This window comes from Anarhichas minor, unplaced genomic scaffold, assembly GCF_050575085.1.
Source record: "Anarhichas minor isolate MPS153535 unplaced genomic scaffold, ASM5057508v1 ptg000043l, whole genome shotgun sequence".
In the NCBI taxonomy this organism is placed as follows: Eukaryota; Metazoa; Chordata; class Actinopteri; order Perciformes; family Anarhichadidae; genus Anarhichas; species Anarhichas minor.
Window position 1 is genome coordinate 1,879,231 of NW_027466489.1, and position 72,089 is coordinate 1,951,319.

At 41.6% G+C, this 72,089-nt stretch overlaps 1 protein-coding gene across 1 annotated transcript; it reads right to left on the reverse strand.

The window, feature by feature from the left end:
* Positions 1 to 4,830: 4,830 nt before the first annotated feature.
* Positions 4,831 to 53,795, reverse strand: col7a1 (collagen, type VII, alpha 1). The gene is made up of 118 exons (XM_076110677.1): positions 53,732 to 53,795; positions 53,453 to 53,633; positions 53,187 to 53,343; positions 52,986 to 53,079; positions 52,726 to 52,884; positions 52,411 to 52,568; positions 51,995 to 52,124; positions 51,732 to 51,851; positions 50,609 to 50,764; positions 49,946 to 50,065; positions 49,695 to 49,838; positions 46,674 to 46,790; positions 46,201 to 46,347; positions 45,903 to 46,028; positions 45,640 to 45,786; positions 45,082 to 45,204; positions 44,578 to 44,844; positions 44,249 to 44,392; positions 43,986 to 44,117; positions 43,017 to 43,163; positions 42,427 to 42,555; positions 42,197 to 42,346; positions 41,966 to 42,102; positions 41,720 to 41,846; positions 41,485 to 41,628; positions 40,822 to 40,991; positions 40,584 to 40,625; positions 40,395 to 40,421; positions 40,255 to 40,299; positions 40,034 to 40,153; positions 39,879 to 39,950; positions 39,748 to 39,783; positions 39,610 to 39,663; positions 39,401 to 39,475; positions 39,083 to 39,196; positions 37,800 to 37,826; positions 37,653 to 37,706; positions 37,472 to 37,543; positions 37,329 to 37,388; positions 36,934 to 36,969; positions 36,807 to 36,851; positions 36,020 to 36,055; positions 35,865 to 35,909; positions 35,709 to 35,744; positions 35,531 to 35,566; positions 35,382 to 35,414; positions 35,210 to 35,281; positions 35,048 to 35,104; positions 34,792 to 34,827; positions 34,620 to 34,700; positions 33,891 to 33,926; positions 33,735 to 33,779; positions 33,558 to 33,629; positions 33,376 to 33,420; positions 33,254 to 33,289; positions 33,077 to 33,118; positions 32,833 to 32,913; positions 32,631 to 32,666; positions 32,471 to 32,506; positions 32,143 to 32,223; positions 31,998 to 32,033; positions 31,258 to 31,329; positions 31,064 to 31,108; positions 30,614 to 30,649; positions 30,163 to 30,198; positions 29,530 to 29,634; positions 29,372 to 29,437; positions 28,944 to 28,979; positions 28,817 to 28,852; positions 28,679 to 28,726; positions 28,549 to 28,584; positions 27,316 to 27,441; positions 26,978 to 27,187; positions 26,857 to 26,892; positions 26,691 to 26,735; positions 26,442 to 26,558; positions 26,282 to 26,353; positions 26,131 to 26,175; positions 25,262 to 25,297; positions 24,034 to 24,069; positions 23,898 to 23,942; positions 23,759 to 23,791; positions 23,568 to 23,630; positions 23,415 to 23,450; positions 22,812 to 22,892; positions 22,589 to 22,657; positions 19,237 to 19,272; positions 19,004 to 19,063; positions 18,841 to 18,885; positions 18,724 to 18,759; positions 17,454 to 17,489; positions 17,309 to 17,368; positions 17,059 to 17,184; positions 16,899 to 16,970; positions 16,690 to 16,725; positions 16,542 to 16,601; positions 16,390 to 16,434; positions 15,619 to 15,654; positions 15,439 to 15,474; positions 15,052 to 15,108; positions 14,864 to 14,935; positions 14,239 to 14,310; positions 14,072 to 14,107; positions 13,887 to 13,967; positions 12,137 to 12,190; positions 11,251 to 11,304; positions 11,091 to 11,153; positions 10,947 to 11,009; positions 10,675 to 10,791; positions 9,867 to 9,944; positions 9,406 to 9,459; positions 9,209 to 9,257; positions 8,975 to 8,983; positions 8,004 to 8,087; positions 7,516 to 7,641; positions 6,231 to 6,404; positions 5,643 to 5,825; positions 4,831 to 5,565 (listed from the first exon to the last, which is right to left on the reverse strand). Exons 1-118 carry the CDS (start codon positions 53,793 to 53,795, stop codon positions 5,537 to 5,539), a joined length of 9,252 nt encoding a protein of 3,083 aa, XP_075966792.1. The 3' UTR covers positions 4,831 to 5,536.
* Positions 53,796 to 72,089: the final 18,294 nt, after the last annotated feature.

A 72,089-nucleotide genomic window follows, 5' to 3' on the forward strand; every position in this document is an offset into this window, starting at 1 on the left:
CTCATTGTACCTTATTTGAATGCCTCTGTCTCATTTAAAATAGTATAGAGAGAAAAACTACATAGTATCCATTTTTTCTGTATTAAAAAATTCACATACAAGCAGACGTGCTTCCTGTTTTGTGTGCAAAAGCTAATCATCTCAATAATGTTCCATTCTGAGTTCAAGTTTAATGGCAGCAGCACCACTGTTATGGTGGGAATTACAATAACACATATAGCTCAGCACATAAATGCAGTGAGGCGGGCACTTAGTTCATATTAAATTACAATTCAGTTGTAGCCAACGTTCACACACCACATTAGCATAAGTCTGCGAAGGACAACCTTGAGTCATGAAATCAGACTGTGTGTGTTTAGAGAGAGAGAGAGAGAGAGAGAGAGAGAGAGAGAGCCCAAGAGCCCCGGCAGAGTGAATATCAAATTAGTTAAGGTTTTTAAAGCTCCCCTTGTTTCATAGAAACTTAAGTTTGCAGTTCCCCCTCAACACGCGCACACAGCTACTGTCCTCACATGTCCTTTGAAAGACTTGCGGGACTGCTCTAAAGGCTTTTGGTGTCTAGTGTAAAGCCGACTAGTTACGGCTGCTGAAATCAGTGACGGCTGCTATTTTTAGAATATGTGAAATTTATCTCTAACACACAAATCATGATGAAATACCATATGAAATACGTGCGTGTGCCAGTGAGCGTGCACACGCACGAACACACGCATAAACACACACACGCACGGCACGCACACACTCATAACAGACGAGAGGAATCAAACCGACAGAAGGAGAGGCATGGGAGCAGACAAGTGTGAGAAAAATTTACTTTTTGGACCGTTTTCGGGTGCAATTTTGAGGTACTTGTACTTTTGTGAGTATTTCCATTTTTTTCTTTCTATACGTTTGCTCCACTACATTTCAGTGGGATTTATTATACCATTTAACTCCACTATTGATATTGTAATATGTCAACTTTTAAAATATGATCCATTGCCATATATAGAAAAAAAAATACCATAACCATAACATCTAAATATTGCTTACACTTTAATATATCAGTAATACTATTTAAGTATAATATATATGAAAATATAACACTGTAATACGAGTCATTCTGCATAATGCGTGCAAATAATGTGTAGTATTTTTGATACTTCACTACTGGTATTTAAGTAAGACTTTTAATTGTAAAGGAGTGTTATCAAATTGCATCATTAGAACTTTTAAGTAAAATATATTCAATATTTCTCCCACCACTGGCTATTTGGGGCAATCGTGTGCTCCTAGCTTTGTGTAAGCCGCTTGGGGAAAGCTCTTTCTTCTTACAGCTGTTTATGCATCTGTGCATAAAGAGAAATCCTTAAAAATGTGGTTTTCAGAGTTTGGTGAAGAAAATAATTAACGCCATATTGCCCAGCATCAGTGTCACACCTCACTAATGCTCCTGTGGCTGAATGGGATCAAATCCCTGCTGTAAGGGTCCAGAATCTTGTGGCAAGCTTTCCCAGTAAGGTGGTGGCTGTCATAGCAGCATACTAATGCTCACAGCAGCGGCCTGTCTTTGGCCATCGCCTGAACCATTTGAAGTCTTTTCCACCTGTTTATCTCTACATCCGCAGTCACTGTCAGCATGTTGTGATCTTGTCCTTGCTACCGTGTGCATAATTTGTTGAAGCTGTCACACAGCCTCTGCAAACACATGCAAGCCCACACACCATGATAAGGTGCTGACTGGGATTACTTTTGAAATTAAGTCAGGTAAAGGAAGATGACAAGGTGATGGCGAAGCTGCGTGAGGCCTGTTGGAGTGTGATGAGGTGGATATAGAGTCGGCGTGTCTTCCACCAGGGGAAATCAACCGAGGGCAGAGAGCATGGAAAAACCTAGGGGGGAGGAGTCGTGGCCAACAAGCAGAAAATCCTCTCATTAATGAAATCTGCTGATGAAATTAGAACGTCTTGATCTGTCGCACACATACACACTTAACGATTTCTCTCCTAATCTTCTCATTAACATTGACAAATGATGTCGTGAATTTCCATTATTGGAAATATTAAATTGTGTGTGAACACGGACACAGATCATTGAGGCCATATCACTTTATTTTCTGTTAATGTGAAGGTCACAGGTTTAAAAGCCACATGTTTTAGTGTTGTGTATGCTAACATATAATGTTTACATTACAAACAATTAATAGCTAAAATCAGAGAATACACTAGACTTGTCTTTATTCAAACATTTGGTTTATTGGAAATGCCTTTTGAAATGTTCCATAACACTACAGAAACATTGTAGTTTGCACCACACTCTGCACACTCTGTTCCATCTTCAATACACAGTATAAAAATACCTTTAAAAATAGCACCTTTTCTATGGCAGGTAAATATGCAGTCGTGATCAGAAACATGACTTCCCCCAAACGGTAAAATACAATATGTACAAAATATTTATATAAATATATTTCAAAGTCCTGTTAATTCTCTGCAGATGGTATTCGGTGACTTGCAGTTAGAGCACTTTCAAGGCTTTCATGGAAATCTCCTGGTTAAACTCATTCATTTCAACCATGTTGGGGGAAAAAAACGATTTGATTCAAAGTCAAGATCAAGTACACAAAAACTTTAGGAGAGAAGTCAATTTCAACTCCTAAGGAGTACGGTAAAAACAACAACCAATCACTAAGCGTTGTTAAGGGCTGAAGTTAGTAGTAAGTTATTCGAGAATTCGTTTTCATTTTCTGCTTTTGGTCTGGATTGACATTCTGTCTGTACTGTTTATCATGCAATGTTATTGTTCTTTTAGTTAGCTTGAACTGATTCTTTCTTTGATTCCAATTTTGAATTCGGGGTCAATTTTGGAAGAATTCAACATTCATGGCGCAGTGGCCTTCTTCTTCTCCATAGCAAAGTCTACTTAATACTACAGTATACATTTACAGCATTTGCTAACCAAACTAACCCCAATGACAGGATGTCTCTGAACCGAAGCTGAAATACTAACACAAAAGTTACTTTAGCCAGGCAACTTCTGTGCCTCCATGTTGAGGAACGTTACAGTAGGATTATTAGAAGAAAACCGTCGAATGCTCATTTACAAATTGGAAAATATTTTCACAACCCACACCTCTGCCCACTTTGCTACTTTACTAAGTCGGGACATTTAAACAGTCTACACATATAAGGAGTGAGCAAAATAATAAAAACACCTTCCTTGCAGTAAATACCAGTTCAGTGAAGTCCACAAAGAGTGCAATTTGTAGTTTGTGCTGCCAAATCCTCCTGTTATGTGTATTTTATTGAGTGTTGCTGAGGATCTACTTGTGGTCTTCTTTGCTGATGCAGCTTTCATGTTTTTGGTTGTCATGATTTTTATACTTCCCTCTTTGACACTTCACAATTGAGGCAACAACAACCGCAAATCATTGTTACAACCACACAAGTGAGGAAGTTGAACACAGGCCAAAAACAGGCCTAGATTGTTGCAGCTTGCATCCATGGTGCATAGACTGGTTTATTTTCTAATGATTTCAAACATAAGAAACCTTCATTACTGAAAGGGAATACTGGTCACACCTAGACCAATCCCTTTCGTAATGTACGGAATCCGATCAACAGCTAAGTTTAGTGACTGAAAAAGAAAGTGAAGCTGCGTGAAGTGTTTGGTTTCCTGCTGTTGATCTGTAATAAGGCAGTATTCTTTTTAAGAAAATACTTAGAACTAGAATTACAGCCTTGCGGTTGTGTGCTTCCACCAAGCAGTCATGTTGCAATTTACATCCACATCTTTCCAAAATGTCATAATTGAATCAATTTGTCCCATTAGACCTTTGTGTGAAATTGTCATAATTAGCATATTCATTCTTGAGTTATGGGCGAAAACATGTTTTGTGAGGCCACAATGATCTTCTCTGCTGGCCTAGACAGAATCACAAAGTTAGAGCTATTTTATAATTTAATAATTTTTCATAAATACACTACATGTATTATAATTTTTTTCCCCATTATCTTATTTTCTCATTGCACAGCTACTGTCTTCCTCAGTTGCTCTGCTTCCAGTGCTTTAGTTGTTTTAAGTAGAGCTTTTATCCAATCAGATTTCACCTCTGTGTCTCTAGGTAAGAAGAGAGGCCCGAGGCCTGCAGACTCTCAAGTGCATCCATGTGCAGTTTAAGTGAATGGGGACGATATTGTTGATTGTCATAGTGTTCAACCAATCAGATCTTTCGTTTGACATGTTGGGCGTATTCTTTGACGTGCCAGAGCCTGCTAGCTGGCCTACAAGTACGTGATTGGTCAGTGGGCTAGCGTGACATGTTGGGCGGTGACAATACCAATATCTGCTGCCTCTGTCGAGCGGACAATTTCAGCCCTCAAACGCATTAAAACGTATTCAAGAAATACAACTGGGGAGGCTCGACTGTCTTCACTGGCCATGAATCAAGAAAGACTTCTTACTGGAACTGAAACGCACGGATGTTCTGTACAACCGTGGCATTGAACTCTTTATTAACAAAGAAAGGAGGATGGACTTTGTCTTTAAGTGAACAAGCTCTGGTAAGTTAAATGCGTTTGTTTTTACATCTGCAGTAGCTTTAATATGCTTGTTTATATATTATTATTTGTACAACTTGTTTTTATGAAGATGGATTTTTGTTTGGTTTTATATGTGATAGGAACTATTGTTACGTTCAATATTGCGCTGGGGACACATTTAGTCGGTGCCAGCGTTGCCAACTTTCTCGCTAAATCTGGCGACTTTCCGAACCCTCTTGGTGACTTTTTCTGGTGTTGTTGGAGACTTTTCTGGTGTTTTGAATCTGGCGTGAAAGCACGTACCGTTCTGCGCTGCCGTGAGCCGCCCCAAAGCACTCACAGGCGGCTACTCGCGCAGCAGTCCCAGCTGCAGTCAGAGAAGAGAGGAGACACACTCTCGGCGTATTCATGTATCTGCACTCTGCAGTTAGTGTATTTATAGGTGTTGAGCTTCATTTTTACACAAAACAAATAATAACCGTAGCTGCGTTTTAGCTGCAGGACAGCAGTGAAGGCCCAGGTATAAAATGCACGGCCCGCTACTGGCAAACACACATAATAACTGAACTATACTACAAACTACAGCCTCGAAAATGACCACTGAGTAAAAAAACAAACATCATGAGCTTCACCATATTGGTATTTACTTAAGGCTATCGCATTACACTGTAGTGTGAGTCAGATACTTTTTTCACTTCCTTTCTGTATACAGACGGAAGTCTTATCATTTGTGTGCAACACGAAACGAATAAAGGTACTGAAGGTACGGATGAGAGCAAAGACACTCTTCTTAAGTGTGCAAATGTACTACTGCACAAAAAGAAAAGTGTTTTTTACGTACTGTACTAACATAACCAAAATAAAACTATTTTGTCTTTCTTTTGCATGGTTAGGAAAACATAAAGCAAGGAGACACTGGTAAATTTTGATTGGGTTTACAGAAACAATAAATAAACAAAAACAAATCTTGAACATTGACAGTTGACAAAATAACGATAAGGAAGATTTGTCCTCAATCATCGTGCTGTCTTCAAGGGACGAGGACCTACACAACAGATCACTCGTTAGTTTGCATACATCCAACACTGACATAAACTACCGTGTGTGTGTGTGTTTGCGTACCTTCAGTCTCCCCAAGGCAGAGCTCCTCACACTCCTCCAGGTGGAGGAAGCGGTTGTCGTTTCCTTCACAGCCGCTGTAGATGAAGGGCCTGCAGGCCTCAACCTGACTATTAAAGTACCAGCGCAGAGTGTATCGTCCACAGTTCCCCTCCTCCATGGGCAGCAGGCACAAGTCAGCTGGAGCTGCAGAACACGCAGAACACACACACACACACACACACACACACACACACATGAAGAATGCTGCACGCGGAGACACAAAGGCGCACACGCAATAAGAAAATGGCAGGCCAGGCAGAGAGGAGCAGAGGCAGAGGACCCAAAACAAGCATTCCTGACCACTGAGATCAACAACTCAATCAAACCAACCTGTTTATTTAGATAGTTTGACATTCTCTTTTAGATGTAAAGCAAATCATTAGCACTGATATATTATTCTTTGTTTTTGCATTTATCCTTTTAAGACAACAGCGAAACAGCCAACGCAGCCTGGGACATGCAGAGAGGACCAGACACCAGGCAGGCAGGATGGCAGAATTAATCCTCGATAGATCCCAATACAGGACAACCGCACATGAGCTAGTTTACCTTCCCCTTTGACTCTCCTCTTGATTCTGACTGATCTGGATTTGACTGCTTTCAGAGATGTAACTTTGGCTTCTTTCTGACCATCAGCTCTTGCTGTTTTCTTAACATCAGCTGTGGCTGATTTGTTTGGTTGAACTTTGACTGTTTTGTCAGTTTCATCCTTGACAACCTCACCTGCACACACACACAGACACACAGCATAGACACATTCAGTTTGAATAGAAAAAAAGAGAAAAAAAAATACATTAATGTGATTTAAAGGTGCTCTAGGTTAATGTTCACAGACTCAGGATGGTGGGCGCTTGCAGCAGGCGTGAGTGAAAAAATTCACAAGGTCAACACGGTATCTCAATGTCATGACATAAGCACAAAGTGAAACACACACACTTAATATAAGACACGCTCCTCCAGCACAAATTGGATTATGTGCTGGTTGAATAAACCACATTATGGCACATGGGTAGAAATTTGACATGGCATCTTCTATTTATCGCATGAACCAGATACGCTTGTCGCATGTGAATAAATATTGTTAATGTTGGGGCCATTATAATTAAAAAGGGGAATCCAGGTATTTGACAACTTTGTTCTTATCCTCATACTTTTGTCTATTGTGATTGTGAACATATTAATCACCACCTCAATTGTAGAGATTTGGAAAACCTGGAATTTGGCACAATTGTCATTATAGAATAATATAATGTAAAAATATTGGAGTAACATTCGGGTTGACACATTTCTTTGAGGTTAATCGTTTTGTCTTTGTTAAGACCTATTGCCTGAAAAACAAACTCACAAGCTTGATGGTATAAGTAGTACAGCAAAGGTTGCTGGAGGTCTGATGTTTGTACCCATCTGCCTCTGAAAACCCATACTTCCACTGTGTTGTTTTAATGTTTGATTCAAATGTACCCTGTGGAGATTTTGACCACTTGTAGTTTGTGTTACTGTATGGTTTTACAGGTGGCTCCCCATTCTGTATGTGTATCCTGAACGTTCACAAGGACACACATGCATGTCAGCACGCACACGGGCAACCAGCAAGCAGACATGGTTGTAAACGATGTTGATTTCAAATTCTTCCAAAAATAGGCTTTGCAAATGTTTTATTGAGAAGAAAAATATTAATCTCATTTGTCAAGCTGCCAGTGCTTTTTTTTAAATGCTTGTCCGAGTGTCGTAAAGCTTCAGCTTCTAAAAAAAAAAAAAACCCACAAGGTACCTTATGTCTTTAATGCACTATTTCCCTGCATGGTAGCATCGGACACAGTATGAAACACAGTACCATCGTTCTGGTTGGCAGTGGGAGTGAAGTAGAGCAGCTCCTCCAAGGGGTTGTCGTAGGTCTCGACGGAGTAGATGTGCTCGTAGTCTGGGTCGTTGGTGTTCACCACCACATGCAGCTCACGGCCTGAGAGAAATGTGACATCACACACGTCAGAGATCCTTCACCTGCGTCTGACGACCTCCAAGCCTCAGATAGATGGAAGGCCCTGGACCATATTGGCACAACTCAGGAAGCCTCTAAATACAGGTGAGAATAGTCAGTGAGCCTATACACTAACATTTGTATTTGTCTGGATACGCCTGTAAAATACATTATGTGGGACTTAACATAAATGGAGTCCTCTGTTTTCCTAATGAGAAAACCACCCAGTGATCAGAGGTCTCCAGGCCCAGCACCACCAAGTTAGACCTGTTTGTTAGGGACGAACACGCAGACAGACACACAGATCGAGGTCGACAAGCAGAGCAATGGACGGACACACTCACCCTCCTCACCCTTCACGACCAGTTGTTGCTCTGGTGCAGGCCGAGACCTGACCGGGGGCTGGGAACGATTTACTGGGCCTGAACCTGAGAGAACCAGATAGGATGGGGAGGAGCGAAAAGGGACACCGAGGGAGCGGAGACAGGATTTAGAGAGCGAAAGGGACCGGGTAAGTGTTAGAAAAGGGGGACCGGAAAGGTAACATGATGGAAAAAAAAAAGAAGGACAGAACATTCTGGTAGTAAAACCTTCAGATACATGAGCCAACAACAAAAACAACAACCCCAAAGCACCACAAAAATCATTCCACCGTTCCAACATACACACCAGCTGAAAGGAGTTTTAGCAAGACTGGTCACCATGAGGCAATCTTCCAAAGACTGGTTGTGATCCTTTAAGGACTCAAGTCGCTGCTGTATGGACTGTTGTCTTACTCGAGTCACATTTTTAAAACATTATGAAATGCATAACTACTTCTTAGGTAATAATGAAAATAAATTAAACATGCGTTATCAGTAACACTGCATATTTAGTAACTGCTGCTTCACAACTCTGATGAAGACTTACAATGATTAACATTTCACAAGTTAAAACATTGGGGAAAGTTGATCATTTTGAGTTTTTTTCTAATTGTCTTTTAATTAATTCATTTTGAAACATTTAATGCTATCCATTCTCAGTGATTGGAGAAAGTACGTTGTTTAGTCCAACATGTTCATATAGTATATAATAATGGTAGGTAATGTAACTATCTTATTTTTGTGTGCATGAGGTTAAATGATCATTTAAACCACACACAAATGCCTAATAAGGGAAAATGCCCGAAAGCATTCTCGAAATATATACATGCGACTGACTGCTCTCACTACTCTGCAGCAGTATTTGTGGTATAGTGTACCGCTGTGACTCATGCTAAATCACAGCCCTTCTGTCCACCCTTCTCTCTTCTGCTGCAGTCGAATGGCTCACTCACCTCCACACGCTGAGGATCAGACAGATGGACAGGAAGGAAGCAGAAACAGAGGGAATTAAAAAAGATCAGTTTAAAGAGCCATGCCATTGTTGTAGTTCTCTGCAGCTTCTTATGTATCATACTTTCAAAAAGTTTAGCTGAAGCTGTGACTCATATGCTGTGATTACCATCTGAAGTTCAACTTGGGGACAACTCCGTTATAAATTAGCAATGCAAGCTGCATGAAAGACTCACCACAGTGCTGACTCATCTCTGTGCGAACGTACGCCCTGACCTCATACTCCTGAATTCAAAGCAAAGAGGGGGAACAGAGCAAAAATAAGAAAAATACACTCACAAACACAACTAATATCAGCTCTGTGTAAGTGTGTGTGTGCTGTTTGATGTCCACATCTTCAAATTGAACCCCTCGGTAAGGCTCAAGCACTGACCGTCATGCCTGGCTCTCCTCTGTCTCCCTTGGCTCCATCTGGTCCCAATTCTCCCTGCAACATGGACACACATTAGGACACACGACCCACAGAGGGGCCTGCAGCACAATAACTCATTAAGCTGAGACCAGGTGCAGCACATGAACTAAATGCAAAGTCAAAGCGAAAGATCGGCCATTGTGACTTTTACAGATACATAAATATATGGGACCCCTTTTGAGGAACCAAAAATTCATATAAAGCTGGGAAGCGTTAATAAAATATGGTTGTCATTTTTAAGTAACCAGTTTTGGCGATGAGGAAATTGGCACACTGTGGAAAGAGTAATACTGGAATTCAACAAGTAATTCAGTGCGGTAATATTTTCAAATGTTTTTGATAAGGGTACCAAGAATTCTTTCTGACCTCTACAAATTGTTTCCTATCAAAGATGACAACCAGGAGACAAGTGTGACACTAACCGCTTCTCCTCGCTCCCCCGAGATCCCTGGGATACCGCGTGGACCAACCACGGCGGGACCGATTGGACCTCTCTCTCCCTGACAGAGGTAGAACAACATTACAACATACAGCATGTCTGCAGTAGACAGGTGTAGTAAACCTTACAATGCAAGTAACAATCTCTACATACATAATATCGGGACAGGTGGTCTTTGCCTGCATAGCTTCAGTGAAAACAAAGACACAACTGTTTCTAGTCCAGTGCTATCTATTCTCCAAATAAGCTGCTACTGTACTCATACTGTACTGTACTTCATTCCACACACAATATGCAATATGCAGCAGACAAGCCAGTCGTATGCCGGGCCCATCAAACTGTCAATCATTATCAGGAAGCAATTCACAGAAATCAAACAAAATGAGCAGTCAGGTAAAAAAAGAAACAGGAGAACAAACTAGGGACGAAAACAAAAGACAGTATTCTTTTTATAGAAGTCGTGCATCATATTCTTGTCATATACTGTCAAAAACAAAAAGTTTTATCTTTGTTGCCACTCACACATCTCTGACTTCTGCTCTCTTGTGCACTCGCACAGTAGAGCAATTGACACGTTAGTCTATTTTTGCTTCCATTACACATTATTTTTCTTTGCTAGATTGCCAAGAAATGTGTGCACAGTCATACTTGATGGTGCACCCATTAGCTGGTGTAACAAAGGCTTGTTGAATTGTCATTATGTCCTATCTCGTCTCTTTAATAGACATCTGCCTCCTTAAAGTGGAGAAGCGCGGAACTAGCCACTATCAAGCCACATTAAGGATAGTCACCTTCTGTCCCTGGAGCCCCTCTGGGCCTTTAGCACCAGCTGGGCCCTGAGTGCCACTCAGGCCCGAGACCCCATCCACTCCTCTGGGGCCAGGAGCACCAGGTACGCCAGACGGACCCTGCATGAGGCACAGAGACAGTTAATTATGAATCTAAAGATTTCCTGTATGTAGCTCTGAGGATGAGCCATGTTGTGTTTCTGACTGTACATACATATTATGGAGATTAGGTACAGCATGTAAGCTCACACTGTACTGCTGAGTTAGAAACTCACCCTTTCACCTTTCTCTCCCTGAGTTCCTTTGGGTCCTGCAAGGCCGTCAAATCCACGGTCACCCTACAAAGTCAGAGAAAAGTGGTAACACTCTATATTGGACACATTTATAGTTGATTTCAAGAAAAGTTAGACAACACATACCTTGGGACCGACTAGTCCCTCTTTTCCAGGGGTCCCTGGGGCCCCAGAAGGTCCAAGTTCCCCCTGGAAAACACAGAGAGCATGCCTGTAAACGAATCTTAAGAGCACACACACGAGGCATATAATAGAGCACAGCGTGTCTGTTTGATGTTACTCATACCTGTTCCCCTTTTCTTCCAGGTAGGCCTGATCGTCCATGAATACCACCATCCCCCTGAACACAAACACTCAGATTCATTCAATTTTCAAAGTACTTACCACACAGTACTCGACTCATACATGTCTGACTCATAACTTATTAAAAGGTACTACGAGGAGCTTTCATTTTGTGTTGATTTGACAGTCCCTGTGGACAAAAGCGCCAGAGACTGCAGGTCGCAGGCGTTTGCAAAGCTGGGTCTGGGTCTGTCCACGATGGGCTCAACGGCCCGCTGGCGTCTGAGCTAAAGGAGTTTCTGGTGAACCTGCGTGCTGTAAATCGTTTCGTCTGATTTTAAGACCCGATGACAGGCATTAAGAATAACGTATAATGACACCTACGGATGCACCAATCCAAATTATTCAGTCCAGATATTGATAAAGATACCTGGGCTTTGGGTACTGGCCGATATAGAGTACCCATCAGATACCAGTATTTAATTAATAAGCTGTATGCCCAGTGACTGGGCCCATTCTTTTATGTGTGAGGCAATTATTATTATTCATTGATACATTGACTGAATTGTTATTAATTACAATAACGGTATCCAATATCAGATTGGCCCATTTTTCACCTAAACCTGATCCAGCTATCTGAGTCAGTAGACTGATCTCCGTTATTGGTTTCGGTATCGCTGCATCTCTAATCACCACAAAAAGAAACAACATCTAGCTTCACAGACCACAAGCTATTACTGAGATGTTAACTTCTTGGTTCATTATTGGGACAGAATAAATACCCAGTGTCAAAATACCATTGGGTGGGAAATTATCACGATACAATTTCTTCATTCATGCTTATTTCCTCTCCCCTTTCTCCCCCTAAATCAGATATGTCTTGATCCCACCTTGTCTCCTTTTAGTCCATCACTTCCACAAGCCCCCTTGGGTCCTCGGTCACCCTGGAAACACATACGTTCATCATTGACAGAGGCACATGAAGAAGCTTGTGAGTGACAAACGGACAAGATGCTCTAAACCAGTGAGACAGAGTCCATCCATTGATCTATTGTCCTTTTACCTGCCGCTCGGGCTGAATCATTGTGCAGGAGCACTTACACGTACAGCGAACATGAGCATACAGCTTGTCCAGCAACTTCCAAACAGCACAAATATGACGCAGAATCTGATAATGGATGTTGTTACAAGTGGCAAAACAGCAGCAGAGGACTGGCCGATGTTGTCTGGTACAGCCGTGCTACATCCACATGTTCATTTGATAGCACACGGTATTATCTTCACAGACAGACCTACAGGACGTTTTCAACCCAGTTTTTTCTTTGGAGACTTAAAAAGTCTAATAATTGCACAAACGAATAATTTAGCAAATGGCACAGTAATTAAAGATACAAAATGTGTAAACCATCATATCTGTATCTAACTATTTAGATGCATATATCCTGCACTCCCACATTGTTCATTCTACCTTACTATTCATTGTACTATGTGAAAAAGTAGGCTGGTCCTCAACGTACACACTATCATTCTTGTTCATAAATGTATCCTACTAAAGCTGCGTCACTATCGCACACCTCTTCTCAGTAAAAACAACTGTTCACAAAAACAAACAGCCAGGACGGGTTAGTACCAGTGATTTCCACCTTGAAAATAGTATGAATCTTTTGAGTAACATTTTGACATTTTGGGAAAGCCAGTGAACTGAGAAGATCAATATTACTCTCATCTGAAGCTACTGCCAGCAGTCGTTTAGCTTAGTAACAGCTAGCCCAGCTCAGCCTAAAGGTAACAGCCCCTGTAAAGCTCACAAATTGTAATATCAAACACATTATATATAAAAACGTCAATTCATCGCTTTACGGAGCGTTATGTGCATGACTGTTTCTTGGCCAGGAGCAGTTGCCAGGCACCCGGTGGAGTCTTCAGGAAGTAAACGGTCCAGCACAAGAAATAGCCTGGCACATAAAAAACGGTTAATTGTGGTTATTATACTTGTCATTATACTTTTGTACGAATAATTGTACGTTGGATTTTGTTAACTGTGGGCAGAGCCAAGCTAGCTTTATTTCCCCAAATGTCAAAATATTCCTTCAAAGCTTCAACGTCTCATCCCACTGAGCAATTTTAAACTTTGTGCCTTTTTAGAGAGGTCTATGATTGCTTCTGATGCAGTTTGTAGGTATATACTTGTGTGTGACTGGCTGCATTTGTTGTATGTCTTCTCTCTGTACTTTCTCCAGCTGTACTCTTTTTTTTTATCTCAATGAGATAACCTGATAAAGGTTATTATAATAAAAAAATAAAAAAATAGCTTGCCTCCACACATCTGAATCGTCGCCCACATCTTTGATTGGTTCAGTGATTAAAATATAATTCAAATGAATAGATTAAGTGAAAGAAAAATGTGCATTAGTTCTATCAGGCTGAGCAAAATCCCTATTTCCGGCTGTTAATAATCATGGTGACAGGGTGAAAGCAAATATTCTGCATGGATATCTTTAATTTAATCCTGTGCAATCACATTCATTTTATGCTAGTATTGAGTTGTTAGTCATCACCGACTCCTGAAAGGTGCTTGAAGGTTGAAACCACACAGAATGAACAAACACCATCTCAAGCACACAGACTCAAAGAAGATACCTTGATTCCTCTCATTCCTACAACACCAAGCTCTCCCTTCTCCCCCGTCTGCCCTGGCATCCCGTCTTTTCCTCGGAAACCCTTAAAGAGAGAACAGAAAACATCCCTCGGTCTGTCCACCAAAGAGATAAAACCACACACAGAAAATGCTAAATCTACATTTGGACGGAATTAAAATCACAGACCGATTCACCAGGTACTCCAGGTTGGCCGGCTTCTCCCTGCAGGGAGACAACAGACTTATAGTGATTAGAGCAGTCAAATTACTATGTGTACCGACGACTGACTGGCTTTGCTATTGATTCCGACACTGGTTTAATCACAACAATCATCCATGCTCAGCATTACTCACCTTTTGTCCACCAGGGCCACGGGCACCCGGGAATCCAACGGATCCTCTTTCTCCCGGCTCTCCCCGCAGACCCTGATGTCAAATACACACATACACAGAAATATGCATATCGATCATTTATAATATCAATATGGTGGCCTCTTTGTTGCTGCAACATAAGAATATTGTTTAGGGTGAATCATATTTCTGAGTTAAATAATCAATTGATGTGCCTGCTAGGCCATCAGATCCACATTACTGATGATAATATATCATCAACCACTAGTTCAGATCAAATTCTGTTAAGAGGCAAACTATAAATCAGAGACAACTACTCAAATAGGCCATTAAGATAATTCATTGACAACTATTTTGATTTTGAGCAAAAATGCTGATTTCAGGCGTCTAAATGCAACAAATCCTTCAGCTTTTCTCTGCTTCATCTCTGAAGCTGGTTGGATGAAACCAGAAATCTGAAGATGTCACATTGGATCTTTGCAAATTAGGGAGGACATTTTTCTTCACCAAATAATTAGTCAATTCATCAAAAAAACAAAACAATTAACGTATAACTCAAAAATGAAAATGATCATTAGTAGCAGCCATAAGACCATCACATATACGTTCGGACAAGAAACACATTTACCTGCTCCCCCAGAGGGCCCTCTTGACCCTTCACCCCCTTTTCTCCCAGCACACCTTTGGGTCCCCTGCCACCCTAAAATGAAACAATAGTGACATCCACAACAAGCAAAAACCAAACCATACACTATAAGAACAAACAAGGATATCTTATTATATTCAACATTTGGACACATCCAGGTGTTGACTGACTGTTTCTCCTTTGTTGCCATTTTCTCCAGCAGGTCCTCCCACCAGCACAGTGTCCCCCTGTGAGTGACAGTACAGCTGTAAACATCTGGCTTCTCCCCAAAAGCCAAAACATCAACAAACCATGTTTCATCCTGTAACCTTTTCTTAAGCGGTGTCACTTTTAGTATCGTAGCTTATTAACATTGTGTGTATTCATATATTCCTCCCACTCTCTCATGAAAGAGCTTTTTCAAAACAGCCACTGCCGACACAATCTGTCTTATATTCCTCTTTATCCATTTTTGTGTCAGAAAGAGAGCGAGAGCAAGAGAGAAAGAGAGAGAGAGAGAGAGAGAGAGAGAGAGAGAGCGCAGTGGTGGAGCTTATTAGATAATAAAATGTACACACCTTCTCTCCTTTGTCACCTTGCAGCCCGATGTCCCCCTGAAGAAAATAAAACAGATTGAGAGCAAAACATTTCATTCAGGCGTGTCAAATGAATTACCCATTTTACACGAGCAAAGGACTCGAGGGAGGACACAGCTCGCATTATGACATGAAAATGGGAAAAGGCCTGGTAGTATTCACCTTCTCTCCCCAAGTACCACGATTCCCTGGTGAACCCTGATAAACACACAAACACACATACTGGTTTATTATATTCTGGTCCACACATAAAAGCCACCATGCATGTTTTTAACTCAGGGCCATGTTTACCTGGGTCAGACAACAAAACTTAAATCCCAATAATATCATGAGCCCTCAGGCTGTACAGTTAGATTAAAGGGTGAGCACAGGTTGATCTTGTTTTAAAATGATGGGTGCTGCAACACTGTGAGGGAGGACAAGGCCTGTTGAATAATTAGTTTACGATCCAATACATTGTGTCCTTGTGAAGAACAGCTCTTCTATCATGACAATGAAGATTTATGCCTGCGTTTTCCCCTTTGTGTCTGCATACATACAGCCTTCTGGTGAATTAAGCATTTTGTAAAGCACAACACTAAAAGACAAGTTCAAAGCTTGAGGAGTGTCCATATAGAGTTTTTTTAATTTCAGAAAGCACTAGCAGGGCACCGGCGTGACGACACCATCGTCTGTCAGAGATGTTCAACAGGAAGCATTAGGAACTGCCGCACACAAAAGTTGAAGTGCTCTTAAAAAATACGATGCTGGGTGCAACGCTTCTTGGCTCGGCAGCCACACGCAGCCGCTTATGTTCTCTCCTCATTTGGAACAATTGAAAATAGACGCTGGCACTCAGAAAAAAAACATTATATTGTTGCTTGTTGGCACAACTTTGTTAGTGTATGTTGAGTTACTGAGGGATGGATATCAAAGTTGTCACATGGTATTTACCGTTGGCCCTCTCTCTCCATCCAAGCCAGCCCGGCCCTCCTCTCCCTAAGACATGACAGACAGAAAAAGGCACACAAACAAACCAGTTGTTATTATCCAGATTCATAATAGATCAAATCTTCAATGAAACACTGATGTCACGGATGTCTTACTCTCAGCCCTGATTCTCCTCTCTCCCCTCTGGGACCAGGGATTCCGACACCAACCTCCCCCTGGCAACATAAATAATATGTACACCCTTCAAAAAAGCCATTAACGTTCAAGCAGGGAGACAGGAATATGTGTCGCTTGGATAGTCACCTTGTCCCCTTTGAACCCGTTGGTACCAGGAGAGCCCTATAAAGTATGAATCGTAAAGATTTATGAATCTTTTACGATAAAAAGCACACAATGCACACATAATTCATCACTCATCTGTGTGTTTGTCGATTTCCCTTTCTCTCTCAGACCTTTAACTTTTTTTTAAAAATAGATTTTTACGTAGTAATAAAAACAGGCTCTAAACTCACTGCCTGTCCAGGAGGACCAGCGGGACCAGGGGGTCCGACATTTCCTGCACGGCCTGCAAAGCCCTGGAGACCCTGGAAATGAGACCTCAGTAATTGAAAACCAACCACATATATTAAGAGAAAGAAAATACAGTTTTGTGTAATAAGCAGCTCCACCAACCCTCTCCCCTTGTGGTCCAGCAGGTCCTAGTTGTCCAGTTTCTCCTCTCAGGCCAGGCTGCCCAGCATCACCTGACTTCCCCTGTAGCCCTGGAGGACCAGCTGAACCAGGAAGGCCTGGATCTCCCTGAAATGAAGTCAGAGTTAGATTTTGACCTATCTCACATCTGATAGATCACTTTTACTGATTAGAGAGGTAGGTAAAAACATACAGTAGATCATCCTATGTTGCACCACATGCTGTTACTCACCTTTAAGCCTTGAGGCCCAACCCGACCAGGAGGACCTAAATGTCCGATGCCCTTCTCTCCCTGCAACACACATTTCGTCATAACTGTCACTTGGATTGGTTTTGATTTCAGGCAAATTAATAACAACCCATGACAGAAAGCTTACCTTATCTCCTTTTGGCCCTGAAGATCCCTGTGACCCCTGCATGAAAGACAAATGTCAGGTGTGAAAATAAGAGCGACTGACTGTGGATTCTTTTAAGACCCATATCAATAATACCTGACTGGAAAGAAAACAGACAAATGTAAACCATTGCTTTTTTCATATTAACAATAATAAGAATAATAATAATAATGAAGCACAGTTGCAGTTTGTTTTAACAGTGTAACACATTTCTGCATGCCCCCCAAAATATCTGTTCGGCATTCATTATTATGCTGGTGAAGACACGTTCCATCAGCTTTAGTGTGTACTGTCAGTGGCTTGGTTGTCATTACACTTAACATGCCTCGTTAACCTCAAATAATCAAAACATTGAGCATCAGAGGAGATTTGTCACAATTACAACTGGATAGGAGGTCTAGAGACTTTAATAACACTGCTGTAGGTAGAAAAAATGGTTGATCAAGGTTAGATTAAATAATTGGACTGACCTTGAAGAGAAACCATTTGGCATAAAGAATCCTTGCTTTACATGTGTGGCAAAATCTGCATCCATTTACCAGCATCACTACATATTTCCTGCACCCTTGTTTGATTTCTGGATAACAGAAATGCCTAAAACATGGGTTTAAGTAGGATGTGATTACATAACGAGGATGATCAACATGTCCAATTTGGAGCTGATTATTGCAGCTGATTATGCTAACAGCCCTGGATTAACACAGTGTGGTGCCCTAGGGTGACCACACTCTAAGTGTGTAAATTAAGTCTTTAATGTAAAATGTTGATTTTGACCACTTGCCATCCAAGTATATTTTTCATCGTGGCTATGTGCCGTGATTGTTTTTCTTTTTTTCTAGCAACATCTGCTTAGCTGATGCCTGTTCATTTTGAATTTGTTAACAAATACTTTAAAAGTCTAGTCTTTGTCTTAATCATTTGGTGCCCGCAGGCACTCGGCTGGTTCCATATTATCCGTCCCATCGTGCTAAATAGCAATATGCTGCATTTGATCATATTAGTATAAAAGTCTAAGCTGGATGCAGTTGAGTAGTTACTCACATCGTTATGGTAAAAACGTTTTACCTTAAATTACACACTACTAATGGTAGTGTAATGGTGGCATTTAACCTTCACTAATAGATGAAAGCATTAGACCTTTGGGAACAATTTGAAGCTATGCGCAAATAACAAAAAACACATTCAGTAATATAACACGTGAGAGAAAAGAAAAGAAATCCAGAAAACAAACGGTGGCTGTGGAAGAACTTACATCTTCTCCAGGCTCTCCTGGCTCACCATCCACTCCCTATGAAGACAGATAACATGATGTGAAAATGTGATGTTAACTTTATGAATATTTGTTTCCCTGCAGCGTGATGTCACTCACTCTCTCTCCTTTGTTGGCAGCAGCTCCTTTGTCTCCCCTGTTACCCTGAAAGACAGCAGTTATTAGTGATCGGCGTCAATGAAAAAGCGCTCGATATTTTCACACTGTCTTGCGGCACCGACTAAGAGTGAGCCTTCAGTCGAAATGCTTTAGGCAGACTCACCTTTTCTCCAGCTAGACCTCTCTCTCCAGTTGTGCCTGGGAGTGCTTGACCACTAAGACCCTGCATCAATCATAACCAGGAAAGTGATGTCATTCAGTTGCTCTGTTCTGCTTCTTCATTTACAAACTTTTAGTATTCTCATTTCCGGACTAAGCTGCATTAGTTGAGTATGTCACAATCAAAGAAAGGTTCAAGTAGCTACTTCCTCATTAATGCCATTAACAGTGACTCACCCTCTCTCCTTTGGGTCCAGGGGTTCCAGCCACAGCCTTTAACAGTGCAGAAAAATGGAGAAAATAATAGCAATTACTTGTGCAGCATGGTATGGCTTCTTGTATAAAAATAGGTATATGTGTACTTCAAAGCCTTGGTATTACATTAGCCATTAGCCTTTCCAGCTCTCAAACATTAAGAGCCTTAATGGCAAGCACAGGTAGTAAATGCACAACTCCTACGGCTTAAACATTGCACTATACCACAGTGAAAGTGTTTGGCAGCCTATACTTTTCTTCTCTGTGGGAGGCAATGGTCTTACAACAAACAACAACAACTTGTTTAAGATATGCACGTATTGTGCTAATAATATGCCTATTCAATTGTAATTGACATTCAAGGAACAATCTGAGGAGAGCTACTTTGTGATCAAATGCTGTGTCTTTTTTTCTGTGTCCTTAAATCTTTTCGGCTCTGTCTTGACAGAATGACAACTTCCAGATAAGTTGTCTGAATCAAGAATGAAGCAAAAAAGGAAGCTCTGGTTCTTGCACTCAGAAGGTCTGAAACCAATTTAGAAAGCTTTACATGTGACTGTTATCAAAGTTCATTGCAACTGTGGAGCTGGAAAATGCGATGTCACTTGTGTGTGTGTGTGTGTGTGTGTGTGTGTGTGTGTGTGTGTGTTTGAACAAATGGTGGAGCTGCTGAGCAGATGGGCAAGCGTTGCCTTGTTATTCATCAAACTAGTGAACTCACTGGCAGTGTCACCATGGCTCTGTCCAGGGTGCTGAACCTCAGCAGTGAGGGAGCTGCTCGAGAAACTCATCACGATTCATGCCCACATTACAAACAGCAGGAATGGCTGCGACTACAGAGTGCGTGACAATCAAGCTCCATCTTTCTTTTTTTTACCAGCAGAGAGAAAGCCACACGAAAAGCTACTCTAGTGTATGAGCTACCTGCTTCCATACATTTGATAAAACACCCCATTGTGTTCTTCCTGAACATTGTCAGGAAGAAAAGGGGTTGGAGGAAAACACACTAGTGGAAACAATACAGGAGTGAGAGAAATAACTCATTTCAGTAGAATACTAATTTAAGTTCACATCACAGAAAATAGGTGCACGTTGTTGTTTTTGTTGTTGTTGTTGTTGTTGTGGATGACCAACCCCTCTCTGTGGTTGAATAAACATGGGCTTTGGATGCTTAACTGAACAGCTAAAGCCTCTCTAAATACTGCCAAGTGGACATTACATCTCTAACACAATTGTTCCACATCTGTACAAGCGAGACACCGTTTTCTATTGAAATGCTTAGAAAAAAATTGCAGTTTGGAGTTAATAGCAAGTAAATGTGTGTGCTAATACATATCATTGTGATATCTGGCAGCAATCCTAACAGACTCAAGTTATGCATTATAATAAGCTGCGCTCGAGGCTAAAACGTTTGATTGTTCCGTACTCGGACAAGGGGGAATCTGCACCACAGTGTAATAATATTGATATTGTAAGCAAACAAGTTGTATTGAGCCATGTTGGATAGAAGGTGAAGAACAGAGATGATTTTGACTCTATGTGATAATGTGGTCAGCCCTGCAGAGAGAAAGTTATGAACGCATGTGACCTTCTCTGTCATTTTCAGTCTCACTGAGCTGAAATGTGGCTTAATTGAGATCCTCATCATCAGAATTGGCCCAGACCTTGTCACGACAAGCCAATCCCTATTAACAGATGTCTGCAGTCATTCAAATACAGAGAACTGGCATGCAATAATATTTCAGTGTGAGTGGTAAGGTAGTTTCCATGTGAAGGCCAAGTGGAGCTGACAAATTACGGTTGAGCAAAAGTGTCTTTCTAGAGAGAAATATTAAATTCAAGCAATAATGGGAGCAGCTACATTAGAACATCTGGTTTACTCTAATTTGCCAATTCCTATAAGAGGCTTATTGTGCACGATAGTGAATGATAAGATGATGAGCTCTTAGAACTATAAGGGCACAATATATCTGTCAAGGCTCTTTTTCTTGTTATATCTAAAGATATATTCTGTATATTCTAATCCAGATCAGCTTTTGCCACTTGCTGGTAATAGAACACTCATCCAACAGCCAATTATGCAAACGTGTATGCAAGGATTTAGCTGAAATTCACGTTCATGGTTGGTTCTTCTATTATTTTTTAGAGTGGGAGGCACTTCAGGCCTCCACAGGGGTTTTCCTCATTTAGCTACATTTCTGCAAGAAACTCCAGGGCTGTATTGCAGCAGATAATGTAGACTATGTGAGGGTAGTGTAAACGTAAGAAAGAGTGACTAAATATGTTCCTGACATATGGAAACTCATTATACAGGTGAGCAGGTGCCAGAGAATTTTCTCTTTGAATGTTAATCAATAACAGTCGTATAACAGAAAGATCCCACTGAGAGAACTTGCAAGGGAAGATGGAGCTCTTGTTTTTCTGCCTTAGCCAAGCTCAAAATACCCAGGATTACGCTGGCTATTTGATATTACAGAGGGTAGTTCACTCAAAAAAAAAAAAAAATACTCAGATCTTTTCTCACTTTGCCCAGATAGGTAGAGGTAGCAGTTTTATCACCACAGAGCGCTTTGGACACATTTGAACCCACAACTAATCATCTCCTAAGTTATAGGTATGTAGCCGACCCCCTTCTTTGCATATCTAAACGCAAAATGAGAAACAGTGATGACAGCAGGTTATCTGGTGAACCTCCATCAAACTACGAGGTTCTTATGCTTCATATTGCTAAGTAGAGCGCAGTTTCTGGATTTAACGACCCTTAAACACCCTCAATTTCTGCCTTGCCCATTGTATTGACTTTAACTACAGGCTACTGACAGATCCCCTCATCAATAGAGAATGTCTATATATTCTGATGTCTTCTGTTTGAGAGCCGTTTGGAGCGCTCGTCTCCTTCCTCTCCCTACAGCCCCATGGCTCACACTGCTGCAGCCTACTCAGACATATCACAGTTACAATATCAGTTTATAGAGACAGCTAGCAGCAGCATATAACCAGCTAACAGTGGGACTCCCGGACAACATTAAGTTGTGTACAAATTGTAGGGGAATGTCTCTGGAGCACGATTTGGGTAACAGTCAGCCCCAGCCCCAGGTGGACAAACAACAGCATCCCAACCACGACCCTTGAAGGAAGACTCAGAATAGGCATCAGATGAAAACTCGCACAGTTGCAAGCTAATAATAGCCCTACAGAAATGATTTTTTTTTATCACTTCAGGCAGCAAATCATTCTGTAGCTGGGATCACATCTAATAAAAGCTACCACAAAACCAATTTCATTGACTGTCCTTTTGGCCAGCGGCTGCTCGGTAGATAAAGCATGTTCTCACGTTCCCTGGAGGACCGCTGTCTCCCTGCTCCCCCTTTAAGCCGGCCTGGCCTGGAGGTCCAGCATTGGCCTGAGGAACAAATTACACAATGATGACACAGAGGAAGACCTGATAAAAACAGCCCAGTGCACACTAGACATTGCATAAACAGTCGCCTGCAAGAACACAGACATAGATAGTAAAACACACACACACACACACACACACACACACACACACACACCTGCTTTCCTGGTAATCCAGGTATTCCTTCTTTGCCAGGCACCCCATCTCGTCCAGGGACTCCTGGTTTACCCGATTCACCCTTAGGAGCAGCACATACTTCAGTGGGTTTGATGCATGTGTAATCACAAGCATGTGCAGTCACATTTGCATTCGAGTGCACTACAAAAGGTAGCAAATCATCTAAACAGATCTGTGCAGCTGTCTTCAATCAACACATCATCATTTAATATGGATCAGTAATGGGGTCTCCACTTATTTTACATATTTATTTTATAATCGTGAGGCATTATTACACAAACAGCCAACAGTTTACAAAAAAAAGGAAACCAAGAAAAAGGTTATATAAAAGTCTGTACAGCGTACATGACATGTCGAGAGGATTGCTCGTTTTTCAGCTGAAGGTACAACAAATCACGTGTTATGTTCAAACTATGAACACAAAACACAGCTGAAGCCGCCATTTGTCAGCAAAAGCTTGGTACACATGTTTTGGCATTTTTATTTAATTACCTTCCCATTTTCAGTTATAATTGAAATGCCTCAGGCAAAGAACATTTCTTCAATTTTACACTTCCTCACTGTGCTCACATCACATACTCACCACCTGCCCCGACAGTCCCGGAGGGCCCTGTGGACCCTGCAGAGGAAAATAAATGCAGTGGTAAGAAAGAACACAATCTGGTACACGCCATGAGATTTTTTTTATGAATTTCATGAGAAAAACAGGGAAGCAGTTTCTCCCTGGGACACTTACTACAGCTCCAGGGGGACCTGTTGGTCCTGGCAGACCTGTGCTCCCCTGGGCACCGGGAGGACCCTGCAGATAAGATAAATAAACTCACGCACGGTTCAAAACCCTCACTGTCTAGATTGAAATGTGATTAGGTACTCGGTGAATTGAACCTCTGGACTAAAATATGTAAAATACTACTGGAATTGTTTTACCTTGACGCCAACACCTGGCTCTCCTTGATTACCCTGTGAGAGACACAGACGTTTTATGACTTTGGCCAGCAAGCAACAAACAAAAGAATCCCGGTATACATGCCGTGGCACGTAGCGCACTGAGATGTAGTTAACTCACCTTCACACCAAGTGGACCTGGAAGCCCGTTGGGACCCATGGGGCCCTAATTGAAACACACACCACCAACATGTAAACAGCTGCTGTTGATAGTGTGTGAATGTGCATGTATGCTTCATCATGCGTGTGATACTTACAGTTGGCCCCCTAATTCCAGGCTCTCCTAGGTTTCCCTAGAAGCAAAATACAAGTCATGTACAGTATACTCACGTCATAAGAAAACTCACTAACAGCACACAGGCCACATTTTAAAAGTGTATATTTTGACATCTTGGAAAAGCTTAATCGCTTTAGTTAGACGAGAAGATTGATACCACTCATTAAAAATGACTTATTGGGAGTCTCCCCTGATTGCTACGCAACCTTAGATGATGACAAAACTCCAGGAAGCCTCTGTGCCCAGTTAACAAATAAGGACTATTTGTTAGCATGACCCCCTATTAAACGAGCAAGAGATAACTGTATTTGCCAAAATGTCAAACTATTCCTTTAAGCAACATATATATGCATACGTATGTTTATAAAACTTGAGCAATTAAAACCGTAAATACATTTTTATATACTCAAAATTAGACAACATGGAGTTCACAAAAACAATACACAGATGTGTCACTGATTGACACAAGAGTCTCTCTAGGAGACACAAATATACAAACACATAAAGCATCTGACTGACTCGTGACAACAGGTAGGACAATACAAACACAGAGGATCAACAATGTCAACAAAGAGACACACGCATGGTAAGCGCTGAAAAACCAGTGCTGTGAGAGGGATAAGCACACAACAGACAGCATCAGGAGCAGCTGCATGCACGATAAGCAGACTCAAGCGAATTCACATCACAGTACTTGTTGGAGAACCAAAAACCCAATTTTATATTCCCCCTCTACTATTGTACACTAGATACTGGCAAGAACTTCAGCAAAAGATGTCAGCTGACTTCCTTTCATTTCCTCCAACAAATATTTGGTGTCTTACATGTTTAAAAATTCAACTTTTGAGTTTGACACGGATGCTTTGGGGACAGTTGGTCTTGATTCATATTGTATGAGGAAAGGATCAACGTCTGACTCTTATCCCAGCTCCCAGAAGGATGTTTCCAATACAAATGCATTGAGATTAAAGGGATTGGAATTTGTCTGGGAGGTACATGACGATGTGCATGCTGATGATAGGTTGTTCTCGTCTCCTGTTGTTAAATGCGGATACATCTTTCAAGCTATTTCCTGTCTAAGCTAAACCCCACTGGCATCTCTAAAGCTTTGGTGCTTTCCCCATTTGCATCAGATACCACAGGGACAGGTTCTCCCAGCCCTCCCTCCTCCAGAGCTCAAGCATGCCAGCCAGCAGCAGAGAACCTACCGGTCTGCCTAGAACTCCTGGGAACCCAGGCAGGCCCTGGAGAGGATGAAAGACAGAAGAGGAGGGGTGACAGGAGGGATGGGGGGGAAGAAAGGTGGGTGGAGAACAGTGTTTGAAGAGGGGAAACAAACAACACAGAAAAGGAAATGGGCAGAGATAAGACACACATGAGGAGAGAGAGGAAGTCAGAGAGTAAGGTGTTAGCCGCACAGCTGTAAGGTCTAAGGATCTATGAAGCCTCGGCCCAAGAGGGGGAAAAGAGAGCTCCACCAGCCAACCCAGTGGTTTGCTCTGAGGATTAAGCCAAAGAGGAAGCCCCTTTGCTGGGTTACCGGTTACTCACTGGTTGGCCAAGAAGACCAGCGGGCCCTGTTGGGCCCTGCTCCAACATGGAGGGAAGGAAAACACAAAGTGTGAAGAAGTGCTTAATACCTCTCCTCTCCTCTCATTTATTTCTGCACCCGACCACACAGTCATGACATACAGCACATCATTTGTGTTTGGGCTTTAAGTGATCACTGCAAATACTATGGTAAGGATAAAGATCAAACCTTAATGTGACCTCTGATGTTAACTGGAATTATGCTGGTTTTAAAATAAAAAAACTGAGCGGTTAAATCTTTCATAACAATAAATAATCCTATATTTACGATCAGAATACTGTAAATTAATCAATTATTAAGTATTAACTACATATTGTTATTCTCATGAGAAAAAAGAAACACACTTACCAAGTCTGTTGAAAGAAAAGAAACATTCACTAAATAGTTACACACGTGTGTCTAAACCAAGAAAGTCATTACTATATCACGCTCTAATATATAAAAAATAACTTGATGCGTATAACTTTACAGAGTATGTCACATTACCGGTTTCCCGTCCTGACCCGGTTTTCCTGGTTCTCCCAGTGATCCCTAAAATGACAAAACAAAAATTGCTTCTTACATTGTTTTCAACAATAAGATCAAAACTAGATTCTCTTACTTTCAGAGTCTGGGATTATTACAACACTCAGCTCACCTGCGAGCCATCACGTCCTGCTTCTCCAGACTGGCCTCTGTCTCCTTTGTCACCACGAGACCCTACAAAACCCTGTAAGACACATTAAACGTAGCTCATTTGCATATAGAAACATGTGACAGTGCATGACAAATGTCATTGTATTATGTGTAAATCGTACCCGTTCTCCTTGAAGTCCTGGTGATCCTGCAGCACCAGGTTCTCCCTTCTGTCCTACAACTCCTGGAGGGCCTCTGGTTCCAGGCGCACCAATTAATACTGAGTCAGCAGAAGATCCCTACAGTATATACACACAAATATTTATGAACTCCATTCTATGTACTGTGTATCTAATATTTACATTATTGAAATGTTGAATCTCCTTAGTTTCACTGCATCAATAACAAAAGATGAGAAGGAGTTTGTTTACCTTTTGACCTGGTGGGCCGGCTACTCCCACAAGCCCATTTTTACCCTGAAAAACAGAAGAAATTCTCAGTTCAGTGTGGAAGTCATTACACAAAACATGAATTTCTTCTCACTACCTTGATGTGGTGGACCTAAATAAGAAATGTCAATGTAACATAAACACTTACAGCTTCTCCTCTGTCACCTTTCTCTGCTCTCTCCCCCTGAAATGCAGATATATACGCTATATTATCAGAATCATGTTCAATGAAACATCTACATTTGTTTGCCCAAGTCACCTCAACTCACCTTATCTCCCGTTCTTCCAGCCTCCCCCAGTTCCCCAGGTCGCCCAGGAACTCCCGGTATTCCTGGTTTGCCAGACACTCCAGCAGGCCCCGGGGGTCCCTCTGGCCCTCGCTCTCCAATAGCTCTACCTGTAGGCCCAGTTGCTCCCATGGGTCCTCGATCCCCTTGATCCCCTTTTGTTCCTCTTTCTCCTTGGAAACCACGGGAACCCTGGTGCACAACAGGAAATGGAGAGAGATAAAGAAATCTAAATTTAAAACAAAAACGTAAAATAAATTACGTTCTTTTTTTTTGTTGTATTTACTGCAAGCCTCCAAGATGCCCTTAGTCATACTTACATCTGCACCAGACGATCCTCTCGGTCCAGATTCACCACTGTCACCTTTATCACCTTTCACTGCCTTCTGCACTGGCGGAGGCACTGATATGTCCTTCTTGTCCACAACCACCTTCAGATCCGATATCTGTGTGGAGGCAAGAAAAGGGAAATAGTTGGCAAGAGCTAAATAACTTTCAGCCACAGCTGCCCGTCTGTAAAACACGTTAGACATCAGTTCAAGACCAGCCATTGAGATTTCATCTCAGCAGCTGGAGAATTTCTTGTAATCCGTGTTTATTTTCACGTATTCCACAAGCCCAAAAATGGTCATTGTAAAATGTATTTGCACAAAACCTCTAAAATATATGGTTTTACTGAGAGGGATGGAGAAAGTTTTTCATCTGCAAGAATACTGAACGAGGTTAGCAAACTCCTCCACACTATCAGGGTGCCGTTTATTTTAAGTAGTGTGCCAATTCAGTCATAAATCTATGTGAGTCAGTGGTCTACGTCTATGACATCAAGCCTCACATGCTGCGGAGGAGTTTTAACTACTTGCAGTCCTATTTTTATGATGCCCATAAACCAAGAGCCAATCCCATATTGGACCATGGTAACTCTGTAATCCTCTTTTACTGGATTGAAGACATTATTTATTTATTATTTTATTATATAATTTATTTATTTTCAAACTGATTGAGAAGTTATAAATACATCTGGTATGATGACACTTGCAAGAACAAATGGACAAATAAAAACACAGTTCCAGGGCATTTCCAATTAGCATAACCATTATGCTAAACTATTCATCTATATATCCATAACAGATGACTTAGTATTTAGATTAAGGCTGCTAGGAATTAATACAAGTACAAATTCAAATTGTCTTGCTATTTTTATGGGAATCTATAATTTGCCAAATTTATATTTCAAGCTTCTGGAAATAAGCATTGATGAAATGACTAACAATTTAAAAGTGTCCATCCAAAATAAATGTGTGCTTTGGCGTCAGTGTGGAGGCATTACTCTTCATCAACACTGACAGACATTTCTATTTTAGAAGGGATCATCATGCCATAACTTAATCATATTCCAGAGTAAAGATGTATCCACTGCATTTAAATATATCTCCTTATATTACATACAATACTGAAGACTAGAAACCTTTCTGCACCTTTAAAAGGCTCAACAAACTGTAAAATGTTACAGAATCATTAAACTGCTAATCCTAATTGTGTGCCAGTCCACATACCTGAATGCCATGGCTGAACAGAGCCTTTTGTACATCCTGGTAAGAGAAATATGCAAACATCAGTCAACAGAGATGAACAATATTGAAAACAAATGATTCCGCAAGTCACAGTGATGTGCTGACATCTTACCACTGCTGTCCCAGGTCTGCCCGGCGCCCCGTCCTCTCCTGGGTCTCCCTGCCAATAAAAAGAGATCAAAGTGTCAAAACACATAAAACCTCACTCACGACACATTTTCAATACAATAGGGATGGATTTTTAACTTACAGCGTCACCTTTCTGGCCAGACGAGCCCCTATCCCCCTGGAACAAAGAAAGTTAGAAGGTCAAGAGAACCACCAAGTGTTTACGAATCTATAGCAAACTGGGATCAACACAGACAACCACGACTTACTCTGGCTCCCAGAGCTCCAGGGATCCCAGGAACGCCCTGAAGGACAGAGCAAGGACAATGATGAAAACATCAACAGATAAGACTGTGGGAGGGCTGCAGCAGCACACAGGGACAGATGTAGATAAGGACACACATCTCTGCCGCTACATGTGGGAGAGCAATGCTGCTGGGGACAACATGACCACACGAGGGCCAGATATCAGCTAGAGGGTTCTAATTTGATGCAAAAAAGAAACCCTAAATGAAAACATAATTACATACAGAGGAAGTGTCCTGTGCATATAATGATTTTATCTTCCATTAGTACACATTAGCCCTGGAGGTCTTTTCTAGTACACAGCCTTTCACTAAAAGCAGTGACTGTAATATGCATTAAAAGACTGTGATTAACAACAATGTCAGAAAGCTGCAAAGTCATGCATACTCACAGGGGTTCCTGAAGGCCCCTGCGGGCCGGGGATTGGTGCCGCTGCAACTCCTTTAACATACACCACCTGAGAGACAGGGACCGTGTATAGATTAGTGAAGACGACAAACTATGATTCCCATTCATTATATTTTTCAAAGGTGTCTACAACAGTCACACCTGTCCAGGTGGACCAATGCTGCCAGGTACTCCAGGAGGCCCGGAAGAGCCAGAGGGTCCGGCAGGCCCAGCAAGACCCCGGTCTCCTTTCTGTCCGTCTCGGCCCTGGAAAACATGTGCAATTACACAACTGAGACTCTCTCTACACAGGGTTACTTCCTCCTGTGCTATAGTTGAGGCTGAACTATAAAATCAAAGCAGGTGGCCGCTGCCACCCCTCCACTGATGTTGCAGAGATAATTAATGTAAATTTGCACATGAAAACAGCACAGCACTGACATTTGGTGCCTTTCTGGATTCCTCTCAGAAGTGGTCCCCCCTTAAAGGCTAGGCTTGATCATTAGAGGCTTGTGAATTAATATAGCTGCTTCTGAGGAGCCAATTGATTCCGCAGTGAGTGAGGGCGTGATGGTAATGTCAATGTCAGAGCAAACTACAGTTGATAAATACACACTTGAGTGGGAAAGTGATGAGGAGAAAAGAAAGGAGGGAAGCTGATTTGTAATACAATAAAGTCAAGGATCAATACAGGAAGCGGGGGTGAGAAGGGGCGGGTCGACCGGACAGGATACAGCGTAGAAACAAACCGAACACAAAGAGATAACGATGTAAAAGAGATAAGGAAAAACTGACATCTCTTCCAGCAGCTCCTGATTCTCCTTTGTCACCCTGCACATTAAAGACAGCACAGTCAGATTCACAAGGAAATACAGACATAAGTCAACTTTTCATAAACAAAGTCATTGAAAGACAATAGTCCTAGCTATCTAAAGTATTGTTTATTCTATTTTAAGTCATTTTGTTTGCCGTCTTTACATGGAGGCGTGTCCTACATTATTAAAAGCATTGCAAAGATAATATTTACAAATAGCACTATATCAAAGATGCGCCACTTTAACAGACAATTTTACATGATAACATTCATAAGAGGATATCTTTGGGAAAATGTTTGAAGATTGGTGACATGAATTTGCGAAACAGCAAAATGCTGTTGTTGGTCAGCTTAAGTTAGAAGAAACAGTATCCGACTAAACCTCATTCTGTCAGTGTCGGATGATTGTATAAACTGATAACAGCCACAAACCTTTCTCCCATCTTCACCTGGCACACCATCCTCGCCCTGTAAGTCAAAACAAAACGCATTGCAGACTTGAACAAACAAACTGAATAGTGGCCGGTCTGCTGCAGGAGCACTCAGATAATTCATTGCCATTGCTTTAGAGACTCACTTAAGATCACCATTATGCAGCAGGCCCTGAAATAAATGTCCTCACTGCTTTATTGTCAAGGGAGGCCATTACCAAATTAGGGAGTTATAGAAAGACATGCTGAAAGAAACATCCAGCACTACTGAACAAGATTGATATTCTGACTGTTTGGATTAAAATAAATATTACATAAAACAGTCAAAATATCAAAGTATGTCAGTCGAGTCACTAATAAAATGTGCAAGATGTCATGTTAGGAAGAGTTTATATCACATTGAAGATGCTGAAGTATATCAGCTGAGAAAAGTGTTATAACAAGGAGTTACCATTTTCCCAGGAGAACCAGCTTTGCCATCGTCACCTGCTTTACCCTGAAATACAACAACACGGACGATGACACTAGGTAAATGTGGTGGAGATGTAACGAAACAAAAACAATGGATGATACTGATAGAGAGACACGTTGATACAAAAATGAAAGGTTGTGTGTCGGGTCGTCGGGGTGTGTGTGTGTACTCACAGGTGTCCCTGCAGTGCCGGGAGGCCCAACAGGCCCCGAGGGGCCCTGCCCCCCTCTAAGTCCTGGTAGACCCTGTTAATCAAACCAACAATGATCGGTTTAATCTCACTTTTAATCTGACTAAATGCCTGCTTAGCTAAGACTAATTAAGATCTGCTCACATGTAGCACCGTATTGTGGGGATGTAAGGGCAGAAGAGAATATGTTTAATTTAGTAGTTTAACAACAGCAATTTGTTTTGCATGGACAGCAGCAGTCATAGAGCCGTCATGTGTCTGCCCCATCAAATAGGATTTAGACTTTTTAACTAAATTGTAAATTTAGCAGGACTTTCAGAATCATTATTGTGGTCGATATTACGTAATAGTCTCATGTGACGCTGCACTGGCCTCGCGATGTCTTTCCCTACAGTCGGCTTTTGCAACCCGCCACAGTAGTGAAGACGGATTTTCACCACCTCCACAGTGCCCTCTGCTGCACAAACACGTGAAGTGCATATGTGATTGCAATTCAGGGGCAGATATGCATTTACTGAAAATGTGTTTGATACAGAATTTGGATAATATTATTAAAATCAGAAAACAGTTTTAAACTGCTCACTAAATAAATACAAATCTCACAACTAAAGTGAACGCAAGACAAAAATATCAGCATCTATTTTCATATAATTACTGATAACTAATACAAAATCAGGACCAATTGTATATTCCAACCAACCAAACAGGAGAAATTAAACTCACGTCTCTTCCAGGATCCCCCTGTTTCCCAGGATCACCCTGTAACACAAAGAAAAAACAAAAGCTCAACAGCTACACACATTCGTAACCCAGTGAGGCTGCACATACAATGCGTTTTAAAGTTTGGGGAAGAGATGGCATAAAGTACCCTCTGCCCAGGTGGTCCAGCGGCACCTGGTTTACCATCCAGACCAGAGCGTCCATCTAACCCAGATGTTCCCCTTTCTCCCTGATCACACAGATGTTGAGGGTTAGAAAATCACATTGAATTTAGAGCCTACAGTTAGAAAACAGTTGGTGTGGCTGAATTCAACTTTTGGCTATGAAGCTTTCTGCAAGCCCCTCTGCACTTCATCACACTGAGGAAATACTGCATGGTAAACAGAAGGACAGCGAGAACTGCCAGTTTATTAAATGACTTGGGTGAGTTCAGTAGGTAAGATTGTGAGGACCAGCCACTCTGGTTGATTTCAAACCTTCTCTCCAGGCACTCCTCTTTCTCCTGTGTCGCCCTGTGAACAATAGAAGAGAAAATGATGTGTGTGGAAGAAAATTAGCAAATTATTCAGGTATTAACAGATATCTAGTGATACAAATAAATTGAAGTAGAGAAGCAGTGACATAAAGCAAACTCACTCTTGTGCCTGCAGGTCCCCGTAGTCCCTCAGGACCCTGTATAAGTAGCGGAGAAAGAACAAGAAGTCACAAATGATCATCAGTCATGCATACCAAATCAACAGGGAAAGGGGTCAGTGTGCATACAGATGCATGTACTGTACGGCGGCTTATCAGATGCTCACAGAAGCATTTACAAATTGCAAGAATGAGGCGAACTCACTCGTAGGCCTGGGGCTCCGGGAGTCGCGGTTTCGCCTTTCTGACCTCTGCCGCCGTGCTCTCCTGGGTCGCCAGCGTCACCCTGGAAATAACATTAACATGAGGTAAAACTTTTGGCTAATCATGACATTTTTTCGGAGTTTTTTTTCACAATGTGGCCGCAATAACTACAGTGTCTGCAATAAGACTGGATTCGGGGGAATACTTATTTGAACTTGAACGCTCTTCACAGGTACGGTACATACCTTGTCTCCTCTCTCTCCTTTCAACTGGCCCTGGATGTCAGCCTTTTGAAGAACACAAATATGTAGTATCAGGGTTGAATTGAGTTGAGCTATATATGAAGTTCTCTCAATGGTAAAAAGATGCTGCAGAATGTAGTTCCTAACTCTAGTTTACTGTGATCAAAATGACACACTCACCACTTTTCCTGCTGGTCCTGGAGGCCCTTGGGGTCCCTTTAAGAAGAAAGTGAAATATTTAGATAAATACAATAGATATAAAGTTCTATAAGTACTTTGTGAAAATAACGCAGACAACAAACCAGTCCTCCTTTCTCTCCTCTCGGTCCTGCGGATCCAGGGCTGCCCTATGATCGAACACAGGTCAATAAATATACGGAGCAGCTGACCTTCCTCACCGTTTCTCCTCTCAAGGCTTCGGTGGGAAATCACAAGCGCATATTGAAAAGCTGTCTGTATGATGATACATAAATGTGTGCCTCACATTTCGTCCGTGCTCTCCTGGGTCTCCGAAGTCTCCTTTCTCTCCAGGTCGACCCGGCTGACCAGCCAGTCCCTAAACGCCGGTCAATCAAAAAATATCTGTTTACTGAACTTTCCATAGATGGACGTTTTAGAAATAAAACTTGACTCTCAAATGTGTCAAATACACTTGTCCTACCCTCAGTCCTCTTTCTCCTGCCTTCCCAGGAAGTCCAGACTCCCCCTGATGAAAAGCAAGTTTAAATAGACATTTGCAGTGACGTGTACAGGTTCATCTTTATAAATAAACACACTTTTTATGAAGAGAGTGGTCATTGAGATGTATTATACTTACAGGTGTGCCTTCATCACCCTTCTCTCCTCTCTCTCCCTTTAAGACAAATATTCATAATAATGAGTATTTTACATATTAACTAGAAGGACACCTTAATTCCAACAACATCAACTGAGTAGAGGGTCAGAGAACATATACAAAACGAATTGTTAGAAAATATCATGTCAGGCACACCAAGTGTCACTTTTACCTCTAAGATGGCATCATTAGATAGAGATGCATGTTGGAAGGAAAAGAAGAAAGCTCAACAGGCAGTCTGATGTCTGATTATAGCACTGTGACCAACATGCAACAATAACAACAACTGTTTGACTATGATTTTAAGAGAGTAATGTCTTACTTCACTGTGTAAGGAAATCCACTCCAGGAAAGACATTATAACGTGATAAGATCACTAGAGCTGCAACTAACAATAACTTTTCATTTACCTGTTGATTTTCTTTAATAATGGTTTTGTCCATAAAACGTAACAAATTTGTGAAGAAATTGACAATTTCTCAGGGCCTAAGTTGACATATTTATTCCACAGATATTTAGTTCTCAATGATATAAAACAGAGAGAACCAGTATATCCTCACATTAAAAATGACTTAAATGCTTAGTCAACGATCAAAATATTAATTGAGATTAATTATCGCACAGCCCTACTTCCAGCTCTACGTGGAGAATGCTAACAACAAGAGTGAATCATGTTACTTTCCACAGTTAAGGTTTGAACACCAATCTCACCTCTTTCCCAGCAAGACCAGGCTTTCCTGGGATTCCTGGCCGCCCATTCTCCCCCCTCTCTGCTGGGTCACCTGCATCTCCCTAAAGAACAGTTAAAAGACCAGATTGACAATCAAATAAACAGAAAGGCTACAAACACACACACACAAAAAAAATACAGCAGGCTTCTCACCTTGGCACCCGGCCTTCCACCGATACCAGCAAGTCCCTGAGGGAAGAGCAACATGTTTTATGTATTTTGGGACGGAGCGGTTTTGGGGCATGACTTACACTGACAGCTGGCACGAGGGAATGTTTCATGAATAATGGATGCAATTGTCAGGAATATATCATAGCAGCTGTAAAAGTTATCATTTTGCTAAAGTTGTTCAAAAATACCATGTAGATGTAGATAAAGAGGCGTGACTATGACTCCGGTGTGAACTCACTCTCTCTCCCGGTTCTCCTTTAGATCCAACAGCTGACCCTCCTGACCCTGAAGACCCCTTGCAGAATGACAGAGAAGGAAACGTGATTTAGACAGAGGTCAGAGTGTATGTGTACTGCAGACACAGATGTCCATGAACATCGTCATCCCCCTGGCTTCTCACTTTCTCTCCTCTCTGAGCGGGCTCTCCTTTTTCTCCCCTCGCCCCATCGGTACCAGGCAGGCCTCGGTCCCCCTGAAGCAGAGCAGCAAAGGAGAGGAAACACGTCAGAGTGAAGGAACGGTGAGCTCTGGCAAAAGGAAAAGTCTTACGAGAACAGAATTTGATAGCTTACCTGGTCCCCTTTCTTCCCGGGAATAACTGGAGCCTGCGTGATTTGAATAATACAGTAAGGACTCGTCATCACAGACAAAGACTCGGACTGTCACGGACATTAACTGCATATCCAAAATGAAAGGACGGATCAATTATGTGATAACTCACACTTCTGCCGGGCTCCCCGCGTGCACCTTCGTTTCCCTGGGAACAGACAGGTGCAACTGCTCTTTCATCTTCGCTATGAAAATTCATTACATGAGATTATGAAATGTTCCGTGAAAGAGTCACGTTCCTGTTGGCCTGCTGCTTCTCGTATGATTACACTTAATTTAATCAGGCTCACCTTTTCTCCTGCCGCTCCACTGGGCCCTGGTAAGCCCTGGAGACAAAGGGAAAGACTTCCTTCAAGAGACTCTCTATGCATTTATAACAGTCAGACCATGCAGCAAGTATGAAACTAACGCCGATGTTATTAGCAACATGGCAGTCTGTCACTCACTCTCAACCCTGGTGTTCCTGCTAGGCTCGGCTTTCCTGGGTCCCCCTGCGGCAAAACATTATTCAGATAAAAGCACACAATCCAACCAAAAGGAAAAGGATGTCAACAGTTGAATTAATCTAAATTAAAAACTTAACCAACTCTGCTCTACTCACTCTCTGCCCAGTTTCACCAGCCAGTCCTCTCTCCCCCTGCAAAGAAACACATTATACAGGTTCACTGACGTTTTTCAAGTCAAATTGCATGTTCTGCGACTCTTCTTTGATTATCTGACTCACCGTCAACAAACCCTGCATCTTGCAAAGAAAGGTCCATTACGTAACGTTTAGAATGATCACACTCTAACTAGTTACTTAGGAAGGTTTGTTGCTACGTAGAAATGAATGGAGCGTCTTAACTTGCAACGGCTCATCTACAAGTAAGTATCATTTCAGGAAAATTCAGGGATTTCCTTTATTTAACAGCCTATAACACATCTCCACAAATTCTGCACAGCTATAAACATAAACTTGCACAGACAAACGTCCATCTCATCTAAAGAAGAATTCGAAAAAGAAAATGAGGACGGCAAGACGTTGAATCGACATTAAAGCTATCTCTCAGTTCAGGTACGAACACGTTCTCTGCAGCATATTATTTATTGGACTGAAGAAGAAAGAGGCAGCTGCTGTGTCTCCACCTTTATTTCATAACTTGAACATTTTTAAGACCTACGTGAGCTTAATGAGACGCACATCAAGCTAAGCAAGATTGTACATAAAAAATAATAATAATTTTGTTGAAATTGCGTGTGCTCTTCACTGTGGTAAAATGTGCCACTGCACCTGGTGCCATACCTGTGAATATGGACCATAGTCATTAACCCTAACCCACACACACACAGACGCTCACACGCAGACAGACATGCACATACTTGACTGATTCACTCATCACAGTACTCACCCTGTCTCCCTGTGATCCAGCCTCACCTGGCAGTCCTCGGTCACCCTATCGGAATCGAGCGAGTGACAAAGGTTATTCCTCTATTAACAGTTTACAAAATAAGTCATTTGTCTTACCTTTATCTTACCTTGCCACCAATTTCACCTGAAGGCCCACGGGGACCCTGAAATACATGAGCAAAATGCTGGATTATAAATAATTCCACTAAGGAGGTCAAGTTTTAATCCTGTTTATTTCTGTAATTTTTATTAGTTAGCAGGGAATCTCAAAAATGACAGGAGAGGGCCATGGTACACAAAAGAACTGAATAGTTTCAACCATGTGGACATTTATAAAGCACCTTATATCTTTGCTCACATCTCTTAAATTGTGAGAAACAGAAGCGTCTTAAACAGACACATCAAAAGTTTGTAAATTGTGATGGGATTGTGTGGGCGTAGCAGAGGTCAGTGCTCTATTGTGCAAAAAACGGATTCCTCATCTTGACATCAGCCATCTAAAATGACTGTGTGCTCAACCCACCCTGTCCCCAGGGTCTCCTTGTCTCCCTGTAGCTCCAGGCACCCCATCGTCACCATCGCCCTGAAAAACAACCACAAGCCATCACTCTGGGATAAACACCTCCCATGCTCAAACATTCATAGACTTAACCAATCTGCAGCTACCTTGTCTCCCTTGCTGCCTTGAGGTCCTGCTGGCCCTCTAGGACTCTGAACTCCTGGAGGTCCTGGGCTACCCTGATAATAAAAATGCAATTAGTAAATGCAAAATACAACCCCACATGCACACCGAGTTCATCTGCAAACTAAACATGTCAGCACATCGGCAGTGATTGACAGCGCTTACTGGGAAGCCTTTCTCGCCCTTCACTGCCACCCCGCTGCCGACTCCCGGAGGTCCCTGTCAGCAAAGAGAGATAAGAGCTGAGGATCATTATGCTTACGTGCTCCTCAGAATATTTCTGCAGTGAGAGGACAAGCTGGTGTGACTTACCCTATCTCCTGAGCTGCCCTTGTCTCCCTGCACAACGAGAGAGAGAGAGAGAGTGTGAGAAAGAGAGAGAGAGAGAGGATGCTGAACGTTGTTAGGAAACGTTTCTAAATAATAACAGACATTGACGTACACACACTTACTCACAGGTTGATACACAGACAACCCACGTCTCTGCTACTCCACATAGCGCGACATTAAGGCAAAAGCTTAAAAGGACAACCGATGACGACACAGAACCAGGAAGTAAACTACATTTTTTATATTACAGAAATAAGTTATTGGTCATTCTTTTTAATCCGCAGAAAACCATTGCTTCTATTCCGGAAGAATTAAAAACTATTGTAATGGTAGTTTGCCGTTAATCGGGATCATTTCTAGAATAAAAAAATAAATGATTAAGACCATTATAAAAACCCTGACCTTTGAAATGAAATTATACACTAAAAATTATATTGTGTAACAAAAACTACCCACAAAATCTCAGCTTTCCTGGCACATACAGTAAATGCTTCAGCCAGCACTGAAGAAATATGTGAGTGGCTCACTGCTACCACCATGTGCCTGAGTCTGACAATAACAGTTGCATCTTGAAGCAGTGGTTGGAGCCAAAAGACTCCATTGAGAATTTATTAAGGTCTCTAAAATGCCTCAATCTAACAAAAAAATATATATTTTAGTACGTGGAAATCAAATGAGAGCATGCATGCACTTTTATCAAATATTTCATAACATAATTAACATAGTAAGGTTAAAAATAACAACATCTATATTTTTTATTGGCTGAGTTTAAAGAAAGAAAGAATATGAAACTGTAAAATGCTTTCTTGTAAATCTAATGTCTGCAAAAACAATTTCAACAACTACTGAATAGCTCCTGAAAAAGCCTGAATATTGTTTTAATGAGTGATTTTAAATTATTTTTTTCAAAATCATAAAAATCCTTACATTAGTAAACTGAACACAGCACACTCATGTTAACCAACACAGCTATATGTCACTCCAAAATGCCAAAGGGATGACAGATGCAAACTATCTGATGTTGGTAAATCCAGCTTAATCAGGACAGAGAGGTGCTCAAAGGCAGCTTGTGTTTTGACTGCGAGTTTGGATTTAGGCTAATAGAGTAAATACTTTTAGCTCCGTTAAGGAGTGATGGAATGCTCACTTTTAGGACATTATATCAGACAGGTGTATTTTCAAGATGAACTCTTTAAAAGCTGATGGCATACTATAGTTACTTTCTAAATTGAGGGAAAGGGAGAGAAGCAGGGCAGGACGCTCACCTTGATGGAGTGTCCTGGCGTTCCTGATAAACCTGGGCGACCATCCTGACCAGGTGTCCCCGAAGCTCCAAATGCTCCTTTGCTCCCGTCGCTGCCTGACCGACCAGGAGTACCCTGAGTACACAACATAAATACTGGTCAGTATACAGAAATGAGTACATCCAAAACATCTAGACAGCTACACACAACCGTTTAAACTGGACATCACTTTACAGATGAGAGTGTGTGTGAGTGTCGTCCACCGTGAGATTTAGGATACATGTTACAAATACATACAAAGCTAATTTAGGACTGTAGTCACTCCGGTTTCTTTCTTACCGGTATTCCTGGGATCCCTGGCTCTCCTTTCCTCCCAGGAAGACCCCCTCCTGGTATAGCCAAGCCTGATTCACCCTGAAGCATCAGCACAGCACCGTAAACACACACACACACACACATTTTGTTCTCCGTCTCTTTCAAACTGCCACAAAGGAACTACAAACACTTGTGAGGTGGTTTTTGGCAAAAGAAATGATCGCTCTGCTCACCCTTTCACCTTTACCCCCCTTTGGCCCCAGCGGCCCTGTCCCACCTGTTCCACCCTAGAACAGAAAACACGTAGCAAGCGTTGTACTTCATATATTTAAATGTCCACCTAACAAGTATGCAGGTTAAGAGTTACTCACTGGATCTCCTCTGATCCCAGGTAGGCCCTGCGAACCCTGACCCAAGAACAACATTGTTTTGTTACTTCTATGTTAACACAGCAACATGAACACATCCAATGTGTCGGTGGGTTTTGCTCCCTCAAACTTACCGGGACTCCTGCATTTCCAGAAGAACCTGGTCGTCCTGGCAGCCCTGAACTTCCATCAATGCCAGGAAAACCCTAAAGCGAAAACAAACCGCTTGTTACTTCAGTCCTCATTAGGGAAGTGTGTACAGTTTTGGTATAGCCTTAGCTGTACTTACTCTCTCCCCCTTTTCTCCTTTCCCCCCCACTGAGGGGTCAATAGGGATAGTTTGGCCGGGTGGACCTGGGCGTCCTTCAGCTCCTCTGGGGCCTTCCCTCCCAGGCACACCATCACGACCCTACACCACACATTCGGACACCACATTAGTATGTACAATCAATAGTATTTTGAAAAAGCAGTACATTGCTGTTAATAGGTCAGTGTTAATGAATGACTCACAGAATCTCCCTTGCGCCCATCTACACCGTCTCTGCCTGTCTCACCCTGCGGAGTAAAACAAAACAAAACGGCACCTTAAAAGATGAAAATGCAAATTACAAGGAGAGTGGTCAAATATTTTGCAACTTTCTGCACCGTACCGTCTCTCCACGATATCCCCTCTCACCCTAAAATAAATAGGAAAGATTATATTTAGAAATCATACAGGAGAGAGGAGGAGCCAAGAGAACTTTAAGGATGTTTCTGGCAGTATATAAATCTATAGTACTACATTATTATCACAGGTACAACGTTTTGATGCTGTATGAAAGTACAGCTGGAGAACTCACCTGAGGGCACTGAACGGTACACTGCGCTGGACCTGGACCTACCTAAACAAGGACAGAAACATTACGCTGAGATTAAAGAGGGTTTTTTTCTACTACATCCTCCTTTATTACAGTTAATCCATGCTATTTCCCAAAAAAAGCTACAAAGTATCATAAGCAATATTTGTCTACAGATCACACAAAGCTTTAAAAACAAGGCTATAAACAAAACATAGGATTTGTCCAGGTTTCTTCTTACATCTGGTATTCTGGCAATGCCACAGAGCAAGTCTGCCAGATCACTATGTACGGTGTCCAACTGTGCTGCATCACGGGCATACAGGATGTTCTGGGTGCTGCCGTCCGTCACTGCCCGCCGCAGCTCCTCGGTATTCGCCTGGTCGATACCAACTGCTAACACTGTCACACCTAGCAGACACACGCACAACAAGACATTTGTCTCACAGAACACAGGTGGATTTTGGATTTGTGTGTAAAGTAGGTCTACATGTAGTTGAAGTTCTTGTGAATTCAGAAAAATATTTTCTAAGTTTTTCAACTTGTTTAAGTTCCAGATGGGGCATCTGTCACAGGCCCAGTGACTTAAAAATACTTCCTCTGCAAAATGATAATTTGTATATCAACTACTCACTCAGTGTTACCTTGAAGAAAATTTGTTTTTCCCCACACGCCTCCACGGTGAACGGAGAATCAACGAACGGTAATTGATATACAAATGTTCATTTTATGGGTTAATATTTACATACATATACTGTGACTGAAATCTTGAAAGTAAATTGTCCAGATGAAGCCAACTTGTGTGATCTGGTGGCTGCAGGTAGTTACATCCAACCAGGCTAAAGCATAAGTTTCATTCACAGATGAGTGCAGTGTGACTGCTTGTTGTTCTGCTCCAGCACACCTGTAGCCCTGAGACTGTTGGCTGCGAGAGTCAGGTTGTCAACTGATATTTTGTCTGCAATGATGACGACGGCACCAGGGACCCTCGGCCTCCGTCCAGCTGAGGGGGTCAGAAGGTACTGCCTGGTGTATGTCACCGCCTCACCTGCAGAGGGAGACAGACAATATCACAACTCATATACTCACATACACATACATTGAGCAGTAAGTACAGAAAAGGCGAGGAAAACACTGACCAACGTTATTCCCGGGACTTTCATCAAATGGTGTGGACTGGATCTCTTGAAGAAGTGTGTCATACCTGCCATGGCGATTAAGCAGGAACCATAATTTGGGTCTGTAACCGTATACTACAACTCCAAACTGAAACAGGCAGAATATAATCAAAATGTTAGACAGCTATAAGTGACCGTGCCATCAGATTCTGTGAGCAAACAGCCTCCCCAGGTCCTGTTGAGAGATGTATTCTTCAAGAGCAGTACCTGAGAGTCGTTGGCTCCGATAGTGTCGAGCGACCCAGCTGCACTTGTTAGCAGTTCGCGCAGAGGTCTTGCGAGGCTAATCCGATCAGTGGATGCCGGGACCAGAAACACCACATCCAGACGCCCGCCCACACAAACTGTTGACAGCGAAGTTTGTAGGGTTAAGTACGCTATCAAGAGGTGTTTATAAGTATGGTAAGTATATGAAAGAGGAGGGTGTTGATGCGTTACCAGTGCGTGCAACAACAGAACTCTCAGTTCCCAATCTATTTTCAAAGGTGGGCTGCACCGTAACGCGATAACGACGGCCCAAACGCAGCCTAGTCACCTGGTAAGAGCTGGATGCAGCAGGGAGCGTAACAGACAAGCCTCGACCAACCTCTGAGAGATGTGAACAGTTAAAATGATGCAGGCAGAGTCTTTAAAAAGTAAATTATAACACATATAATAACATGTTTCACCTGTCTCCTCTCTCCAGCGTAGAATATATCCTGTGGCACCTGGTAGTCGAGTCCACCCAATCCGCATAGAATTCTGGGTAATCTCTGCCACTCGTACAGTTATAGTTACTGGAGGGGTGGGGCTACCAGCTGTAAACACGGATAAAGAGAGGCAGCAATGACATTTACATTTGACATTTCATCCAATATATTTCTTGAAACATAAGATTTTGTATATCGTGCAATATTGAACTATTGCACTCAGGAAAGAAATCATTCCCATGCATACCTACACATCAAGTTCAAAGGCTTCTCAGTGACTTATGCGGTTTTACTTAGTGACTAAATACTGTATTGTTTTAGGGTAAGACTTATTTTATATTACTTGCTTATATTACTGAGGCCTACAGTGCAATGTGTAGTATGTTGTACTTTTACCATATTCAGCATTTGTGAACTACTTTTATTGAAAAATGTAAAGTACTGTTTAATCCATCCATTCATTTCAGAAAACTCCTTACATCCATTGTTAATTTCCTCCAGTCAAAACGTTTTCGGGGGTTTAACAAATCTGCCAGAACCTTGAACTAATATAGGAAGAGAGGACTCACGTGTGGTGACTCTGACAGACACAGGGGTTCCCTCTCTGTTTTGAACTAAAGCCATGACCTGCACCTCGTACTGGGCTCCGGGGTCCAACTGGTCTAAATCCACTGCTGTCACATCACCCCCCAGCAGCTGACTCCTCTCATCACCACCTACAGCAGCACATAGTTGCAAGAGTGAGTGGGGTGACACAGCTCTCCTTAAACCTTTTACAAAGGATAGTTCTGATGTTTTGTAGTGGGGTTGTATGAGGTTCTTATCCATAGTAAGTGTTGTACCTACAGTAGATGATGGTGGGCACTCCCCTAGTTTGGAGAAACAGACAGTAGTACTGAGGCAAGAGCAAAGCAATGTAGTGATGTGGCCGGGGGCAGCAGCAAAACGTATTTTAGCCACCTAAAAGAAAGTGATTTTTTTTTTTTTTTTAAGTAAGCCTATGAGCTTAAGTGAACTTAACCCTTTAAAACGCTTTGGTGTTATATAGAGTTATTTTGGAGCCAAAGTCACACAATAACACAAACTAACTAACCGATCAAGGCAGCGGTAGACCAGCAACTTCCGTGTTCTGCAAGGCACAATTACGTTTTTTGTCATTGGTGTCTTGTGGCTTTGCAGAGACATAGACGGATATATTGGCTTCAGTTCCCCCTCGGCTCACTGACGGCAAGGTAAAGCGCTGAAAATATATTTTATATAGCACACACTTAAACGGATATTGATATTGATTTCTTTACGTTTTGCTGCAGTACATTGCTTTGCTTCCGTGCGGTAACTGTGGTTTCTGTTTCCCCAAACTGGGAGTGTACCGAACGCCATCTACTGTAGGTAATACACTGACTTTGGATAAGTACCTCATATAAACCCACTTCAAAACATCCAAACTATCCCTTTAAGGGCTAATTAATGCTTGCGAGATGTTAGATTTATATTTAGGACTTGATAACAAAAGTGAAATGGACCAGCAATAGATCTACCATCCGTTTTCCTCCAAGACACACGATAAGCCGTCGCTCCCTGCACACCAACCCAAGTGACTCGGACAACCTCTCCACGGCCCTCCTGGATTTGCAGTGACGTCACAGTCCCGACCACAGATCTATCAGATTCTGAAGGTCGGGATGGAAAACAATCAGTCAGATATTCTATGTAGTATTACCCTACTGAAAGTCAAGTTCTTCTCCCAAACGACACTCTGGACAACAGCAATAATGTGTATTAGACAGATTCGGTGTGGTACCTGTTCTGATACTCAGGGTGGAAGGACTTCCCTCTCGAGAGCCAGTGAGTGAAGAAACGAATACGTTGTAGGCTGAATCTGACTGTAGCCCATCAATGGTGAAGGAAGAGATGTCGGCGGCCACGTTACGAGTTGATTCAACTCCTGCATCAGCAAAACATAGCAGAGAAATGGAAATTGTTCCTCCAATTACAGATACGTGAGGATAGAAGAGGCTGACAGCCAGATCACTACCTAAATCTACACACTAAGCTTTTATAATGTTATCATGTATTTGGATGTATCTTGTGTCTTTAAAACACTGAGTATTAATGCCAATCATTGCGTACCATCACCAGTGCGCCAAGTGATCTTATAGCCAGTCGAACGCGTAGAACGTGACCATGCAATGCGTATCCTCTGAGATGTGACGTCAACGATGTGAAGGCCAGCCACTGATCCACCGTTGGGTTTAGTCCGACTAGACAGTGTGACCACCTCTCCAACCCGTTGATCAACCACAGATGCAACACCAATTACCAGCGCCTCATCTGGTTGCAGGCCGTCTATGGTGAAGGCCGTGGCCCCCGCCTCTAGAACACGGGACTGCTCTGCATCTACAAGGCAGAACGTGAGGTAGAATAAAATTCTGCACACAAAAAAAAACGGACTTTTAAGTAAATATGTTAAACAAATTCAGCTTCAAAGTCTGCTGCTTTTGTTATTTTAAAGGATCATGAAATAAGATCTAAAAACAGCTTTTGCGCAATCTTCAATTAGATGTAAAGACTAATATAATAATACTTGACTTAAAACGATAAACTCACAAACGCGTTGTGACATGAAACACTTACTGTTGCCTTGTCTCCAAGTAACCCTGTAACCTGTTGCCCCTGGAGCACCTGTCCAGGCAATTAGAATTCTGCGACTGTTTGTGTTGGACACTCTGAGGTTAGTCACTCTGCCAGCACCTTGCTCTGAAATGAAGGGCAGACAGGGCCTCATGTGACAAAATTCAATGTATATATCAATTTAAGAAAGCAAGCGCAAGTATTTTACTTCGAGGGAAACAACAGGTAGAAAGAGAAAAGCTTGTACACCAAAAATCCCAATCAAGACTATCGTCTTTAAAAGATATTCATCTAGATGTCCACAGGTATATATAATATAAGTATATGTGGACAGCATTGTTCAGACCAGTGGGGTTGATTTTGCAAAATTAACGAGAGACTTTAATCACAACAGCTATTGTGTTTGTACATCAAAGTTACTGAAAAATGTCAAGATACCGTAAAGAAGAAAGAAGAAATTAACCGTGACAGAATGAATTACATTATGAATAAGATAGCACTTTTAGTTATCTGATATTCAGGATGATTCCCACAGCAGCACAGCGACACTGCTCAACCCACCTGGTTTGATGTAAACAGTAACTGGGTCCCCTTCATTTTCTCCCACCAGCGCTGTGACACTGACACCAAAAGACACTCCCACTGTCAGGTCTCTGAGGTCAAGGGTCGTCTGGTTTCCAGGGATACGCCGTATTTCCTCTGATCCTGCTGACATGTCGTGACACAAACAGAGACACTATTTCACAAGAATGTTTTCATTCATAATTGAGCATTCAATCATCAAAATGGAAAATAAAACAATGAATAAAAATGCTTCAGTGCACCTTCTGTGTTCAGTATAATGATGCGGTACTGTGTGGCCCCGGCTACACCCGTCCAGCCGAGTCTGACCGTGCTGCCCAGAGACTCCACAACCCTCAGGTTGGACACCCTCCCCACTGGCTGTCCCTCTGCAACACCAGAGAATCAGGACACTCATGAAACATGGATACAAGCGCAAAAGCTTTTAAGCATATCTACAGGAACACATATTCCCTTGGAATTCAACCCCAGCATATTTATGACCCATAAATCCGCCTAAAATGAACTCAGAGTTGTGTGCCTCCAGGCTGAGGTACTGACCTTTGGATGTGGTGGTGACAGGTGTGGCCTCCTCACGGCCTTCGAACAGGGTGTACAGGGTGATGATATATTCTGTGTTAGGCTGAAGGCCTGTTAGCGCATAGCTGGTAGTGGTTCTAGGAAAGGTTAGGCTCTGTACACGGCCTCCTGGAGAGAGAGCAACAATCCAAGATCAGTGGTTTTATGTTCAATATACCTGCAGTACAGTATACTCGTCCTATTACCTGCAACTTAGAAGTGGAGCTGGCATTTACTACAGTATTTGACTATATTTAAGTCAAAAATTATATAAAAATATATATTTGGGATACAGTACACATAGTTTTACTGTTGTGTATATTGACATCAAAATGATTTATTGTGACCATCATAATATCCATCCTTAAATCTACAGAATGTTACGTGTAATGTACAAAAACACTACAAAAGGAACAATTGAATGTTTGAGCCTGCGTATGTCATGCACATCTCACCTTCCCCAGCCATGTAGTCCAGGCGGTACCCTCGAGATGACTGAATGATTCTCCAGGTGAGGCGAATAGAGGAGGGGCCGGTGGTGGCTGCTCTGAGCACCTGCTGCTCCTGTCGCTCTGAGGTAAAGACATAATATATCACATGTATGTCATTATGTAACACATCACAAGTAAAGCTCTATTCCCATCAATCAATCAGTAAAATAAGTTAATGGTAGATTCATATTATTAAAAACAATACTGGCCAAAGAGAGATCCCTCCCTAAAGTGATTTCAATGCGATGGGGACAAAACACACAGTGCCTGTTCTCTGTACAAATGCAGTTTAAGTTCAGCTGACGCTAATACAAGGCTTCAGCAGGCTAAACTAGTCAAATCAAGCGGGTATTTCAAGGATTGGCTGAATGGCCGAAGAGCAAGCAGGCTGGTTTTGTTGAGTTTATACTACACTACATTTCACTACACTACATACAAAAAACGTTTCTAAATAACATAAGGAAATCCATAAGTCAATTGAAAAAAAGGCGAGGCTTGCAGCAAGCTCCCGGCAGGTCTGCACCTGAACTGAACTAACTTCAACAATGAACTCCCCCTGAGGAGCTTCTACTCCTTGCTTTAAAAGAGGATGTTCCTCCTCCTCCTCCGACAGACAGACAAACCAAAGTTAGTTCATAATCAATTAAGCCATCTAATAATTCTTAAAAGAAGAACAAATATTTCTAAAGCCTTGTTCCAATTGTCCTAACATAAAAAATAACAGATCATTGAGGGTACTTAAAAAAAAAGAGCTAAACAGAGAACAACTAAACCAACTAAAGTGGTCATGAAATAACATGCCTCTTTGAAACCATACCAAATCCACAATTCATTTGTACTGCAGCCAGATGTAGTTTAAGATATTCACATACACAACCTGCATATTTTCATGCCAGAACGTTCAGGAATCTGTTGCGAAACAATACAAAAACGACTGTTTTGAGGAGGTAAGAAAACATGCTGTCTTCACTTAGAGACAGTTTTTTTTACAGAGAAGAACAGAGGACTGATAGAGAGTTTCATCCTATGGTGCGAAGACAATCACTGAAGCTCAATGTCAGCAAAACCAATGAGCTTAAAGTGGTGGACTACCAAAGGAACAGGATCACCCTGTGCTATAATAAAATCCATTTGACTTGACTTTGTTAAGCTTTGTTGTTATGCTGTGTGTCTATTAGTGTGCACATTTTGTGAGGGAAACAAAGCCGAGTCACATTCCTTGTTCACATGCTCGGCCAATAAAGCTGATTCTAATAGAACACAAAATTGTAGCCATGACAGTGGACAATGCTTTAAATATGGATGTTGCTGCAAAGACGCAACAAATTATAAAACGTGAATGCTTCAAACACACACACACACACACACACACACATCTTCAACCCGGCAGCATAGAAGATCTTTACAATCACCAGTTTCAAGGTGGGCACCCAAGATTAGTGTCACCCATTCAGTATCCGACAAAATGTGAAATATGGTCACAATCTTCCCTTCTGTTCCCGAGTTATTATGGTGCTGTATAGTGGCCAGATATGAACAATATGATGTCAGAGTGAAGTTGACCTTTGGGGTATAAAATGTCATCACTTATCCTTTAATCCCATAAGACATTTCTGTCGAATTCTGTCATAATCAGCATATGAATTCTTGTTTTATGGCCAAAAATGTGGTTTGTGAGGTCACAGTGGCCTTTGACCACCAAAATCGAATCAGTTCATTTTTGAGTCAAAGTGGAGGTTTTAAGCAAAAAAATGTAAAGAAATTCCCTCAAGGCGCTCCTGAGACATCACATTGATGAGAGTAGGACGGGTAGACGGATGGAAAACGTAATGCCTTCCGGCCTTCTATCGCCGCTACAGAGGCAGTAAATTATCACACAGGTTAGACCCACGAAACACTTTCTCTCTGATTCTGTATGTGGCCACAGGTCTTTTCTTGTTCGTGAGACGAACAACAAATCAACAAGAAAGTGCCAGGTGTCAGAAAAAAGCCTACAGACCAGTGGCTGATGTCTCTTTTAGGCCTCAGATTCAGACCATACACGAACAAATTCAAACATTTTACTCAATGTCACATTTTGCTGGATTGAATGCCACACAAAGCTTTTGAAGTGGTTGGGAAGATAAACATAACCCGAAACATAAACATTTAACTTAAACTTTAAATGTCATGCAGTCTTTGATATATTGTTTAGAATGTAATGTTAGACATCCTACATGTAAGAAGACTTCATGGTACTGCTGAATATACACATTTGCAAATAGACATGAAGGCGTCATTCAATGTGTTCTTCACTAAAACAGAAAAAAGGTCAACATGTTTTCCTAATAAGAAGGAACAAACAACTCATCACAAACGACAGACACCACAAATAGTTGCTTCTCCACAAGTTTACACCGGAATAAACAAGAGAGGAACAAGCTCAGCTGCAGTCTAAGTTAATGTGGTGTGCAGTGTGTAGAGCACTGTGTATATCTCCCTTCTTTGATTGCAGAACTAGACCACACAAAAGGGTTTTAGTACTCCATTTCTGCCGGCTCTCTGCTCAGTACAGTGCTCACGCAGTGACTCAGTCTTCATTCAAAAAGCACTGGTCCCACCGACCATATGGGCCTTACTCACGAGAGACAGATGATGTGTGCGTGTAATAAGTGTGTAGGTGTGCTCGAAATGTTCCTTAAACAAAGCTAAACGGTAACATGTGAAGGTTTTCAGAAGAGAGACGAACAGCAGAGGAGACTGTTGGCACATCCTGTCTGTCTCTCTTCCTGTCCCTGCACTTAGCAGGACACAACAGAAAGCAAGCACCTATTAAACAAGCATTATTTTACTACGATCACCAATTTAAAAAGCACAAACATAAAAAAAGGTTGTCATTTAGTGCCATGTGGCAATTAGCAGTTTACAAAAATTGCAATGAACACAGAAAACTTCACAGAGAGCAGAGACAGATGTTTGGTGTTGAACTACTGAACCCACACCTACCTATCTTGAACCTGGCGGTTGCTACCGGGCCCTCAGTGTTGCCCTCATACAGCGGGATGATGGTGACGATGTACTCGGTGTCGGACTGCAGACTGGACAAAGTGTGAAACTCACCAGCAACCTCCACCGTCTCGACATTTCGACCTTTGTGAACAGAAAAACAAAAATATATGCAGATTTTATGCAAATTTGTAAAAATAAAATACTGACAGAAATGACAAGATGCTGTCTCATGTCGGCTTTGTCCTGACCTGTAAATGGTCCCCAGACCAGACGGTAGGCCCGCGCACCAATGACACCTCTCCACCGCACACGGACGCTGCCCTCTGACTCCGTCTCCACTGATAACTGCTGCACTGCCTCAAGGCGCACTGACACATGCAAAAACATGAACAGACACTTTGAATAATATTTACTAATAATACTGAAACCCATTCCGAAGAAACAGTATCACTAAAAATGTGTACCGTATTCTGTGCATATACTGTATAACGTACGTACTTGGGGGCTGGGCGATTATTCAATCGGATAATTGATCATCTTTCAATTAAATCATATCGTGATTAAATCATATGTTAAGATATCGTAATATACAATTACGTCGTCTAGATTGATAATAACAAGCACATACTAACTCAATAGGCTTCACCATGTGGTTATTTCATATAGACTATTTATTTATTGAATAACCAGAAAACATGCTATATCGTGATGTGAAATTACCTATATCATGATTCTTTTTTGCATATCGCCCAGCCCTACAAATGCTGTACCTAACACTTGTTTTAATATTGCTCCATCATGTAATTTTATCCCAAAATCTACAACTGTATTATACTTTGTCGACTGATTATGATTACATTACAAGCACTTGCATCATCGTATAACAGTACCAAAGGACAGGGTGGACTCACATGTGCGGGCGTTGAGGATGGACGGAGATGCAGAGTTCCGGGGGAACAGGGGATAGAGGCTGACGACGTACTCTGTGTCGGGCTGAAGTGACTCCAAGGTGACAGATGTGGAGTCTGCAGACAGAGACTGCTCCAACAGCTGAGCTGCTGGTTGACCTGCTCATCCAAACACACAATAGACAGGGCAAGTAGGCATGGAGGGCATGCAGAGGATCAATGAATGCACTGATAGCAATCACAGATTATACTGTACAGTATGTCATAAAATATAAGAGGTGTCCTCACACGCAACAAAGCCTAAGTATGGCAGCCAGCCAACTGTAGAGAAGTATGGTTCAGAGGACGTGCACGTGTGTGTGTGTGTGTGTGTGTGTGTGTGTGTGTGTGTGTGTGTGTGTGCAACTAATGTATGTGCGTGGGTGCCTGTCAGTATCTGTCTTGTTTGTTTGAATTATCAGTGAGAGTAACAGCAGACACAGGAACATTAAACCCTTCTCATTGAAGGATACACGCTGGCCTCAATTAAATACCCTCACATACAGTATGTGCCAACCCAACTAGTCAGAGGAGGATCTCCATGTGAGACTGGAGAAACTGTTTATATCAGCCCTCAGGGGCCACTTTTCTCTCCTGAATCACGGCAAAAGCACCTAGACATCTTAACACTGTTATAATCTATGCCACACCCTGTCTCTAGAAATGTGAGGACAAAATGACTGACGGTCCGTGACATAACTGAAGGTTTTCACTCTCCATCTTAATTTAAAGTCTGCTGATGATAAAAATGTATCCAATATTTAAGTAATGATTGGGCAATAAAAATCCTAACTGACAGCCAGTGCCTGAGGGCGGTAAGGTGATAGAGAAGCTCATGTTCCTCATGTTCCCTCAGTCCTGTAGCTTTTCCTCCATTTTTACTGTAATTATTCATTCTGCGAAGATTAGTTTTGTGCCAAGATAATTCTGCCACAACAAAGTACAAAGTCCGTTTTTTTTTTTAAGTTCAAAAGAGAAGATGCTGCTAATGTAACGTAAGTGTTATTGAAACACACTTTTGCACAAGTCAGATGAGCGGCAGACAGAAAGAGAAAGACAGGTCGACAGGTATGTGTGTGTGCCTGACCTCGTGGTCCATAGGTGAGTCTGTAGCCCTGCACAGGAGACGAAGGCTGATCCCAGCCCACAGAAAGAGAGAAGAAGCCTGCCTGGACCAGGCGGAGACTGGTGACCCCTGGCAAAGACCCTATAGGAGGATTAGAAATAAGACACTGCAGGTATATGACTGTAATAAATTCAACAGTAAGGGTTCTGTCTTGTGAGAGAGAGGTTGCTCCAGCATTTTGGCAGGTTTCCCTGCTGACATTTCATCCTTCACTTTTTACTCACTGGTCCGTTGCTTGGCAGAAACAGACTCCCCCACACTGTTGGGGTATTGGGCGATGATAGTCACCAGGTAGTCTGTTCCCGACCTCAGCTCTTTTGCGGTAAAGGTCCGCGGACTGGCAGAGACAGTCTCCTGTAGAGAGAGCGGCCATTTTTGTAAGCAGTCAATACTAAAACAACTTTTTGCAAAGTGAATGACTGAAATAGATTGGTAAGCCATGACATTCCATGTCTGCAGGAGAAGGGAATTTCACTCTTTGCTCTGCCAAATTTTAAACTCTACAGCATCTACACAAAGAAGACCCACCCATTAGACATGTTTATACTCAGCCTAAAGACACGTGATTCTCTCGCAATTTGCTACTTCAATCTAGATCATCACCATGTGTCGGGCATATTCATCCAACACCTGGACTCACCTGACGCAGCTCTGCAGTGATAGGTTGACCCAGACCAGAGAGCGGCACATACTGGACCACATAGCCACTCAAAGGCCCCCCTGCTGCACTCCAGCGAAACCTGAGAGTATCAGACGTTTGGCCTGTGAACTGAATGTTGGATGGACCAGAAAAGGCCTCTGAAAGGAGAGAAGAGAGTGGAAGCAGCAGGAGACAGATACAATTAAATGGAGGTTTACGATCTCACAATAAAGTCTGAGATAATAATAAGACATTTATCTTTGACTGTGTGTATTTTGATATACTGATGTTATGTTATTTATGTAACCCACATACCATCACTAGCATAGACCCCTCCTGCTTTGGAACACACTTGGGGGCTCACAAGAGGAAGAAGTGTGTTCAGCAGTTTGAAGTCCCCAACAAAGGAGATGAAATCACTGCTGGGCTGGGAGGCAATCTTAGCCAATTCCTTCATGTCTGCACTCTTTATACCTAACAAACCAGAGAAAATAATCCCGGTGGCTCAGAAGCAGGTAAAAAAAAAAAGAAACTACTTTGAGTAAGAAAGGAGAAACTGCACGGTAGACACCTACCGACTGCATAAACATGCACTCCTTGACTGCGCAGCTTCTGTGCCGGTTCTTCTACACCGTCTTGTGACTTTCCGTCTGTGATGAGGATAGTGATCTGAAAGTTAAAGAGGACCCACAGGGAGAATCAGTAACACAAGAGGTGCTGTGTTTAATATGCAGTTTCATGATTATGAACCCCCAAAGAATGGCTGCTCCTCAGACCTTTGCTACATCCCGACTGGACGCAGGGTTGAAAAAGTTATCAGTGACAAACTTGAGACCAGCACCAGTACGTGTGTTTCCACCCTTATAGTTCAGATTCTCTACAGCGTTGACCAGCTCAGTTCCAACCAGGTAAGTACTAAATGTAAATTCAACTCTGGAGGGAGAGAAATGCACATTAATACATATTTCTGCACCTGCTGTAAGATGCTTTTCCATTGCATGCACAGGAAAGTAATGAGGTGAATCTTAATCCTGTCAGTCACCTGGAGGTGTCGCTGTACTGTATGACCCCAAACCGTATCCCTGACTCGCTGACAGAGCTGGCATATGGCTTGATGATCCCAGCAATAAAGCCTTTCACCTGCAGGAAGTTAGCTCGGCCAATACTGGAAGACCCATCAACCAGGAAAACAATATCTGCTGCTTGCACATTATTACACCTGCCTGCAAATACAAAGCCATGGAGAATACATGTGAGCACATAAACAGACACCCACCTGAGGATAACACTTTGAGGAGGAGAATTATAGAGTTATTCATACCCTGAGCTTCAATCCGTTTCATGGAGGAAAGGAGGACAGTCGCAGCGAAAAACCAGCTCCACATCTTCACAACCTGGGTTCACAAAGAGCAGATAAAACCTTTGTTATGTCACAAACTATTGCAACTCACTACAAAACAGTCTGAGCACATTACACAGTTGTGATATTATACTGCTTTTACATTCTCTGTTAACATCCATCGATTGGTAGTTTCAGTATTCATGCTTGCAGACATTGAAGGGCCTCGTTTTTTGCTATAACGACTACTCTTCGTTTCCTTGCGTCTCCAGGTTATATTAGTCTGTGTTGTCACCAACCCCTCAGCTACTTACTATTCATCCCCATCAAATTTCCTGTTTCTGCTGGTCGCCTGATTTTCACTTTCCTGTTCAGCTGCAGCCCATTAGTCATATGTTCCTCAGGATATATTTAGGGTGGTTCAGCCCTGTTATTTGTCAGATTGTCTGTGTTTCTTTAGAGTTATAGCCATTGTTCCTGCCCGTACCTGTTCTAAACCACCTAGCATCTTTGATATCCTGCCTGCCAGCCTCATCCCTTTGAACATGTTTTCTTGTGCTAAATGTCTGTCTGACCACAGAGTAAAGTCTCTCTTATTAAACCAGTCAAGCTTCACAAGTCGGTCCAAGTTCTATTTGCGTGATACAGTTTCAGTGAGTGTTAGCATAATGACCAAAACCGGAGCTTGTAGTGTAAGCTAAGGCAAGAATATGAAGTCATTAGCGCACAGCTGATCTGTCTGAGTACAACCTGACCACACATTAATACATGTTAATATTATTCCTGGTAGATGTACATAAACAAGGTAAACAGCTTCCTCCAGTCCCATTTTTCTCTTCCCAGTAGGAGATGTTTTCCTGATTACAAATGAAAAAGCTAGAATGTGATGATGAGTTGTGTTCTTCAAGGCACTATATTACCATGGATGATGATCTGAAGGGAAAATATTATCATACCTATTAACTCTAAGCATGAATACTCTGTGTCAATATCAACAGAATACGTGTTCACCAAACCCAGATGACAACCTCCGCTTATGCAGAACGGGGCAAGCGTCCCACCAACCACTCTAGCATCAACCATCTTAATTCTATACGTGGACTTTTCTCCTTAAACGCTTTATTTTATCGGCGTGTGGACCACGGATTAATTACACAGTTTAACGTCAACCATCACAGTGTGAAATAAAGTTGTATTTTGAGTCGAATATGCGATCAGGAATTCAGCATTTATGCTTTTCTAGTCTAGTCTAGTCTAGTCAATCTGTAAAAATGTTACATTGTAAACAACCAATACATGTTTAAATTGACCGAAGGAAAACAAAGGTTACATTATGGTGCGTTCAGGGTCTGTTCAGTGAAAATTTGTATTGAGCAAAAGTAAATTATAATGTTATCATGATGTGTTCACATCTCATTAAATGTTTGATGAGAAATTTGAATAAATCCAGTTGCTTGAAGGAGATGTTTTCACATTAATATGAAATAGATATTGGAGATGAATTATGAGCTGTTTAACTCCTAACACTAGCTCTAAGCAGCTTATAATACATCATTAAAACTACTCATGGTTTCAATAAAAATACTATCTTTTCTTTCCTTATCATTTGAATTGTGTATTTCTTGTTTTTTTTTGATACTACATGGACTCATGAGTCTGAAATAAAAGTTGATTATAACGAAACAAACCCACCATAAATTACTTTAACAAAGTAAAAAGATCAAATTTAGAATGTCTGATGGTTTACAGACTTCAGAGTGGTTGAAATGATTTTTGGGGACGGTGGCAAAAAATAAATAAAAAATAGTCTGGAGCCGTGTAGACCAGCTGCTATCATCAAACAACAAAGGGATCTGTATCTGCCAATGTGGATCATCAATGATGGGCAATTACTATCAGCAGCAAAAAAACATGATCAGGGATCTCTAAAAGTTACATTCGCTCCCTTTTTTCTTTTGTGCAGATCCGATCCGTGACTCGGATCACAGATCGGATCCAAACCGTGAGTTTTATGATCCGTATTACCGCTATTAAAAAACATTCCAAGACTTTGTTGATGTTTATGATTGACAGAAATGGGCATACTTATTATCACTAAGTCTTCATTAGACAAAGGACACATGGTGCACTAAGACACATACAAATATGTGCAGAGAGTCACAAACCAATAAGACAACGCTGCCTAGACATCTTCTCTCTCTGTGTGTGTGTGTGTCCTCTTTGACCTCATCAGAGCAGATGAACTCCTCCAAAGTCCTTTGAAGTCCAGATTAGCCTCTTTTGGTTCATATCACTCTCCACAGCATGAACCCTCAAACTTCACTTCTGTATGTCTGGACTACAGATGCAATAACCTTCTGAACAATATGTACCATTTTGAAAACCAGATTTGTTTCTCTTCTTCGAGACATAAAGAATGCACAACTTTCTCATTTTGATTTTCACCTCTACAAATGATCAGTGATACCAACCACTGCAAACCACCACTTCTTTTCATGACAACCTCTATTCACGTTTACCTTTATACAGAGGTGATGCACAACACAGCGGCTACTGCAAATAGCTGACAGATGTTGAGCCAACGAACAAAACCTCTGATCTACTCTGTAGAGCTACGGTAGCAAACATCCCGGGATCAAAACCCTGAGAAGCCACTTATGTTGATGAGACCAAATGTATAAGTGAGAGCAGCGGGACAACAGCAGGCATTAGTGATTTTCTGAGACTGTAAAGGAATGCAAGGAGCATCAACATCATCTGGAATTGGGTCGTTTCCTTTGGCGTCTTGTTAGAACACTGACCTGAACCAGACTGACTGTCCGTGTTTCCAGCGTCAGAACTAGCCCACATGAAAGAAAGCTGTAGTTGACGCACGCCGACAGGGCTGATTACATTAAGCAGACAGAAAACTACATTGAACGGATCCCACTGTGTTGTGTTGTATGACAACTAGTTTGGCAACTAGAATAGCTATTACTAATAGTTTCACATAGATTTGTTAGCTTTCTTGCTAAGAGTTGGATGAGAAGACTCTCATAAACTGTCTGGTAAATAGAAGGCTACAGCTGTTACCTGAACTTAGCATAAACACTGAAGACAGAAATGAACAGCTATATCAGTTGTTTAATCAGTACAAAAACTGAAGAGCAAGAACAACATTGTGTTTTTAATCACTACACCCAGCCGAGAGATAGTTTGGCACATAACCCCTCATGAAACCACAACTTGTCATTTTTTTTGTAGGAATTAAAAAAAAAAAAAATGATAACATCATGTAAATTATTGGGCTTTGGAAGTGTTGGCAGGTGGATTTCGTTAACTTTGGACGTAGCCAAGCTAGCCGTTTCCCTCTGTCTTCAGTTGTAATGCTAAGCTAAACTAATGTCTCCTGGCTGTAGCTACATTTACCTACAGACAGAGTTAGATCAGAGAGTCTGATGTCATACTATTCCTTAAAGAAATATGACAAGAGAGTTTTAGGGTCTTGGGTGTTTCTAGAACAATACTTGAGTAGCTACTTTCATACATTGCATAGTGTATAGTACACACAGTGCAGCAATTCTCTAAAAACTTGCGTAACTAAAAATAGACAACAGACTATCCCTTCCAAAGAATCAAAGTATTTATTCTAAGACTTCTAAACCTATAAAATTAAATTATGTGCAATTAGCTCCTGACGAGCCACATCCAAACAATGTTTATTACAGGATGCATTATGTAAGCCAGGTGTTGAGACTAGAGTCCATACCCACAGCCTATTCTCAGCACTTACATAGTGGCTAACTTAACAGATCATAATTGAAAGGCATTAATGATTTGAGGGCCATTAAAAACACCAGCTGACTACAACAAGAAGTGGCAGTAAATGTTAAAAGCATCACAAAGCACAGATTTCATTCTCTTCCTGCCACTCGCACAATACACCCACAAACCCTACTCTATTTTCAGGCCCTTGTCTAATCTGTGAGTAAATACAATCCTGCTGGTACATATTTTTAACATTCCAAGGGTGCATGGCCTCCACACCTGGGGCTTTGAAAGGATGAAGCAACCTGGTTTATGGATATGGCCACACCAGTAGGAGATGTTTAGGCCACACATGGGTTAAAGATCAATGTCTGAGTAGCAAAGTGCCATCCACAACAGGAGTCAAGTGAGGACTTGGTGTGGAACAAAAAAAAAAAAAACTCTGCTGCACAGAGGCTGAGCTGTGTTTTGTGAAAGCTTCGTTCAGGCAGGATCACAGAGTTACGGTTTAGTAGAGATGCCAGTCTCCCAGGGGGGCCACAGGCCACTGCAATGTGACAGAGTGCAGGATTGTGTAAGAGCCAGGCTCCCTCAGCACAACATCGGTCACCAGGGACAGAGAGTCACGCAACTGGACAAGGGGACGGAGGGGTCAAAGGAGTACGAGCTGTCACAGTAAATTACTAAAGTTTCCTGCCAATTTGCTCACACACCAGAATTGTGTGTGTACATGAACGCCAGAATCTGCTGGTTGCAAGGAGAGAAGAGCCTTACTCTGAGGCTGTCTGGGAGTCAAAAACTGATCCGGTCATCTTTGACCTCTACCCTCAGGTCAAGTATAGAGTCCCTCATGTCCGCCAGTAATGGATTATTAGTCCGTTTCTTCATCCAAACTAAACAAAAGTACTAAGAACAGGCAGCTTTTGAAACTCTCCCGGGACCCCTTGTTGGAACAAGTTTCAAAAGAAGCACAAATCTTTTTGAAATATTTGACAAGCTTTGTATTACGACAAACAAACGCCGGATGGAATAAATCAGGCGAAAAAACTGAATTAATAGGTTATCTCATTCACATACAAAGACATGATTGAATGGAGACAAAACATCAATATCCCCTAGGTTGTAGCTATAGTTTAATCCAACATAAACACAGTAAAGAGACATCTAAGCAACAATGAAAATATACACATATCCACTAAAAATGTAAGTGCTGGCTGCAAAGGTCCTCCACAAAAAGACCCATTGTTGATACAACAAGAATGTTCCTTTACAAACACATCAAACAGACACAGTAACCAGCAGCAGCCCTCTGTAGATGACACACTTGGGATCAGTCCAGAGCCAGTCTCTAGGCCACAGAGTGGCACGCCAACAACTTAACCAAGTAAGGCTGCAGCCAGTGCAGTCAATGAAAAGATGAATGAGAGAGTGGGAGGCCGAAGGTGAGTCAGAGAGGAAGAGTCTAATCTGTCCTGCTCAAGGCTTTTCAGACATTATTATAAATTCCATGTCAATAGAGGACTTCTTGCTGCTAAGACGGCCAAACCACAGCAAAGACATTGGATGCACTTAGAAGTAGAACAAACAACTGAAACCAATCGAGACATGAAGTCAGAGGAGCAAATGGAAGAGTGAGAGTCCCTTCCTCTGTGCAGGATCACAGTGTTTAGCAGGGGTAATGACCTGTAACTAGTTCAGCTGAGGTCAACGTGGATGTGCACTCCCACGTTTACCTGTGCAACTGTGACTAATGCAGACAGTGTGAAGGAGTATAATTACAGGATTTACTCGGGGTCAGACATTCATTCATTTAAAAATGCATTACGAAGTTGTTTAGTCGAATCACTGAATCGTGGGATTCTGAAAAAATGTAATTTCAGAGGAGGGTGAAAATGAGGTGATCAATGTTCTGCTTGGTCTTGTTCAAAGTCAACGTTTTTTGCTGCAGGCAGAGCAAACGGCGAAGGAGTGGTGCTTTGGCTACAAAGCGTTATCAAGAGCTATCGCTTCCCACGCTTCCCAGCATGGACATGCAGAGTAAATCAATGTCGGTATTTTCATCCACACATTTAGATATCGCAGACATGCACATCAATAAAAAAAAAAAAATGAAAATTGCAGTTAGCAAACTGTGCACAACTCTAAATCCCGAGTAGCACAGTATTCCCATAAATGTATCTTCATCAAAGGGCTGCCAGCGAGCCCCGGGCAGGACCTGATCTCTCCGCCTCTGCCTCATCTGTCTGCTCGGTGCACCGGGGCCACAGCCTGCCGCTCCTCACCTTTCCACCTGTGGCATATCCGGCCCTAGCTCTCCGTTCAGTGTCTGTACACACTGCTAGTATTCCCAGTCAGCGATGTCCAGTGTCACAGCTTAAAAGCACAGGGCAACTCCACGATCATCCACTGCAGCTCAATAAGTGAACTCCTGTCGCTGCATCCCTGCAGAAGAAAACGCTGTTTCTGATTCCCAAGGCTGCCTCGCTTAGCTGAACACAAGCAGCAGCTGAACAGTCCAGACTTGTTCAGATGCCTCAAGGGGAGTCCTAAGCTCTCCTTTTCTGCTTTTTTTCCCCTCCCCACCTCATTCTCTTTGCCTCTTGTCCCTCCCTGCTCCTTGCCTGCAAGCAACTCATGTAACCAGGCGGAGCGGATACATTATGCAATTTCGCTACTTTTTCAGGCTCAGCGTCACATTATTTCACGTCACTTTATTTACGGTCAACACACTTGGTTTAGTTACCTGCATACATTTGAAGAAGGAACTTAAAGGTTGACAATAAAAATACCAAAAGGTACTGTGAGCAAGCATAGAAACATTTCCTTAGTTATTATTGTTGTTTTTTTTACAAACTAAAGCTTTACTTGTATTGCTGTGTGTATTTGATAACGTTTTTTTGTCTCAAACATAAGTGGGATCAGCTCAGCTCTTTAAATGGAAATACTTCCCCTTTCTTCACACTTTGATTGTTCATTTGGTGCCTCACAATGATGCCTGAAGCTTTTACTCCAGAGGCAAATGTGACATTAACAGTGTGGCACATTGAAAGAGAACTGTAGCTACCACCCTTTGCGGTATGAATAGCATAGTAGTGTTAGCTTAGCTGGCTACGTTCACTCACTGTACATTGCCAACTGCTCACCTCCACTACAATATTAGCTTTCTTTCAACTGTTTTTATTTATATATTTAGATAATTGAAATGTTCCCTCTTACAGTTTGTTCTGCAGTTGTACTCTTCTTGTCAAATGTGTGACAAACCTGTCACCTGGTTACAGCCGACATCTTGACTTATTGTCGTAGGGAAAACACTGTGTTACTAATAACAATAACGACTGCTCTGTTCATTTGTCCAGTAGGCCTAGACAGTGAGCAAGCAGGCACAATGCCAGGGCCTGGCAATTTAGCAATCATTCATTTTATGACTCATTGGAGCAACTAGAAGTCATAAATTGTAAGAAGGGAAATATGTTCACCCAGTCAGAGATGCTTGCCTTAGCTCGACAAGGCAGCAGCACACAGAGGCTTCAACACGGCCTTCTCAAATACAAGCTCTCTGACTACCTTTAGCCCCTGTTCCAGGTCTGTATCCTCGACTGTGTCACTAATGTTTGCACAGCTTCTGGTACTGGATGGATTTATTAAGGACGAGCTACACATAGCCGACGAGCTCTTTATTCCTGATCTTCACCAGGTCCTTCTTGGTTCCATCAGCTGACCCTCATCATAGTAATAAGCAGAGCAACCACAATGGCACCGAGAGGGATGACAAACTGGAATCTGTTTTCTGGTTATGAAAATCTATATGACAGAGATAGTGTTGTTCAGAACAATTAATAGTCAAGAGACACTCCTTGATTCTATTATCTTCTTTCCAAAAACTGTCACCCCACCAACCTCTCTAAGGCTAAACCTCTTAAATCAACACAAATTAGACTTCCTCCTCATTCTTTACAGACAGCTTCGTACTGTTGCCTCTCATTAGTCTTTGTTACCATGGCAAAAACCCATTCTACTCTAAACTGTAGCACTGTTTCAGTACCATGTGATTCTTATTTTATGCATTTTATTTTGGTGTTAGTCTGCAGTGTGTTGTTGTCTTACATGATGTCTTTGCTCTCTTTCTGGGTTTTGTTGTGTGTGAGGTCCTGTTGTGTGTGCTATGAGTTTGTGTCTCATTTGTGGTCATGTTTCATCCCCTCATGTTCAGGATAAAAACAGCCTTGACAACACACTTGCTGTTCAGATGGATGGTGGTTTTTTTTTTTTTTGCATCCATTCAATCTTAGCCACTGATTTAAAGTTCAGCTTCTTCAGTGTTTTTAGACAGAAAGAGAAGACAGGCTGGTGTTAACCGCCAGCCAGGCAGGCAAGCAGACAGAGCTCTGAAGAAATCTGTGCGAGGCAGATGTGTTATGTGGCTCTGGATCTTTCAACCAGCCAATAAAGCTGAAACCATAACCATGCTGCACTAATAAAAACACATTCCAGCATTAGAACGTGTGTTCTCCCAACACTGCTTTTTTTAGCCGGTGTTGGTTAGGTACAAACGACACAAGATGACTTGTGGTTTAAACTGCTTCAATTTGCACATTACACACGATGCTCCACCTTCACACAGCGCCTTGTGACATCTCTCTGCGCCTTAATCACAACCAGGCTGAAACAGCAAACGGGCTAAAGGTTATGTCGGTGAGTTTGTGTTCGGGGTGCATTTTGCTTAATGACAGTCACCCTATCCCCAACTCTGTTGATGGATTTGTTGAGTAGCCAGCAGCTGATTTTACCACTACTACAAGGATTTGACTATGTGAATATTAAACAGGGTTTTGCTATAAAACAGCAGCTGAAAACATTTAAATTGTCTGCTCAGCAAACCCACCTGAAAAGTGGAAGAAAAACCACATGTAGGGTATCATATCTCAGATCCACAATATTATTTCATAGATTTGTAGCCAGGAGAAGATGTCAGTGAACAGATATTATAAGATCTCCGACAAATTATTTGGCAGTCAGCTATTTCTGTCACTGTCTGCCAGCGCTTTCACTTCTCATGCGAGGGTTCAGTGCAGAGAGGCAGGCAGAAGGACCCAGTAAAGCAGATATATTGAAACAAGAGGAGTAAAGTAGGCATGAAGTGCAGCTTGTTGTAATATGTGATAATGAACTCCTACTAGCAAGCTGCTGTTAACAGGTGTGAGCATGTTTTTTTTGTTTTTTTTGAGGGAATGGGTTGGAGTTGGATACTTGATAAATGTTAAATCATCATTTCACTACATAGATGTACAGATGTCTCATAATCCCTTTAAACAAACATTTATCATTGTCATCTCTTTGACAGCACCTTTGATTTCACAATAAGATTCCTTGATCCTTCAAAACAAAAACATTTGAATATGCAATCTTTCTTTCATTAGAGAGGTGAATGATTTAGTTTGCTGTCCTCTTGAAATTGAATCAATTTGTAATTCCGGAAAAAGATATGACGAAATGGATTAATCACATTTTACTTGTTATAAAGTGCAGGTTTCTTTAGATGGAGATAGGAATGCAAAGGGACTGAATGATGACATGTGATGTCTGTTTTCTTTGCTTTCTTTTGTGATTAACACCGATCTCTCCATTCTGTTTCTCCTCCAACACTGGTTGCTCTACATGTTTAGCTGATTTAACTGGATTTAAAGATGTGTGACAACATGGGGGATAGGAGAGACTCCAGGAGAGTGCAGTTTTTTTCTATATACAACATACAATATACAATATACTAGTGTGTGGGTGGATTTCGTGTCTTTTCTGTGTTTGTGTATACATGTCTGAGTGCAGACCGGTGACAAGAGATGAATCGGCTTACGTTCATGTCGTCTGAGAGAGAGCCAAAGCTCAGAGTGCATGTTTTCTTAGAGTTATCCTTAAGAACCATTTGGTTCTGACCCTGCTGTGTTTCTGCCGCAGGGACATGAAGGAGGGATGGTTTACCTCATCACGAGGCAGGAATTCACAGGCTCTCTCCTCGTTCTTTCAGGCAGAGTTGGAGAGGAGAGAGGCAAATAACCAGCCAGGCTCTTTTGTTGTGATCCTCTATCCCCTGCAGCTTTCTTTCCACATACCACCTGTCCGGGTGACAAATAGCACAGTGTCCTGCTCTCACACCTCCATTACAGAGGCCTGTGATTAAAATAAGGGAAAGGAGGAAGCAATGTAACTGAAATTATACAAGCATATACAATTTTACATGCTGCGCTTGGACTGGAAAAATATTGTGACAGATTTAATAAGAAAACAGTATATGAGTGGCCAAGGAGCTGAAAGAGAGATCATGTCATGCATCTCAATCGATGTAGCACGAATGCACAAACTGGTCCTCACACTTTATGCAGGTTGTCCAAGTTGGATATTTAAGTGCTATTCAGTTCAAAGTCACATATGTTGATGGGTTGTAGTTTATTTGAGAAATACAGTCTGGTAGACTTGGTTCAGGCTTTAGGTCAGTCTAAGGGCGAGGACCAAGCAACTGGCAAAGACATCCAGGAAGTAACTGATCCTGGTCAAAAGAAGTACATATGTCTAGAAATAAAACCTTCCATGAAGCGGTGAATTGTTGCTTTTGTACAGATTAAATAAAGAAGATAAAACTTGTGAGCTCTAGAGGTGCTGGTAGGTCACATTTGTTACCTTTGGAGTTTGTGCAGAGCTAGGCTAGCTGTTCCACCGTTTAGCCTTTATGCTAAGCTAAATTACCGTAACTATTATTCTTCTCCTCTAATTCTTGCAAAGCAAATAATTATTTGCTTTGTGCCCAATTTTCCAAAAAGTGGATTTTTTTCTTTAAAGTCAAGATTATAATTACATAACCTGTACAGATGCATTAAGTATATGACAAGTGACGCTTTTTTCAAACACCTACTTTTTGTAGAAGGTAGAATGATTTGTTTGTTAATAACTCAAAAAAAAATGTTGATAATCTTTGAAAGATAGGGCCTCCTTACAAATATCTAAAATTTGATAGGATACAAGAGACACCACAGAGTGACATCATAATAACTCATATAAAACCACAACCACAAGCACATTATGTTAGCATTGCTACATATTTGCACACACGCAGCACACATGGACATAAAGACACTACACATGCTGCACAGATACAAAACAAAAATAAGAAGAAGTAAACAAAGTATAATGTATTGTGCAACAGTGAAGCAAAAGAACAATTGATGGGTGACAATCAAAGCATTCCAATGTTATTGATGATAGTAAATGTTAACTCTCATGGCATAAGGCCTTTGTACAAATCAAATCACTTCATGTTATTATACCAATTTGCTCTCACAGTCATGCACGCCAAATTGCGTTTAAAATTTTCGTCTTGTCATGCCAACTACAAATGGATACATGTTTTGGCAATTAATGATACCCATAAAACCTTGAGGTTAATGAAGAGCATATAAGGTATAACGAGTAAAAAGTAACGTCTAAACAAAAATACTATGTCTCTACAACAGATCTATAAATTGATAACAGAGCTCTCTTTTATAATAAATCATTTGTTTACAAAACACCACATTGTGCTTCCATGGTATCTATCAAGAAGACTCAGATTTGTTCCACCGGTCGCAGCTCCTTTACTGTAACAACTTGACTTCCACAGCTCCGTGCTATGATCTCATTGACCTGCGGTGGAAACACTGATAGGTAGACAGAAAGCTGCAGCTGATGCTAATACAGAGTTTCTAATAACAGAGTAACATGTCTGAACAAACCGAATGTAGACAATGGCAACGTCTTTGATGATTCACCAGTGTGGCTTGGTTCTTCGTTTCCTCTATAATAGCACTGGTGGGAATTAGTGCTCTTGGCTGGAAGATCTGACACGTTTAAGAGATTTAAAGACAAAACCTCACGATTAAAAAAATGCAACAGTCTTCCACATCCAAGAAGTAAAATAACACTTATCTTGAATCTAATAGCCTGGTGAAGACATTTACAACATTACTTTAGAGATAAGCATTTGCGTCATTTGCGTCTTCTGGAATCACATTCCTTAACATGTTGTGTGTGGTCCTGCTTTTACTTAACTTTAACTTTTTGAAATAATACCACTTTACCTTTCAAGCCGCCCCATAACTCTCTATAACAACAGGGTTCAGAGGCGTTACATTCAGTGTTCAATACCACAATGACGAGCTGCTGCTTTGCTTACAAGACTTATAAATGTGTGTGTGTCTACAGATGCACATCGACTCCGTCCTTAGAGTCTCATTTCTTCAAATGAAAGATGAAGTGATCATCATCAACTGTTCACCGGTAACACTTTTGTACTTTAATGAATTTAACAGCTTACCATTGGGTCCCACAGTACCATCAACAGAGGCATTGTTCAATGTTTTGGGATAAACACATTCACTTTGCTGAGAATTAGAAGAGAAGGACGATATTCTCATGCATGTGCGATAAATATGAAGCTTATGCTGCAGAGTTTCAAAAGATATTCGTCTCTAGAGTATTTATCAAGTACGAACTGCTGTCATCGTAATGCATTAGACACTTACATATGCAAGTATCGTCTTGCAACTTGTATCAACCTCGGTCTCCTTCTCATGTAAAAGAGAAAATATTGACTATAGATGTGGTAAACAACACAAAAAAGTCAAATTTAAGCAAATATTTAATGAATCAAATTGGTAGATTTGGGGGACTTGAAGCAAAGTAGCTCAGTAAGTAAGTTTTTTACACCAGTCAGAACATGGAAATCAACGATAGTCACAGGTGGGAAATGTTGAGGTCTAGCTAAAGGGGTGTGTGTAGTGACTGTATAATCCCTCTTGTAATTTTTAGACAGATGACTAAGAAAATCCTCACACTGTGTCACCTTGCACAAACATTTCGGGGGGTTCTATCTGTCTCATTTGAATGTAGTGTTTATTCTTATCCACTGGATACACACAACAACTCTCTGAGGTCCTCTAGTGTTTCGGGGTAGAAGTACAAATTCATTTTACATCAGCAGTTCCTGCAGAGAAAGCCTAAAAATGTAAATATCAATTAAACTCCTCTATGTCCACTTTGAGGGAGTCAATGAATCTGATGTGTGGATTGCTATGATTTGACTTTATTAACGGTGCCAGTAAGTGTGTATGTATGAATATTGGTGTTTCCAGTATTTTACAATATCTGAAAGTATCTTGTTTGACGATGCGAAAAAATACTTTACATCTATAGACAATTAAACAACATAATGTAACTCATTACACGTTAATAGAGACCGTCTCTTTTCAAAGCTGAGCATGACAATGTTGCACCAGAATATTCTTAGAATTAAGAATATGCAATAAATAAGATAACAGAAGCTGTTTACTATGATGTCAGTGTATTTTTAAACGTAAGCGATACATTTAATGATGTTTGTGTAGCCTGACATATACTACTGCACCCCCAGTAGAGGGCACCACAGGACAACAGCGGTTTGTTTCATTTCCAGTCATGCAGTATGACCAAGGATTGTGTGGTTCAGGAAGGAATGGTATTTTATCTTGTTTTTAATATATGACTGTCATCATAACAGCTGAATGGAAATCCGCTGAAGCTTTAACCACAATTGTCCTGTTTGTGTTTACAGCCAAATAATGTGGCTGCAGACATAGAGAGAGCTAAACGTTCCTCTTTATTAATATATATGGCTAAGGGAATATTGTCAAGGCTTGAAGTCAAACTGAGAAGACTGCACTGAACATACTTATAGTATGAGAGTCTGGCTATGTTGCGTGCTCATTTTTAACAGCCTGTCATTAAACAACATCGTCCCCAGAGAGCAGCAGAGAGCAGCAGAGACTCTAAGTGCATTTGAGATCAACTCATAATTTTTGTTCTGCCTTGCCTTGACAAAAGCTTTGTAGGTATAAATAAAGAATGGCCACATATACTGTATAACATGAAGAAAACAACAAGCAGAGTATCCAGAGAAAAAGTCACATTGTAAATGTCAAAGTTCAGTTTTCTTAGAGGATTTAGATACTTAAAGCAGAATGGAAAGCTTGTGTTCTACAACAAGGCAACAGTAAAGCCAAGTCTCCCTGACCTTTAGTTTAAAACCAAAAGAAAGAGTAATGTCTCCCATCAGATAAGGATGAGTGTGTTGTACAGAATTTTGTCTTTAAAATTAAGTGGAATACACAATGAGCTGCAATGCTTTGTGTATGGGTGAGGCTTCCACTGTTGCATCACGCACTCTTTCAATGTCCTTTGTTTTCCACCCTTCAGGCCTTTGCCATCATGTTCAGACCTGTCCGTTCGTGACACTGCAAAAAGTGAAGCAATAATGGGCGTCTTGGATTAGAGCGTCCCTGTCCCTGCCCATCCTAATGTTTTTGTGAAATTCAGTCTGGGCTATTTGTTATTGACACACCATTACGCTTCAGTTCTCAGACATACACAGCTGGTAACGAAGCCACTGCTGCGCTTTTATCAGTCATGCATGTTGTGAGAGCAGATGAATGGATATCCATTTTTCTTGCACTGATTAATAATACACACACCCATCTAGATGTGCTCCTTTCATTCCTCGGATAAATGAGTTCTGCAGTAAATAGCACACAACGCCGCATGTGGAAAAAAATAATAAAGGCTTTGGGGATTCCTCGTAATGGGTGAGAGGTCTTTTCTGTCCTCAAGGGCCTTTTGAATGGACTCCAACATGGTCTGGTTTTGTACATAATCACTTCCCTCTACAATCCTTTCAACCCTGGTGGACACACACAAACTCACACAGACACACACACACACACACACACACACACACACACACACACACACACAAACAGACACACACTTCAGTGAATGGCAGCTTTCCTCACTCCAGTAAACTGCAATGTGGACAAATGTACATAAAAGAGTTGAGAGCTGAGTGAAGGGAGACTTACATCTTTGGGTCGAGGTCTGTGATGCTCTGATACCTGCTCAGGTGCATGATTCACGGATGTGTTGGGAAGTTTTGAGAGTTACAGTGGTATCCTGCTGGTCTTTCAGCTCATTACTGCATCTCTTCATACCTGCGTGAATGAAATACATACTCATTGTTAAAATGGATATGTTTACAAAGCTAAATTTGCACGTCATTGATTTTAATTGAATCCACTGATTTTCAACCATTTTTTCTGACAAAAAAAAGCTGTATCAACACTTGTTATGTGCCAAACATGTTAATTTGAATATATTTAAACTTAATTATTTAACACTTTTAATTAGGCCTATACAAATGAATAAATGGATATTGATACAATCATTTTGTATCAATGTCCAGCTTGCATTTGTACCACCACTTAGAGTGATTCAACAATTAATTGATTTCTTTCCGCTACTCATTTCGTTTTCTCTGCTCAGGTGCCACATTTTGTAGTTTTCATGCACTCTCAATCGCAGCACAATGGTGTCAAGGTCTTACAACCGGCTCAGGTTTGTGGGAGGTGTGTCCTGTACAACCAGTTATTGTGACTGTAAATATACTAAATATCAGCTTCACACCAACTCGTAATGCTATGTGTGTTATTTATTCATTAAACAAGTCATTCATCAACTCATTTGGAAATCACAAATTGAAACATTAATAAATCTCAGGCTACTGTATCTGAGATTGGCTATTCATTTGTATCACATGATGTAATTAGTTATAATGTAATATGTTAATTTACAATGTTTCTGAAGAAATCAGGAGAGAAACACAATATCTGTGCTGTGTGTGAATTAAGTTGAAAGGATGTACGACAGAATATGGAAGGATAGTACATCGGATGATGCAACTGGCCTTCATTCCCTCATCCTTCCATTAAATCTACTGCCTCTTACCTTTGTACTGATATTGTACAGTGCAGATGAAGAGTCTAAGGCTGCCTCCCTGTGTTTATTCCTGACTGCAGTGTACTGGCACGTGATGACAGAGAACTGGCAGCCTCTTTCATTCAAGAGGCCTTCCTTCTGTAGGCAGTCTGGCTCACCTATCTGTGTGTGTCTGATAGACTCATAAAATCCCCGGCTCTTGGCTGACCACCACATACACCCATACATCTCAGTGTGTGTGTGTGTGTGTTTTCTATCTCACCAGTTGAGTCAAAATGTACATGTGTTTAGATTTATAAATTTGCCCCGAGGCTTTGTTGTTAGGAAATCAACAAATCAGTAAGCAAAGCCAGTCGTCACTCGGTCACAACCATAACTAGGTCACAGCCCTGGATGTGCATGTGCAGATCATCTTCATCGCACACTTCCACATACAAAGTGAAGAATTCCAGGAAACATCAGTGAGTGCGTCACAGTTTCAGTGTGTGTGTCTGTGCTTGTCTGAGGTGAATTAACAGCTTCAGTCATGTTCACTCCATCCCTGCCTTCCCCTCCCTCTCTCTAGTTTCTTTATCTTCACATATGTTTGTGTTGTTTGTGTATTTAAGGCTACTCTTACTGGGCAAACATGCTCCGTTTTCCTGAGTGAGGTTTTGTCACTTTGTCTGAGCTCCCGGGTTGACCCTCACACACACTTTACCACATGTCCAAACACACACCTCAAACAAGCTGAAACACAATCTTTGTCCAGACAAAAAGCGGCTACAATCAATATCCTTATCGTAACAATGGATCACATGACTACTTATATGTGAAAGAAGCTGCTTAGTGATGGACTCACGGAGAATTATCACCTCTTCAGAGCTTTTTAGCATCTTTCAGCTCATTGTTTAGATGTGCAGTTCACTCTCACCGATTTCATCAGTGTAGCCGCAGCAGGAAGCTGTTTTCAGTGAAAAGTCTTTTAAAACCCCATCGTACAGTACCTGCTAAACAGCAGGCAGACAACGTCAGCAGTTATCTGATGAACATAGGACATCGGGTGTTAAAAACACATCAGTGAGCCACATCACTGCACCGGGAACATGTTCCTTCATCAGAATGAACATGGGCGCTTTAGTTTGTTTTAGGGTTGATCCCATGTACACCATCCTGCTGGAAAGACTCACTAGTGCACCAAATATGTATTAATCCACTTAAAATAGTCCCAAACAAATGTACTACTTCCTATGTTTGAGTACCATTTGCTAAAAACAGCAGTGCCCTGCTGTTTGAGGAAATTACCATGCCTTTTTAAAGAATATATTTAATTTTGTTTCTTTTTTATAGATGAATGTCTTCAGTATCACAAAATGGGCTTGTTGGGGCTGAGTTGTTGGTTTTGGTCTTTTTAGGGTATAAATAACAGCCTTATCCTTTAACTGTCGTACTTTTTTCCATCACAGTATTTATGTAAAGTGGCACACCTCGCTGTAACAAGCCCTCCAGGCAGAGGTCTGTCCAGCAGAGATAATGACAGAGACAGAGAGACAGAGAGCTCTCTGCCTCTCAAGAGTGACATTTTGTAAACTTTGAAGCGCTGAGTCTGTATATATAGAAGCCTGTGAAACCGTCCTGATGTGTGTACCGGCTTGCTGGTCTGTTACTGACATTGGTGGGCTCTCGTGGCGTGTTGTCTTTGTGTCGGGATCCTGGGCCTGGCACCCATCACACACAGGAAACAGGCCCTGGCCCTGAGCTCCACATTAAACACACAGGAAATACACACAGGAAACCGTTTCTCAACCCCTTGTGCACGGCTCACACACTCCTCCGTTCCTGCATGCCTCTCCTCCAGATCCCAGAGGAGGGCCGGCCGCCAAAGCCCTGCTGCACACTCAGCTGACAACCTGTCTAATTTCTTTGCAGTGTGTACAGTCTGCCGTTCACCCTCCGACCCCCTCTCTCCACATCCTCCACAGCCCCCGCACCAGACTCAGATCTACCATGAGAGCAGAATCTGTTTTTTAGAAGGCAGCAGTCAGGCCAGAGTTCACCATTCTTTCTGTAAAATGCTTCATGAATTCACTATCATTGAATCAATATTGTTACAGAACTATACTTTTGAATAGTACACCTTGCTGTGAACCGATGCTTAAGATACATTTCTGGACATTTTTCTCACAATATGAGAAAGCTTTTGCACTAATAATGTCTTTGCTCCTCTCGGTTACCCCTCTTGTTCTCTTGTGAATCGTCTTTCTCCTGGGCTCTCCACAACCTCTGGGAACATCACACTCATATTTCCACTGTGGGATACGTCTCAGTTCATTTCATTTAAAGCATGTAGAAGGGGAAATGTTTAGCAGAGTCATAATGCTGTGAAACTGTCCCAACATGCAATAGCAAAGTTGACCTTATATGTGTGTTACTATCGTGCTTGATGATAAATGTGTCCTTTAATTGTTACCACAGCAGTCTCAGCTGCAAAGTCACATTGCCCCGTGGCGTTAAATTCACAAAGTCTCGTCAGAGTTAATAGAAAGAACCATGAAAAAGTCAGTCATACAAATACCCTGACAATAAGTCTTTCTTTCTTCTCTGCCCCCCTCCTCTGCAAGCTCAAGCCATCATTAAGTCCTTAGAGACTAGATAATGAAGACTCTCTCTGTTTACTGTTGATTAATCAATGTCACGTTTAGCTCTGCTGTGGGTCAGCTCTCCTGCTTAGAAATATCTGTTTCACTCTGCCTGGTGCCAAAAGCCCAAGGCTCTTATAACGACT

Coding starts and splice junctions, on each gene's coding strand:
- col7a1 (XM_076110677.1), bottom strand. CDS start 53,795: ATGTGGAGCTGGTTTTTCGCTGCGACTGTCCTCCTTTCCTCCATGAAA. Junction 34,701..34,791: donor GTGGAAGGCCGGGTGCCAAG/GTGAGAAGCCTG, acceptor ACTGTTCTTTAG/GGAGATGCAGGTGACCCAGC. Junction 17,490..18,723: donor CAGGAGAGCCTGGAGAAGAT/GTAAGTTCTTCC, acceptor TCTTTCATGCAG/GGGTCACAGGGATCTTCAGG.